The 72089-nt window shown below is 37.8% G+C and overlaps 4 protein-coding genes across 12 annotated transcripts in view; 1 reads left to right on the top strand and 3 right to left on the bottom strand.

Moving 5' to 3' along the window:
* Nucleotides 1-7003, bottom strand: part of LOC123762301 (CUE domain-containing protein 1) — a 46332-nt gene extending 39329 nt beyond the window's left edge. The window contains exons 1-4 of one of the 4 annotated variants that reach the window (XM_069325485.1): nucleotides 6847-7003; nucleotides 3197-3941; nucleotides 1541-1654; nucleotides 1222-1448 (exon numbers count right to left, since the gene is read on the bottom strand). In XM_069325485.1, the coding sequence (XP_069181586.1) occupies nucleotides 1222-1391 (170 nt within the window). In that variant the 5' untranslated portion in view covers nucleotides 1392-1448; nucleotides 1541-1654; nucleotides 3197-3941; nucleotides 6847-7003. Of the gene's footprint in view, nucleotides 1-1221; nucleotides 1449-1540; nucleotides 1655-3196; nucleotides 3942-5384; nucleotides 5407-6767; nucleotides 6826-6846 lie in introns of those variants that run through there. The other 3 variants (XM_045748733.2, XM_069325472.1, XM_069325479.1) reach the window with 3 other exon arrangements.
* A 2211-nt stretch (nucleotides 7004-9214) lies between these two features.
* On the bottom strand, nucleotides 9215-18226 carry LOC123762458 (dynein regulatory complex protein 1-like). Of its 3 annotated transcripts, none has more exons than XM_069325422.1 (15): nucleotides 18090-18226; nucleotides 17137-17269; nucleotides 16566-16698; nucleotides 15981-16185; nucleotides 14356-14549; nucleotides 13933-14145; nucleotides 13638-13808; nucleotides 13326-13508; nucleotides 13030-13186; nucleotides 12399-12547; nucleotides 12081-12172; nucleotides 11801-11850; nucleotides 11414-11477; nucleotides 10942-11114; nucleotides 9215-9966 (listed from the first exon to the last, which is right to left on the bottom strand). In XM_069325422.1, the coding sequence occupies exons 1-15, from the start codon at nucleotides 18115-18117 to the stop codon at nucleotides 9875-9877; spliced, it is 2037 nt and encodes a 678-aa protein (XP_069181523.1). In that variant the 5' UTR covers nucleotides 18118-18226; the 3' UTR covers nucleotides 9215-9874. The 3 variants fall into 3 exon arrangements, with proteins under 3 accessions (XP_069181523.1, XP_045604926.2, XP_069181527.1); XM_045748970.2 differs by lacking the exon at nucleotides 18090-18226 and adding an exon at nucleotides 17882-17955; XM_069325426.1 differs by lacking the exon at nucleotides 18090-18226 and adding an exon at nucleotides 17565-17854.
* On the top strand, nucleotides 18169-31567 carry LOC123762302 (surfeit locus protein 6 homolog). Of its 3 annotated transcripts, none has more exons than XM_045748736.2 (9): nucleotides 18169-18308; nucleotides 20319-20752; nucleotides 22720-22810; nucleotides 27404-27460; nucleotides 27795-27863; nucleotides 28448-28615; nucleotides 29694-29851; nucleotides 30148-30246; nucleotides 30655-31567. In XM_045748736.2, the coding sequence occupies exons 2-9, from the start codon at nucleotides 20351-20353 to the stop codon at nucleotides 30874-30876; spliced, it is 1266 nt and encodes a 421-aa protein (XP_045604692.1). In that variant the 5' UTR covers nucleotides 18169-18308; nucleotides 20319-20350; the 3' UTR covers nucleotides 30877-31567. The 3 variants fall into 3 exon arrangements, with proteins under 3 accessions (XP_045604692.1, XP_045604694.1, XP_045604693.1); XM_045748738.2 differs by having other exon boundaries at nucleotides 18179-18203; XM_045748737.2 differs by having other exon boundaries at nucleotides 18206-18341.
* A 4064-nt stretch (nucleotides 31568-35631) lies between these two features.
* Nucleotides 35632-64041, bottom strand: smo (smoothened, frizzled class receptor). 2 transcript variants are annotated; one of them, XM_045748740.2, is made up of 15 exons: nucleotides 63928-64041; nucleotides 60750-61179; nucleotides 59838-59963; nucleotides 57272-57394; nucleotides 56142-56243; nucleotides 55625-55834; nucleotides 54959-55131; nucleotides 54413-54531; nucleotides 53830-54057; nucleotides 51756-51957; nucleotides 50707-50892; nucleotides 50363-50502; nucleotides 45514-45673; nucleotides 43066-43294; nucleotides 35632-40945 (listed from the first exon to the last, which is right to left on the bottom strand). In XM_045748740.2, the coding sequence occupies exons 2-15, from the start codon at nucleotides 61173-61175 to the stop codon at nucleotides 40118-40120; spliced, it is 3252 nt and encodes a 1083-aa protein (XP_045604696.1). In that variant the 5' UTR covers nucleotides 61176-61179; nucleotides 63928-64041; the 3' UTR covers nucleotides 35632-40117. The 2 variants fall into 2 exon arrangements, with proteins under 2 accessions (XP_045604696.1, XP_069181515.1); XM_069325414.1 differs by having other exon boundaries at nucleotides 53830-54054.
* Nucleotides 64042-72089: the final 8048 nt, after the last annotated feature.

Here is a 72089-nt window from a genome sequence, read left to right as displayed (position 1 = left end):
TCTCGCCTTACAATTGGGGGTCCTGAGTTCAATTCACAGGCCTGACAGAAATGGTTGGACACTTTTCCTTTCATCAAATGCATCTGTTAACCTAGCAGTAAATAGGTACCCGAGAGTTAGGCAACTGTTGTGGGTTGCATCCTGGGAGGGTCAGTAGTTCAACCTTGTGGGACTTCAATATACAGTAAGTCTAAAGTTTATAAATACACAGAATTCTTGTCCCTGACAAAATGAATTACTGTATTAATATACCCCCAAAGGCAGTCAGTAATTTTATCCACCAACAAATATGCACACATACAGTCCCCTCCAAGAAATCTACTAGTTTTCCATCTAGGATAGCACAGCAACCATTTCTGAATTAATATCATTTTATTACACATTTAAAGTAAGTTATTATTATAACACAATGTCCAAGGTACTATATGATCATGAAAATAAGAAAAGTCACTGAATTTAAGCTAATGAAGTTAACTAGTTTTAGAAAAGCATGCATCAACAATAAATAAGAAGTAAAAGGTATTAGGAAAGGGCTGATGGGGAGGACAGAGAAAACCAAATAAATGTGGGGTCACAGTCTGTGTCAGGAGACATATTCTGCAGTAGCTTTTACATATGTGGATGATAAAAGACAATTAGAATTGCAAAGCTGCAGCACAAAAATGAGGTACAACAGAGTACTGGAAGGCAACCAGCATCATGATAGTTAGAAGCTGATTAAGGGAGTGCATGAACACTGCACCACAGAAGGAAAATGTGAGTAGAGTCATTTGGAATAGTGTGTCATTGGGATATTAGAGGAATATAATATGGAAGATGTGAAACTTTGCATCTGGAAACACTGGAAACTTTACTTTTTTTGGCCCCTGAACATGGACTAAAACAGAAGACATGAAAACAAGATTTTTTATTGATGGTATTCTGACTGTCCCATGGATTAAACTAACATACATACATACAGAATGTTGGTAAACACTGTGAGTCAAGTAATCAAACATTATGAACTTGTTGCATGAACTAAGCATAAATTTACAAGATAATTTTTATGACTGTTCAATCTGAAAATGAAAAATCATTTTGAGTTTACAATTCAGAGTACTGTACGTAATTAACTGGTCAAAACTGTCAAAGTGAAGTTCATGTGTCATCTGCTCAATAAGCTTAAAAAAATACACAATGTTTTTACAACATATATATGCAGTCAGATTGCTAGGGACTAACAGTGGAGAACGATGTGGCGAAGGAACAGCTTGGTGATAACTTGGAGGTGGCGTCGCAGAGAGGGCATATGATGGTGGCAGTTCACTGCTGGCACCTCCCCCTCCACTTCCTCCATGTGGCACTAGCTGATTGCCAACACCTTCACTCTGACCTTCAGTGTCTGTAGTCATTGTCAACAGCTGGTCAATGGTCTCATGAACAGCTCCTTGGTTAGCTCGTAACACTGCCTGATGAAGAGGAAGGTCCTTATAGAATAGAAAAGAGCAGAACTGGCTAAAAGAATATGTTAATCATAGAAAGGGGAAGCCTCAAGGTTTACCTGTCAAGGCCACCCCATCAGAGGAGAGTTAAATGGGGGGTAGCAAAGCTTCCAAGATCCACAGTAGAAAGAGATACAGAGCTAACAGCTAACATACCCATTACCAGTAATGTACTGAAAAATAGAAATGCTCACTCACATAACTTGAGACACTGAGTATTAAAAAAATAGGATTCATGTCAAAATGTGAAGCTCATTTCTGAATAGACTCGTTTGCTGTCAATGGAAGGAAAAAATCAGTCAGCCAAGGCTGATTTTGAAGAACAGTAGTAGTGCTATATTAGGGCCCATACCATGCAATGACATTAGCATTAATCTCCAATCAGACACTGTTCTATGACCCAGATTTGTCTCACCATTCTCTCGAATATAATTTTTTGTTTCCTTCCCAGGTTTAGGCTTCTCTCAACGAGAAACCTTGTGGGATGGCTCAGAAAAATAGGCTTTAATTAGAGTGCGCAGTACTGTACAGCATATAAAATGGACTTTTCTGAGCACATTAACAAGGTTGCCAGTGGTCCCTCCTTCATTCCCGACCTTCCCTATACCCACAGTTTACTTACACAGAATAATGTACGAAGGTTTGGTGAGGTGGACTGAGTTGTTTCAAGTGCTGCTACCAGGGCTGAAAACCTTCTGATGTCATCCTAATCTTAAAAATTAATGATAGTGTAGAACAAAGCTACTATTGTAATTAATCAATTGCATATTTAATAGCTCCTCAATAGAATTCCAAAGCAAGAAATTATCAAACATGCTGCCATATACAGTACAGTAAAATTTCGTCAAGGAATCACATCAAGGATTTTATATAAAACATATCTTCCCTTACTTCCTCACCTTTTATCAGATATCAGTCAACTTCACACACTAGGGTTTTCATTTAATGTGCTCTGTATCTAAAGCCTTTAATAAAGTGCCACAATAAAAAAATCCAAGCATAAGGAATCATTGGCAAAACACAATACAGTACTTTTGAAGGTTGTTTAAATTTAGCAGATTGAAGAACTCTTTTGGTAAATAAAAACCAATGAGCAAAGAGCCTTATTGAAAGTTACCTTAGAAACTACATTAAATAATACTGTAATTAAAACATTATTGCCTTTGTTCTTTTGTATGTTATATTATGATGTTTGGGTCATTGAATGGTTATGTAAACTGATACAATTACTCAAAATTTAATAATGATTTATATTTTGTTTTTATGGTTCTTTTAAACATGCCAATGATTGTTGGATACTGTATTCTTCAAACCAGCCAATAATTTTTTGACTTGACTGCACAGTGCTACACTTAGCACTGTGCAATCAACTTAGTGGATAAAATATTAACATGAAGGCTGCATCCATAATTCCAATGCTTAATGTGTTCACTACTTCCCTTCTCAGCAGCAAACCTGATACAACACAAAGTTTCTGTTCTCACTCTACCCAACATACATTGAAAGACCTCCCCCATCTTGCGTAAAGGTAACATTCTATTAAAGTATTTGTGAACAAATTGTCTGATTGTAAACAGCCTTTGAGATATTTTCATTTAACAATGTATTTACTATGTGTATCTGCAGAATTGAGCTATTAGCTCTTGGACCCCGCCTTTCTAAACAATATATTTTTCCAATGTATATTTACAACAGGAGTAAAAATATATGCTAACCTCAATAACATCAGCATCAACATCTGGGAACATGGTTTTGAAATCTTCCATAGCTTGATGGAAATCCAGCTGGGTGGCCTGACCCTCAACTGCCGCCATCTTTGCTCTGTGGCGGCTACGGTGAGGGCGGAATTTTCTTCCACGGAGAATTCTGGCTTCCTAACTAGTCGAGAGCTATAAATGTCTCTTTGTAGACTTAATGATTTAAAATATAAGTACCCAAATCAACCATACAGTAAAATTACTTAAAATATTGTTTGACAACGATGAAGATTGATGTTAGTTTATGCTTAATAATTGGTAGTGCCTATTGCAGTTAAAAATCTCTATCCTCTACCTTATTAATGGGAATTCTGATTAACTGCTCTCTCTCTCTCTCTATATATATATATATATATTTATAATTTGTAAGTGTATTTTGAGCAGCACTGATATAGATTTCAGTAATAAATAAATAAATAAATAAATAATGTATGAGCAATCTGTTTTCTAGCTATTATGCCTTTTTCTAAGGAACTTTTTAAATACAACTACAGTACTGTGAAAAGTTGTCAACAAAAGTGAAGATTAACTATATCTCCTATTTCTATATTATCTTCAGATCCTTTATTATCACAGCCTTATCTCTTGAGATTCTAGAGTTTGCAGTTAGCTGTCACATTCTCCCATGCCAAGTGGGCTCATGTGCCACACTGCTCTACACTGTAGCTACCCTACATGCTCCACTGCCAGTCTGGGAGGTCACCTGAAAAACAAAAACAGAAATGCCATATAAAGTACAGGTACTGAATATCACGTTGCTTCATTTTCAATAAAATATGGATGTTAAACATTGTACCATGTGATTTATAAGAGATGTTATACATTACAATCTTCTTAAGTTACTTTACTAACATGCAGCATCATCACACAGCATCATGCTATGTGATAAGAATATACAGTACTGTACATTACTGTATTTTATAAAACAAGCTGTTATACACACACATTATTGTCTTTTAAATGCTCCTTCTCATATGCCAAACACCTCCCCACAATTCACACCTCAAACCTATATGACCCATATTACCCATATGACCCTCCTATTAATAATTTCCTCCCACAGTACTCCCCACATGCCTTACATTACCCACAAAATCCACACTAACACCACACACACCCTTCTTTCCATGCCACACCTCCCCCTCCCCTCATGCCACACCCCCTCTCCTTGTGCCGCACCCCCCTCCCCTAGTGCCACACCCCCCTCCCCTTGTGCCACACCCCTCCCCTCATACCACACCCCCCTCCCCTTGTGCCACACCCCCTCCCCTAGTGCCACAACCCCTCCCCTAGTGCCACAACCCCTCCCCTCAGTGCCAAACCTCTTTCCCCTTGTGCCACACCCTCTCCCCTAGTGCCACGCCCCCTCCCCTAATGCCATGCCCCCTCCCCTAATGCCACACCTCCTCCCCTAATGCCAAACCACCTCCTCTTGTGCCACACCCTCTCCCCTGGTGCCACACCCCCTCCCCTAATGCCACACCCCCTCCCCTAGTGCCACACCCCCTCCCCTAGTGCCACACCCCTCCTCTTCTATGAAGGCCACACCCTTCCCCACAGGCCACACATTTCACCAAATGTTTCAGTATCTCCGAAAACCACCTCTCTGCCCACATCCTACCTCCCTTACATGCAATACCCACCAGTAAAATAAAATTTGGCCCATACAGCCCATCAAACCAATTTAGTTTTTGTCTACATCAGCAGTAGTGTAAACTCTTTAGTATGTCAAAACTATCTCACACAAGGGCTAACACAATGTTAAACTTGCCTAGGCATAAAGCAATGTAAAGAAAACCTCACACAGACCCGAGGCAATAAGGAACTAGCTTAATAGGTAGATTGGCCTCGAAGCTACAGCAGTCTGGTCCCACTTTTTTTTTTTTATATACAAGAGCTCTTACATTCTTGTAAAGCCACTAGCATGCATAGCATTTCGGGCAGGTCCTTAATCCTAATTTTCCCTGGAATACGACCTGCCAAATTGTATAACAACCAGGTACTCATTCACTGCTGGGTGAAGAGGCTACTGTTAAGGATTGGCGTCTAGTCAATCTTCTCCGGCCAGGATATGAACCCAGGCCAAATCATTCTCGAAGCACCAGGCAAGTGTTTTACCACTGCGCCTTGGGAACTGCTCACTTACCTGATGGCAATCTTGGCTTCACCAAAGCTTGGACAGGTGAATTTTTTCCCCTGCAAAATGCCACCATATCACACTATTATGTGTTCCAAACTAAGTTTTATCAAGTACCCGTACAGTAATCCTTAATAATAGTAGGATAACAATGCCATACTATGAGCAATAAATGTAATACAGCCAGTACTGTACATATTTTTTCTTTATAAATAAATATAATAAATAATAATACTGTAATTATTCATACAATAAATATACATTGGATATGCTATAATATTTACATTTATGGTACAGCATTATACTATGTTTTATAAAGCCACAAACTAGACAGCATTTTTGGTGTATCTTAAAACTTACAAATGGGTTTACATCATGTGAATCAACTTAATAAATTTTAATGGTATTACAATACATTAGACTTAGAAACTTTACTCACAACAACTTGTACAAATCATAAGGAAAGTTGGAACAGCAAATATCATCAGTTTATTTAGGGTAAAGCTCTATGGAAATGTTTTATGAAGAGTGATTGATATATCATTTAGTTACCAGAATATCACTTACTTTCAGTGCTTCTTTGTTTCTTTTAAATTGGTTAAATTATGCACTATAAAACCTTATATGACATTTGCAAGACTGCTCTGACAATTTAGGAATCTCTGTGCAAGGGTTTTCCATGAACACTCGATGTATATACTTCTTGCGTTTTATCTCAAAGTTCAGCTGCAGTCCTTTAGAAAGTGCTTGGAGTCAGAACTGGTATGACAATTTAGCAATTTAATATAGAATACACGTGAGAATGAGAAGTGCTTTTCTGTTTCATCAATAGCTAAAGATAACTGAAGAGAGAAACTTGTCAGCTGTAGCACTTGATGCTAGGTGCTTTATACCAGTTTTGGGCCCATTTTGACAGCCTGCATCATGCACTTGGTCATACTGACACCCCTCGATAAAAAAAACTCCCCACTTTCTCACTGAAGCCCTAAAATGCTAAAATACTGATGGATTTCAAAATCCAGCTCGATAAATTCATCAGGATATATGGGAGGATCTTTGACAAGCCACTAGCTTCCTGTCCTCGTCGAGGCCACTTGAGAGATAGAGGCTCTCAGGTAAATTCTGGTAAACGTTTCTCTCACTATGTTTGTAATTCACACAACTTTTACTTTCCTTCTGCGAGCTTGTGTAGTCCAGGTGTGTCATAGAGGGAGCATGACAGTCAGTGCCAGTCATATATATATAGGCTTCCTGTCCCCGACAACGGGAATTATTATATTGTCTGACACAAGAGTGACATAATTCCACAAGTCACGCTGTGTCACACACACACACACACAAAGACGCACCAACCAAATTCCTCCCTCCCTGCCCTCACACACACACACACACCAACACTGCTGCCCTCCACCCCCGCGGCTGTCACAGTCCTCCGAGGGTAGAAGAAAAACTTGAGAGAAGAGAGTAATACCTCCACCTCCTGTCAGCGTCGTCTGCTGCTCCTGTGTTGTCAAATATTGATATTTTACCAGCAAGTCGGAAACTAGTGTGCTCCCCCGACCCTCCTCTCCCATCTTGCTGCCTTCATCTCCACAGCTAGATGTATCTGCCGATTTCTCGGTATGTTACTATTTACATTCTGGTAAACTAATCTTGTCTTGATGGCACTGTTAACAGTTTCTCAATAAGATATTCTGAAGACTAGAAACATTTACACTATTCAATAAAAATGTTTATGAAAGAAAATGAAATATTAGGAGTGGCTTTAGTATTTTGATATTGTCATGTGTTCCGGAGTTGATTATTAATTAATAAATAATTTCCATTTTGTGTGTGTGTGTGTGTGTAATTACCTAAGTGTAGTTACAATATGAGAGCTACGCTCGTGGTGTCCCGTCTTCCCAGCACTCTTTGTCATATAACGCTTTGAAACTACTGACGGTCTTGGCCTCCACCACCTTCTCACTTAACTTGTTCCAACCGTCTACCACTCTATTTGCGAAGGTGAATTTTCTTATATTTCTTCGGCATCTGTGTTTAGCTAGTTTAAATCTATGACCTCTTGTTCTTGAAATTCCAGGTCTCGGGAAGTCTTCCCTGTCGATTTTATCAATTCCTGTTACTATTTTGTATGTAGTGATCATATCACCTCTTTTTCTTCTGTCTTCTAGTTTTGGCATATTTAATGCTTCTAACCTCTCCTCGTAGCTCTTGCCCTTCAGTTCTGGGAGCCACTTAGTAGCACAAGTGTGTGTGTGTGTGTGTGTGTGTGTGTGTGTGTGTGTGTGTGTGTGTGTGTGTACTCACCTATATGTACTCACCTATATGTGCTTGCAGGATCGAGCATTGACTCTTGGATCCCGCCTTTCGAGCATCGGTTGTTTACAGCAATGACTCCTGTCCCATTTCCCTATCATACCTGGTTTTAAAATTATGAATAGTATTTGCTTCCACAACCTGTTCCTGAAGTGCATTCCATTTCCCCACTACTCTCACGCTAAAAGAAAACTTCCTAACATCTCTGTGACTCATCTGAGTTTCAAGCTTCCATCCATGTCCTCTCGTTCTGTTACTATTCCGTGTGAACATTTCGTCTATGTCCACTCTGTCAATTCCTCTGAGTATCTTATACGTTCCTATCATGTCCCCCCTCTCCCTTCTTCTTTCTAGTGTCGTAAGGCACAGTTCCCTCAGGCGCTCTTCATACCCCATCCCTCGTAGCTCTGGGACGAGTCTCGTTGCAAACCTCTGAACCTTTTCCAGTTTCATTATATGCTTCTTCAGATGGGGACTCCATGATGAGGCGGCATACTCTAAGACTGGCCTTACGTAGGCAGTGTAAAGCGCCCTAAATGCCTCCTTCCTTAGGTTTCTGAATGATGTTCTAACTTTTGCCAGTGTAGAGTACGCTGCTGTCGTTATCCTATTAATATGTGCCTCAGGAGATAGATTAGGTGTTACGTCCACCCCCAGGTCTCTTTCACGCGTCGTTACAGGTAGGCTGTTCCCCTTCATTGTGTACTGTCCCTTTGGTCTCCTATCTCCTAGTCCCATTTCCATAACTTTACATTTGCTCGTGTTGAATTCTAGTAGCCATTTCTCTGACCATCTCTGCAATCTGTTCAGGTCCTCTTGGAGGATCCTGCAATCCTCATCTGTCACAACTCTTCTCATCAACTTTGCATCATCCATGTGTGTGTGTGTGTGTGTGTGTGTGTGTGTGTGTGTGTGTGTGTGTGTGTGTGTGTGTGTGTGTGTGTGTGTGTGTGTGTTTATTTTTTCACCTAGTTGTGCTCACCTAAATATACATGTATGTATGTATGTATGTATGTATGTATGTATGTATGTATGTATGTATGTATGTATGTATGTATGTATGTATGTATGTATGTATGTATGTATGAATGTATGTATGATGCATGTTGGCTTGGGGACCTTTCAAGCTTGACGCACAAATGTCACTCATGTGGCCCCAGCATGTTGAAGGGATTTGATGAAATATCTGTGCCAAAAATGGTCACGACAGCTGTCGGGTATTGGAGTTAAAAGTCAGACGACTTTCCAATACTTTTGTAAAGTCTGTTGGCAGAATGTTTATAGTACTGGACACGCCAAAGGGGCATGGAGGCCCTGGCTGACTAGGTTCGAATCCTTCAGGGGGTCAAGGGTTTTCTAATGTATTTCAAACACGCTATAAAAGTATTGATACTATGAAAATAGTAAATTTCTTCTGCATTATAAGTTTTGATGCCGTATTCCTGATCAGGATACAATATGCTGACCTAAATGTTATGAATCAGGTGCGTCTTAGCTAGAATACAGGAGAGAGAAAAATAGTGTAATATCATCTATTTTTAATATAGTAACAAGAATTAATCTTCCTTACAATTTATCATAAAAAATTAAGCGAAATGGGAACAACTGCACCCTGAAGAAGGTGACAAGTAGTTAACCAAATCCTTCAACGAGTCACAGGTCCATGACAACTCTTCAATACACGGCTCATAGCAATCTGCAGCAGGTTACAAGATCTTAACAACATCTTGTAGCAGGTCATAGGACGCTGAAGAAACCAAAGAAGTAGTTAAACGGCAGCTAACATTTATAGTGTTCACTTGTTCCGGAAGTGTTCGGACATCATCGGTTGTAAGTCGTGTGTAAACCGTTTTCATTCATAAACAGGGGGTTTGGCAGGTGCATGGAATGGACTTTGGTCTTTGTTTATGAGGACGGGCTGACTCAGGAGTTAATCAGCTTGTTGTGGACTTGCATCCTGGGCGTGGTCAGTAATTCGACCTTGAATGGTGGGGGGGGGACCTCGATAAAAGCCTAACATGTATGAATACACTCTGGCTTCCTGTCCCCCCGACACAATGAATTGTTATTATTATTGTTGTTGTTGTAAGCGGGACACAGCTTGCAGGAGACTTCTTGAAGCAGATAACAGCTTGACAAAAGGCTGCAAGAGGTCATTGTGTGTTTCAACACCATGCAGCAACTCACAGCTCGCTGACGACGCCCTGCAGCAGAAACTTGAGCTCTGCATTCTCCCTCCGCAACCGTTCCACCTTCTTCATTTCGTCGAGGCGTCCTAAGGAGCCAAAGGAATAACATTTTAATCTGCTGATTGAAGACATGAGATGTGCGCCTAGCGACGGGTCGGAAATATGAGGGGTGAGTTTACTTTGAAGAGGAAGGTGTAAGTTTATTAAGGGGTAGGAAGAGTAGGTAATGAGTCTATCGCGGGGCGTTAGTCGTGATGTGAGTTTACAGAGGGAGAAACAGCAGGTGTCTTCGGAGGAAAACTTGTATGATTTGTTTAGTTTACTAGTAAACAAAAGAGACATATGCATGGCCTTTTTCTTAATACAATAAAGTCCCTCCGCCACAGTTCTGTGTGAACAGAAACATTACATTGAAGGATATAGGGATGGATCTGACTAGTGTTTGCCGGCTAAGAATTTTTCCTCCTACAGCTTCATTGTAAAACTTTATCTAATTGATTTCCCCAAAAAACATGATGCAGGTCCCCAACAACTGTTTGGTGCGCACGGCGATGAATGAAGGGATGGTGCCCAATCGTCCCAACCTACCCAGGATTCGAACCATGTTTTCTCACTTAGACAAAATGTGGAAAACGCATTACAAAACAAATCTATTGAATAAATATCAAAATCAAAGCCGAGCGCTTATATACGCAACAACAGCGAAGGAGGATGTGGTAAATGGAGGAGCTAGATATCTGTTGATGTTGGATGAGAAGGAATGGTTCACAAAGGCTGCGTCTTGCTGGTCTGTAGCCGGGCTAGTCCGCCCAGAATCACAAGTGTTGGAGGGATGTAAAAGGCCACTTGGTTCTCTTATATTTCACAGTCCACTTATTGAAATGAGATTGAGTGGGTATAAATAGGAGCAGATGGCCACCTGCAGTTTGTTATTCTTATGTTCTTAGATTACATCTGCTCTTCCACTCTGCTCCACCCACTGTTCACAAGAACCACCGATCTACTGATGGCTCTTCTACTCCACATACAAACACCTACCAATACAACACACCAACACCCACCTGTAAGCACATTCCTATACTGCTCGAGCGCTTCCTTGGTAGCCGCCCACGCCCTGGTCCTCTTGCAGAAGGTGTCTATGAAAGCAGTCCAGCGAGCAGCCTCCTCCCCTTCCTGGGCGTAGAGGTCCTCCCCTCCCACATCCCCTCCGAGACGCCCAGCCCCTGTCGAGTGCCTGTGGGGTGCCACCCCCAGTGAGAGATAAGGCTGTACATTACAATGGTGACAGACTGAGATATTACAAAAGTGGGCCAAGATTGTTTGGCATAGGTGATGACAGAACAAAAGAGCACAAATATAATGGGAGTTAGAGATGCAAAAAAAAGCTATCCTTACATTGCTGTAAATTATGAGATAAGAATGAGTAAGGGACTCAGGAGTCATTGCACTTAAGGAGCAATATTCAAAAGACGGATCCCAGTGTCTAGAGGTCATTGTGGCCAAAACACAAGTGGTGTGTAAGAGCCTCCTCACCTGGTGTTACAGAAGGCTATAACAACATTCAAGACGTCCTCTGATGTGAACAGTCTCTCGCTTCCTGCAACGTAAACACAGAGTAGATGTCACGAGGAGCAAGTGAGAAAATATTGAAGCCATTCAATGGGATCGAACCTGCATGCTTGGCCTATGCTGAAGAAATATGAGACATATGTTTACTGCTAATATATTTAATTTGTGTTTATTAAAAATAAAGCTCTAAATTACAGAATCTCTCGGTTTATAGTAAGAATATCACTCTTTGTACACAGAATTAAATTATAGAGACTGTTGTGTATTAACCCAGAATGTATCTATGTTGTGTGTGTAATGTAAGGTATACATGGATGTGGTGTATGGTGTATAGCGAGGCAGCTTACTGACCCAGCGACGGGTTGTCGTCACCATCACTCCCAACAGCCTCATCGCCCCTCCTGAAATCAGGAAATTAAAAATACTCTAAACACTTAGCCCTTAAGATTGACCTTACTTATACCAGGTAAATCATGTAACTCAGATGAACAGATCAATTAAGAAGTAAAAATGTAATCAGCATTCCACTCGACTTAGGGAGCTCAATTCCTTTCTCCGGCAGAATATTCTTGGATATTCCTATCAATATATATTGACGTATATATGTCAATAGAAGGTGCTGCGTTGTTACCTGTCGCGTGAGCCTGCGGGGCGCTGGGACACGAACCGGCGAGCTAGTCGCAGGAGGCGCAACACGTCGGGCTCCGAGTGCACTCCCAGCTCCTGTAGCAGAGCAGGAAGGTCAATTTCGGACACAAACATCGAGCTATACCAAATTTCTTTGGCAGGGTGGCCACGTAAACCCATATACATAAACATTGACTCTCACACAGCTAATGAGGCACGATGCACACCTCTGAAATATTTTTAAAAAAAGATTAACTACAGAGATATATAACTACATACATACAGAGAAGCTTCAAGGGTGTGGATTTGGAGAATGACGTACCCAGAAGACGTGCTCGAGCATGAGTAGAGGGCCGTGGTGTGTGAGGTGTGAGGTGTCGGCGTTGATGAGGAAGGATGCTTCCTCCGCCAGACAAGTGAGAAACTGCTCTTCTACACCAGGCCTACCCTCGCTCCCGGCCACTGACCCATCTGTCACGGAGGTGCAGACATGTTGAGGTGATGCTATGATGATGATGATGATGATACACGGATGTGATGGGGATACATGGATGTGGTGAGGAAACACGAACGTGGTGAGGATACACGAACGTGGTGGGGATACACGGATGTGGTGAGGATCCACGAACGTGGTGGGGATCCGGATACAATCACATACAAGACTCTTGGAGTCATGGATAAAGTGGACAAACGTTAAATATTTTGAGCATGAGCAGGGAAAGATCGAGAGGACGCAGATGAAACCTAGCAGCCCAGATGACATAGCTGTAAGGGGAGGCCCAGGAGCTAACACTTGCCCTGCAAATACATATAATAGAGCTCAACTACTTCCGCTGAATTAATTGGAGCTCAAACCTAGTAAATTCAGTTTATTTTAAAATATAATAAACCTCTCGGTACCACAAAAGACATTGATTTGGGCAGTGGAGAGGGTACGACCCCCGAGTGCTGACCTTGGGTGGGTTTGAGGATCTTGGTAGCAGTGTCGAGGGCGCGTGTGTGTTTGAGGTTAGGCAGGGATGGGGCCAGCTCGCTGAGGAAGCTGAGGTCCGGTTCCACCCACTCCCTGGCCAGCACCCCCCGCTGGATGGCCCGCTCAACCTCCACCACCTGGATTAATACAGGCAAAATAAACAAAGAAAATGTGTCATGTACCTCCTGAATGTTTGCGTCCTCTGTGGTTAATTACAACAGTTTTATCCCTTACCTCATTACTTAAGAAACCTGGCAAATGTTTTGGTGAAGGTACCTGCATGACGAGGTTGCGCAGCTCGTGGTAGTGCATGCGGCAGAGCCCCTGGACCCTGTGGCTGAAGGCGGCTGTGGTGCTGGCCAGACGCTCACGGTACTGCCCACTCAACTCCTGCATCCGCGCCCTCTCCCGTAGCGTCGCCTGCTCTCTTGCAACCTTCCGAGTCTCTGCAGCCTCCGCCTGCACAGTGGGAAGATTTCAGACCAGGTTATGCCCCGCGGTGAAAACGTCAAGACACACATTACAATGAAAAAAAATAAATTCACTAGGAGGATAGCGACGAGGGAAGACACGACACTACCCCCTCACCTTCCTCCTGTAGTTGTTGAGTGTTGGTGTGAGAGCGTTGAGGGTGCGTCGTGCCTCGCTCACCAGGGCAGTGGTCTCTCTGTGCTGCTGCTGTAACACCTGCTGGCTGTACCGCAGTTGGCTCTCCTCCACCTGCTGCGTCGCCTTCACCCGCATCACTTCCACCATCACCTAAGTAGCACACATAGAAACTTCAAGCAGGCACGACAAGGTTCTTCAATGGCGTTCAAATACTTTTATTTTGTCTCTTCGAACAGGACCTGGTTGTGTATACTTATATATTTCCATTACTCACCTTCTCAATATCGGAGTCGAGTTTATCCTTGATGGCGGCCTGCGGGGCGGCGCCGTGAAGTTTGAGTTCAATGATCTGCTCCATACGGGAGGTCCTGTTGTGAAGGCGCTCATGAAGGAGACGCTGCAGTTGCTGGTTGAGCTCATTTACTGCTTCGTCCCACACCTCGCCGTAGTACTTGACCAGGCCAGCCCTCTCAGTGTCCGCCACATCCTGGTAGTACAAACGTTGATTGCCTTCGGAGATTTTTTCCTCGGTGAAAACAAAAAATATATACAGTATGTATATATTTTTTGTTTTCACCGAGTAAGTCTACTCTATCTGCCTCTCCCAAGCACTGACACATAATATGGTCGTGAGAACGCCAGTAAACTGTGTTCTAATTCACTAATTCACCATATGTCTTGGCGTTTTCTCCCTCACCTGTATCTGCCTGAGGGAGGCGCGGTAGGCTTGGTGTAGCTCTGTGACGTGTTCTGTGATGCGGCGCAGAAGTTCAGACCTTTGGCGGGCGTGTTGCAGCATCTCCTCCGTGTAGGTGGCGTCCAGGGTTCGAAGCTCCTCCCGCAATCCATCGATCACCCTGACCTTTTGGTCCGTCAGCTCCTGACTCCACTCTGGAGAGGAAAGACCAGATGTCAGGAGAGACCAACTGACACAAGACTTGTGTATCGAACGCGTACCTGACTTCAATGCCAGAGCCAATTTCTAATTTCTCCCACACACTCACACTGTCAGATTGACAGTGAGGGGCGAGGAGTCGGACTGGCGTAGAGTAACAAGCGGGATGCCTCAAGGATCGGTCCTGGGTTCCATACTATTACTCATTTATGTAAACGACTTGACTGCAGGAGTTGAGTCTTATATGTCAATGTTTGCAGATTGTGCAAAACTAATGAGAAGAACTGTAAGATTGTCCAGGATGACTTGAACAGGTTGCAGAGCTGGTCCGAGAAATGGCTGCTAGAGTTCAACACCACCAAGAGTAAGGTGATGAAAATAGGATCAGGAGACCGAGAGGCCGATACCTGATGAAGGGGAAACTACCTCCCTATAACGACTAGAGAAAAGGATCTGGGAGTAGACATAACACCGAACTTAACTCCAGAGGCTCATATAAATAGAATAACGTCATTTGCATACTCTACGCCGGCAATAGTCAGAACATCCTTCAGAAACCTAAATAAGGAGGCTTTTAGATCCCTGTATACCACCTATGTGAGGCCAGCCTTTGAGTATGCCGCCCCATCTTGGAGCCCCCATCTAAAAAAGCACATGAGGAAGCTCTAAAAAGTGCAAACGTTTGCAACGAGACTCGTCCCAGAGCTGTGAGGGATGAGGTACGAAAAAGAGACCGAAGGAGTTAAACCTGACGACGTTAGAAAGGAGGAGGGAGAGGGGGGACATGATACAGACGTATAAAATACTTAAGAGGGATGGACAGGGCGGAAACAGAGGAATTGTTTACAATGAATATCAACAAAACAAGAGAGCACGGATAGAAGCTTGAGACTCAGATGTGTCATAGGAATGTTAGACAGTTTTCCTTTAGCATAAGGGTAGTGAGTATATGGAATGACCTAAAGGAGCAGGTTGTAGAGGCAAACTCCATTCATAACTTTAAAAGCAGGTATGATAGGGAAATAGGTCAGGGAGTCATATCATTAGACAACTACAGATAGAAAAGCGGGGTCCAAGAGCTAGAACTCGATCCTGCAGGCACAAATAGGGGAGTACACTCACACACACTTTCTATAGGCGGACACTAACCTTTAAGTCACTTCAGTTCTGGTACTAATATCTGGGTTGACAAAAAAACAAATTTCGAGGCCGATACAAAATAATCTCTCATCCGGCACTGACCAGAATGAGATTAAGCTGTTACTTAACCTGTCCATAATCCCTCAGCTGACACTGCTCTCGTAGCTGACACTGACCTCGGAGCTGACACTAACCTTTCAAGTGGCAACAGACCTCGGAGCTGACACTAACCTTTCAAGTGGCAACTGACCTCGGAGCTGACACTAACCTTTCAAGTGGCAACTGACCTCGGAGCTGACAGAGACTCTGGTGGAGGTCCTCGGGGATGGAGAGTGTGATGGTGTTCTGCCAGTATTGTTGGATCTTCTCCAAGGCCTCCTGCGTCTTTCGGTTGTCCTCCTCCAGGGTATTCTTCCACTCTGCTTGTCGCCCCTCACTCTCCACCACTGCCGTCACCTCCCCACTTAACGCAGCCACCTCCACGTTCCCCACCTGCAACCCAACCATCATCATCAGTCCAGTGCCGTTTGGTCATTCCTACTAGTCTTTATGTTCATCAACTTGTCCTCCTAACAGAGCGCCACATTTTGACGTATACTCAACCTAAGTACAAAAATTCCCGTACTAGAAAATGGTAGCGGCTCGCGAAATTGAAATAGTGTTCCGTTTACTGTTATGGGTCCTCTGGTAGGTTAGGATGAGGGCACTTTAGTACGACAGTTTTTTGACGTTGGGAAACGTTAGGAGGACAGGCTACGTCATCACCATAATATCGTTGCCATCATCACAAGCACCATGTCCACCCTGCCACCACCACCCTCACCCCACCAGCACTGCTACCACGATCTTCATTACAAGCGTGACCCACTCACCATGGTACAGCCGTGCTTGACGAGGGCGTGGAGGGTGTTCTCGTGGGCGTGGAGGGCGTGGGTGAACTTGTGGCCCGCCTGGGTAGCTTGCAGCACCCCTGCGTCCTCCCTGCTCACCGTCATGTTGTCCTCGCTGGAGCGTGATAACAACATATAAATAAAGGGACTCCAGAAGCCATAACTATCCATTGGTTTGGTGCTGGGATTAAAGCCCATCAACCTCTGGAGGGTTATTAACTTAATACCAAAAAAGAAGTAAGCTAACAAAAATTGAAAAAGTTCAAGAAAAATAGATGAATACAATAAAAAGATCACAATTAATGATGACATGCATAGACTAATACATTATGGAGTCATTAACGTCTTCGTGTTGTTGTTGTTGTTGATTTAGGGGCGACGATGATCATAGGATCGGATGCGCCCCGGCATACCCGTGAAGGGTTAATCGCGAAATGAATGTCGCTTATCAGCGGAAACTAATGTGTCTTAGGGCTAATAATCGCATAGATGGGCAGATGATTGGGGATCCCAGGAGTCCCTCAGGGTGACAAACACAAATTAAATTACTCACTTATCTATGTTACTTCGGAGTCTCTCCTTTATTTTCGTAGCCTTGGGTCCCAGCTGCGGTGATATGCTTTGTGGAGGCTCCCTGGTACTGGTTTCCGTTGCCATGTTTAGGAATTTATCAGGTATACGAGCGCCTGTGGTAAAGAAGTAAAGTAAGTTCCAGAGATGTATCAGCAAGTAAGTAAGTAGTTCTCAGAAGAATGTACCAAGCCGGGTAGGCTATGTAGCACCAGAAGTATCAGTAATCATTGTTCATATACATTAATAGAACCGTTAATATTAATTTATCTAATAAGTTAGTGCAATCACTAACACGCATAGCGTTTCGGGCAGTCGGGGATCCTGGGTTTGATTCCCAGGCGGGACAGAAATGCTTGGGCACGTTTCCTTTCACCCATTCCCTCTGTTCACTTAGCAGTAAATAGGTACCTTCTGGGAGTTAGAAAAATTGAAGTCACAGCCCCACTCCTCTTCCAGGCAAGTCCACAACGGGTTCACCACAGAGTGCTACTTGGTACTTTGTGTTCCGAGTAGTTGAATCTAAAACAACAATAGGGAAATGTTGCGGGGTATTTACACCCTGGGGGGAGGGTCAGTAGCTCGACATAGGCAGTTTTCAGCTCTGGACCATGGAAATTGTTATTTTCATTATATGGTCGGAACGATAATCGTATTTAGGAACATTATAAAGCCTACATATTATAAATTCACACCCCAACCATGTAACATTATCATATATACTGTACTCTATATGAATAAAACAAATCTTTAGTAGAAATGCAATGCAGGAGCAGAGAGTAAACAAGTATGACGCCGTCTCCATGGCAACACAAACACCCTCCACAGTCCTGTAGCAACTCCACGCAAACCCTCGCACAAAGAAAACATTTACCTCTTTATCAATATACCGTATATCTTACTGGATGGCACAAACAATAATATATGTATACATACATATACATCTAGGTGGAGTGTTGAGCATGGCGTGGTTGGTGCCGGGGCGAGAGGGAGGAGGGAAGAGGTGATGGCGGGCGGGCCATGTGCGACTCAAGGAAGGAGGAGGAGGAGGTGGTACAGGTTCTCAGGCTCCGCTACTCTTTTCTCTCTCTCCTGGCCCTCGTGGACCCCCACGGCTGTTGTGGTAGTGAACCTTGAGCACCAGCTCGGCCACAGGTCAGCCGAGGAAGCAAGAGTTGCAGTAATTTCGTAAATTTAGTGGAAAAAGCTGTTGTAACATACGAGTGTGTGTGTGGGGGGGATTGTGTTCAGGGGTTTTGCTGAGATATCGATACTTATATATCACGGATATCAAGTCTCTTGAAGGTGTGGTTTTATTTAAGTAATGCCTACTATGGGAATAAGTGTGTTATGGGGGAGAGCGAGACGTTAATTAAAGAGGTGACAGGTGTGTGAGACTGATGGCTGTGCGCACAAGGCCACACTTGTACAGGTTGTGGTTTATTGTGTCAGGTGTGTGGTGGCCTCTAGCAAGCTTTGTTATTGACTCGAGCGGCTGCTTTTTTATTATTGCTAAATTATAGCTCAAATTTCTCTTCAGGTTCTTATAATTTGTCAATGGTTTGGATTTGTATAGGCCGGGTGGGTCTTGTGGAGACTGTCTTGTCACATGTATTGCATGACTGTTATATGTAATATATATGTATATTGTGCACTTCAACTGCATACAGAGCTAATGTAAGGTAAGCACATATAGTCAGCTTACATTAAAAAAAAAATTAAATTAAATTTTTGTTTTACAAGTATGTTTTTCTGTGTAAGTGTATGCAAAGGATGATTCTTAATTGCAATAAGAAATTACTGAATATTTACACCATGTAAATGTAGAGAGAGTGGTATCACGTAAGAATTCTAGAATATTTATCTTTGATCCCAGGAAAATCGCAAGAAATCGGAGTGAAATACTTGGGTGAGAGCTGGTGTATAAAAGAGTGGTCGGGGAGAATGAATAATTGAGCCGCTGGGGGTGATGGTGCGGCTGCCGGCGTGGCGGTGATAAGCTCTGCCCACTCTTGGGCTTTGGTGTTCATAAGAGTTCACATTTTAAGTGATATTAAGATATTTAAAAAAAATTGTTGGATGATGCATAGTACTGTAAGTTTTGAAATGAGTTCACTCAATGAAATGTGAAACTAAAGATAGCGAATGATGTGGTCATAGTTGCTCTCAGGTTGTATTGGGGTAAGGCTACTAATATTTTTGCTCAAGGAACATTAAAAAATACGAAGTACTGTAATATGTACTTTGTAATATGTACTGTACTTTATTCTAAGATGTTTATCCTTGGACTGAAACGACAATCTAGATTGGTAGAACCAATATATATTGGGATAGTAACCAAAATGGGTAGGTTGCTAAATTTTTAGCACATGACAGGTGTCAGTTATTAGCCAACTAGTTTGGCCAGATAGTCTTATCATTCATTTGAAAAATAATTTTGCTAGTACTGTATAAACATGTATATATTGATATTTAATAAATGCCATCTTTTATACATGTTTGTACTGTTCCTTTGACAACCTACTGTACTGTGCATTCTTGGCTCCTGCAGGTACAACCTGCCCATTTTCCCATTTTCCCACCATATAGGTGGACGTCAACATTGCATACTGGCTGATCACTGGCATCAACCACCCTAATATAGAATAAAAACTAATACTTGTGTATTTGAGAGATTTATGTAAATAAATTAGTCTTTTGCATTCTCCTGAGTGCTTTGTCAAGGTCTGTGTGTGTGTGGTTAGGATGAGACTTAAATCTCAATGTCTAATCATCTTTTATGTTAAGTCTGTGAGTAGACATTACCATCAGAACACCTTAATGTTTTGTTCCTTGGAGACCACAGAGTATTAAGATATTTATCTGCAAGTTAGCATAGTGCATTGGCATATTCAGTTGATTTGGAGAAAGCATTATCATACTTTATGATTGCCAAATACTGTACTGTCACTTGGGTTCCCATGGCATCAGTATCTGGCTACAGTATATCATTTGTTTTGTATATTATGTACCTTTCTAGGTATCGACCCATCATTCTATTTTATATTTGTACAGTCCTCAAACTATAGAGTACATTCAGTATTTTCCCATTATATTTGAGTAACATATTTTTGTTTTGGGGTCTTTTGACTTTGTCTCTCTAAAACTTCTTTTTTTGGTCCACAGGTAACCTAGTTCAGAAATAAATTACTGTAATAATGGCGTGTGAATTGGATGTTAATGACACGTTAACGATGGGCGAGAGGTCAAAATCCAAGAAAAAGAAATGCAAGAACCGCAAGAATAAAAGACATGATACAGAAGAAGATACAGAGACAGTGGCAGAAAATATTGTCTATGATAAAAGTAAAAAAAAGAGAAAATTGGAATGTACGGGCATAAATAATGATGTGGAAAGTGAAGATGTTGTGCTTGATAAACAGGGATCAAGTAAAAAGAAGAAAAAGAAAAAGAAGTCTAAAAGTACAGAAGGAAAAGAGAGAGGGAGCAAAGAGGTGTTAGACAATGGTGAGGTGGAAGATGTAGCAGAAAGTGTAGACAGCGGGTGCATTGTAGACAGCAATTCTGATATTATATCAAATTTGTCTGATTGGCCACAAGTAAGTTGATACTGAATTGTCTCAAGTTATCTCATATAAAATTACTTTATCTGTAATGTACTATAATGTGTTGCAAGATTGATCTGTAATTGCCTTTAATAATTAAAATAATATTAGATGCTTGTGTAACTATTTTAGTTTTTAGTTTTACTGGATAATTGCATAGGTATCTCAGGAATATCCTACAGTTTTGTCATGTCCACATTATTGTCTCTTACATCATCATCTCTTACATTAAGATCCCACTGGGTACTTGAACATGGATCGTGCAGTAAGGCATTGGTGACACACCACAAGGAATTATGAAGCATTCATTCTTTAGTATATTATTGTGCAGTGTCATTGGAGAAATAGTTCCACACAGTACTATGTATCTTAAATCCAACTCAGAGTTGGCCATAAGAGATCATATCCTTTCCAAGCCCTTGATTATGATCACAGGAGACCAAATGAAGGCTATTACTAACCATAGGCTAAACTAATTAATTGATCAACACTTTGACCACCACAGTCGGTTTTCGGTTTTGTGTTCTGTTGTAAGGCGTAGGGTGAAAATAAATTTAACAAGTTTATTAGTTTTTAAATGCATAAGTATTGAACAGTATAGAATGTCTTGTACTGTACAGTTTTAATTCTTTCTCCTAATTAATTTTTGGCATAAATTTTTTAAATTAGCTACTAAAACTTATTTTGTGCAGAGATTACATTTCCTGTAAAGATAGACAACTCAAACTTGAAGGTGCAATACTCTTCAGCTTATAGGAAAAATAAGGTCATGTTCCAGAGAGCTCCAAAAGTCCTTTTATCACTCTTCACTCAATAAGGTACTTAAGTATTAATATTTAATGCTGCCTTTATTTCTCGGCTACAAATAAACTTAGTGTTTTTCATAATATATACTTGCAATGATGCAAGAACATTGTAACCTTGCTCAAGGGTCCTGAGGTACTGTATAATGAAACCTATTAATGGAACAATAGACTCCAATGAACTTGCAGATGAAACACAAAATATGCTAATTAGACGACACTCCCTGTCTCTCTTAACCCATATAAATTCCATGCTGTAGGAGTATGATGATTTTGATTTGGCTGCCATCTTATCAGAATCATAAATAGAAAACCACCTTGGTCAGCTTACATTTTGGCAATACTGTACTTTGCCAATTCATGCTTATTTAATGAATAGAAAGCATGCCTCCTACTTTCATGATTAATCTTTTTCCTCACTTAAAACCTTGCATCTCTTAGTTGAATGTCATTTTCATGATATAAAACTATGCTTCCTAAGAATTCCTTTGCAACAATTATCAATACTGCTCTGTGAGGACCATTTTCATATACAATACTGTATATCAACCTGTCTTCTTGCAAAGAACGTCGCATTTTGCTCGTATGCACTAATCATGAGGCCAAAAATTGTTGTAGTAGAAAATGGAAGCAGCTCACGAAAGTGACGTACTCTCACGTTTTCTGTTTTGGGTCCTCTGGTAAGTTTGGAGAGGACACTTTAAATCGACCGTTTCCTTGATGTTGGGAAACCTTAGGAGGACAGGCTGAATGTACAGTATAGCCTTGTGTCTTGCCTGTATTGGCATCTTGAATAGTATTTAACTCTAGGTTGACTTCCATATCAAATTCCTGTACAGTATATAATCATACTGGCATAACACTATCTTTATAATTACTACTACTAATTGCTTCATTCAGCTGGATTCATAAATAGGCAGAACTCTATGCAATCTCCTTAACCCTCAGTCATGTGTTGATTGTCTAGTATAATGCAGTCATCAAATGAGCCAAATTATGGATCATACAGCACTTACCTAGGTAGCAGTGATTTTCAGTAATTAGTCCTTGTTGGACATGATATCCTTGTCTTATTTAAATGTGTGCTACTGTTAGCTGAATTTTTTACTGTATTTAATGTTGTGAAACAAAATTACTGTACTGTATTTATCTTTTCAGGTTCAGAGTGCTTTACTGGAAGAAAATAAGTTTATAACTAATTTTTTAACATGGCTCCCTGCTAAGAAAGTTTCCTTTGAAGAGAGTGCAGGTTAGTGTACAGTACTTTGTTTCATGTTTTAATGAAGGTAGTGTAAGTTAATATTTTGTTTTAATGAGTAGGTGGTGAGAATAATTTAAAAGTCTAATGGTTAAAAATGATGTATGAAATGCTGATGTGAACATGCATAAGACTTTGATGTGGATTGACTTAATGGTGTTAGAAGAGTGCAAGATGGCAGCTGCTTTATAAAAGCTAAAGGTGTTGATGAAATTTATGCAAAATTAATTGTGAGAAAAAGAGAATGGCATGGGAATAGAGAATTTGCTAAGAGGAATAGAATAGTTTGCCACAGTATTAGAAAATATGAGCCCCCTGATTGTATCATTGTATACAAGTTAAGATTTTACATATCAAATGTTTGAATTGTGGGTGCATTAGTTTAAAAGTGTAGTGGATAAAGTATGGCAGGATAGAGAATGCCATTGTGGAAGAGAAAGCATATGATAAAAATTGAAAGATATACATGCCATTTATTGTACTTTGAGCTTTCCCAGTTTGGTGCCTTTTGATAATTACTTACTTATACTTTGAAAGGACATATGACCATGTTAATAGAGAAGGACTTTGGAAAGTGATGAGCATGTTTAATACTCACTTAATACTTAATGGTTGATACCTGGTTGATGGGGTTCTGGGAGTTCTTCTACTCCCCAAGCCAGGCCCGAGGCCAGGCTTGACTTGTGAGAGTTTGGTCCACTAGGCTGTTGCTTGGAGTGGCCCGCAGGCCCACATACCCACCACAGCCCGGTTGGTCCGGCACTCCTTGGAGGAATAAATCTAGTTTCCTCTTAAAGATGTCCACGGTTGTTCCGGCAATATTTCTTATGCTCGCTGGGAGGGTGTTGAACATGTTTGTAGTGCTGTTATGAAAATGTTATGAAAAACTTCTGTGTAGGCACCATTCCATGGCAAATCATCAAAGCTCCCAACCCAACCATCTCAGATTTAAATGACATTTGGTAGGTTGTTAAGAGTTCATGAAGTAACATGCATATGCATGATACTTACACAGCAGGATTGCCATTGTGATTAAAAAATAAAATATTTTTACTTACAAACTCAAAAAAATATATCCTTCTAATTGAAGTAGAGACTTCATGGTGGGCTTGTTTTGAAGCTGAGGAAACATTGTTTTAATTAACACTTTGGCGTACCCCGCGCGCCACCCCTCAACTGTGCGATTTGGGTCCCAGGGTTTCACGGGAGCGCACGTAAATTCTGAAAAGTGTATACTCTCTTCAACTTTGTCACCTTAATTCTCGTCCTACAAGATTAAATTTGGTATCATTGTGTTCGCAATAGAATTCTCTACAGCACTAAATGCATATAAACTTCAAAAGCACGGCTAATTACCCACAGGAAATACCCATTCAGGAAGTGAATGAGATGTATGGCAAGTTTTGTGAAATATATGATAAAGGCACAAAAAAATTTATACCAAAACAGAGATGCAGAACTAGGAAACAGGATTGGTTCAATAGAAATTGCGAGAGGGCTAGAGACCGAAAGACACAAAAATGGAATCAATACAGGAAGAGGCCGAACCCCCAAACATACCAGCGATACAAAGATGCGAGAAACAACTACACGGCAGTGAGGAGAGAGGCAGAAAGAAATTTTGAAAAAGGGATTGCGGACAAATGTAAAACAGAACCAGGTCTATTCTATAAATTCATAAACAACAAATTGCAGGTAAAGGATAATATTCAGAGGTTGAAAATGGGAAATAGATTCACGGAAGATGAAAAGGAAATGTGTGAAACACTAAACGAAAAGTTCCAAAGTGTGTTTGTACAAAATGAAATCTTTAGGGAACCAGATACAATAAGAATTCCAGAGAACAACATAGAACACATAGAGGTGTCTAGAGACGAAGTGGAAAAAATGCTCAAGGAGCTCGGTAAGAACAAAGCAGCTGGCCCAGATGGCGTTTCACCATGGGTTCTGAGAGAATGTGCATCTGAGCTCAGCATTCCACTTCACCTGATCTTTCAGGCATCCCTGTGTACAGGAATCGTAGCAGACGGGTGGAAACAGGCTAACATAGTTCCAATCTACAAAAGTGGCAGCAGGGAAGACCCCCTCAATTATAGACCTGTATCATTGACAAGTGTAATAGTGAAAGTATTGGAAAAACTAATCAAAACTAAATGGGTAGAACACCTAGAGAGAAATGATATAATATCAGACAGACAGTATGGTTTTCGATCTGGAAGATCCTGTGTATCGAATTTACTCAGTTTCTATGATCGAGCCACAGAGATATTACAGGAAAGAGATGGTTGGGTTGACTGCATCTATCTGGACCTAAAAAAGGCTTTCGACAGAGTTCCACATAAGAGGTTATTCTGGAAACTGGAAAATATTGGAGGGGTGACAGGTAAGCTTCTATCATGGATGAAAAATTTTCTGACTGATAGAAAAATGAGGGCAGTAATCAGAGGCAATGTATCAGAATGGAGAAATGTCACAAGTGGAGTACCACAGGGTTCAGTTCTTGCACCAGTGATGTTTATTGTGTACATAAATGATCTACCAGTTGGTATACAGAATTATATGAACATGTTTGCTGATGATGCTAAGATAATAGGAAGGATAAGAAATTTAGATGACTGTCATGCCCTTCAAAAAGACCTGGACAAAATAAGTATATGGAGCACCACTTGGCAAATGGAATTTAATGTTAATAAATGTCATGTTATGGAATGTGGAATAGGAGAACATAGACCCCACACAACCTATATATTATGTGAGAAATCTTTAAAGAATTCTGATAAAGAAAGAGATCTAGGAGTGGTTCTAGATAGAAAACTATCACCTGAGGACCACATAAAGAATATTGTGCAAGGAGCCTATGCTATGCTTTCTAACTTCAGAATTGCATTTAAATACATGGATGGCGATATACTAAAGAAATTGTTCATGACTTTTGTTAGGCCAAAGCTAGAATATGCAGCTGTTGTGTGGTGCCCATATCTTAAGAAGCACATCAAAAAACTGGAAAAGGTGCAAAGACATGCTACTAAGTGGCTCCCAGAACTGAAGGGCAAGAGCTACGAGGAGAGGTTAGAAGCATTAAATATGCCAAAACTAGAAGACAGAAGAAAAAGAGGTGATATGATCACTACATACAAAATAGTAACAGGAATTGATAAAATCGACAGGGAAGACTTCCTGAGACCTGGAATTTCAAGAACAAGAGGTCATAGATTTAAACTAGCTAAACACAGATGCCAAAGAAATATAAGAAAATTCACCTTCGCAAATAGAGTGGTAGACGGTTGGAACAAGTTAAGTGAGAAGGTGGTGGAGGCCAAGACCGTCAGTAGTTTCAAAGCGTTATATGACAGAGTGCTGGGAAGACGGGACACCACGAGCGTAGCTCTCATCCTGTAACTACACTTAGGTAATTACACTTAGGTAATTACAGCAAACAGAGAAAGTGCGAACGAGTTACCCAGGAGCGCGCAAACGCGGTAAAATGTTTTCACTATTTTCACTCTGGTCACCTCAATTTTCATCCTAGGTCTTTCATTTTGGTCTCAATGGGTTTGCAATAGAATTCTCTAGAGGAACATTAGCATATAAAATAAAAAACCTGGTCACGCTCCAACTGCCGACGAGTTGAAGACAGGCCACGCGTTAGCCGCGAGTGAGCGCTCAGACGCCTTCCAGCTACACTCCCAATTCCTGCCCTTTTCAAGCCTTTCTTTCGCAATTTTCTTCCTGGAAGAGCCTTGTTCATGATCATTATCCATCGTGGAGTAAGCGTAGATAGTTTCTAAAGCCGCAGTAAGAAATATAGCCACGGAAAATGGCCGAAATGTTCACACGTTTGAGATGCGAGGGGAGGCGACACTGGTCACAACAATGGGCCGACGGTGTGTGCCGAGCCGCCTGTGGGCCACGAGGCGCAACAAAGAAAATGGGAAGACATCGGCGCGCATTTTAAAACCAGTCCCCCAAAAATCTGATAAAAACCTGATTTTTGGCGATTATTTAAAGTGGATGACGCAATGCTGCGTCATACCTGTCATTACCGACAGTAAACGGATGATGCTGCTTCATGCCCGGGCGAAAGTGTTAAAAATACTTTTACATTAAATATAATTAGAGCTTGTGTGGTGTTGACAAGTGGTGCTCGGGACTAGTGCAGTACTCGCCTAATTGTGCTTGTGGGGGTTGAACTTTGTCTCTTTGGTCCTGCCTCTCAACTGTCAACCAACTGGTGTACAGATTCCTAAGCCTACTGGGCTCTATCATATCTACATTTGAAACTGTGTATGGAGTATGCAGTATAACTGGACAGATGCATCTGTAAATAATAATACTGTATACAGTACCTCGGTTCATATTAGATATCTTTTCTTTTTAAATGTTACAAGAGTTTATTAGAAAAGTTCCTGGCATTTTTAAGGTTTTGCTCTGTCCATTGGTGGAGGTGGTATAGGTTTTTTTTTTTGGGGGGGGGGGGGCTGGAGTGGATGGATACTAGTGACTTTGCCCTATAACTATAACATGCATAATTGTGTTGACCCATACATAAATAAAATGAACACCGATACTAAATTTTTGTTTTAGGTACGAGTAATAAAAGGCAGAAAGAGGAGGAATCTTCAAGGCAAAACCAAATTAAAGGCAAGTTTTTATGTATCTTTCTATAGCCTTATTCATAAGTTCTTTATTTTTATGGTCTTGTGATTCCTGTGCTTAATGATACCTTTGAATAAATGTTAAAAATATGCATAACCCAAGATTGGTAAATTTAATTATCGGAATACAATTTCATTTCATTTTCTTACATGCATGTCCAGGTGTATCCTTTAGTGGAAAAAAATTAGTTAAACTTCCTTGTAGTTAAATGTAGCATAAATGTAGCAATCAGACTGACCAGTATTGATTTTCCTGTCATGAGATCAGATTTGATCTGTTAAAGAGCAATTGATTATTTAAGTTCTTTTCTTTATTACAGGTGGTGTAGGGTTTTCAGACCTTGATGAACTCCAGGAGAAATATTCAAGTACATTGGCAAATTTAAAAAGTAAGGCCTATTAAATTTATTTATATATATATATATATATATATATATATATATATATATATATATATATATATATATATATATATATATATATATATATATATATATATAATACCTAATATAATAATACTTGTCATATTACAGTACTGTACTGTACTTTAATACGACAAGTTAATCCTGGATATTTGAAAGCATACAAATGAATGTAAGAGTAAAACAAGGGATATTTATAGGATACTAATAACATCAACAGAAAGGAGAATAGAATAATGGATACAAATGGATAAGTTCAGATGCAGGAAAGAAGTAAATATTGGTTTGGAAATAGGGTTATAGATTTGAGGAAGAGGTGGTTGTACAACGTAATAGATGTAGGGTTGTTGTTCAAGCGTTAGGTTAGACTAATATAGGAGTGGGTGTGGTTGAATGTAAATTAGAGCTGCTTGAACTGCTTTACGTGAACTAACACGCTTTCTGCAGTCTATTCTTACGTTCTTATTATTAGTGAGTGGTTCCTGGTGGGGACACGGGATGTAAAATCAATTTGCTGTAATTCAATATTTATGTATTTTTTATTTTATTAGGTACTAGGAAAAAGAAATTGTGGGACCCTGCAACACGAAGAAAAGAAGCAAAATTGAACAAAAAACTCAACAGATTAAAGAAACGTAAAACTAAGAGACTTCAAAAGAATACCAAACTGGAAAAATTACAATTTGAAGCGGAGGTCAAAGAAAATGGTTATAATCAGGGTGAGTTACTTCTTTTTATATTTTACAAAATAAGATGATTGGGAGTAAGGGAGTGTAGAGAAAGAATTAAAGAAAAACTGATGCATGGTAAGTACTGGTGTAGGGAATCAAGGTAAGATGTGTATGTAATGTGGGAACTTCTAGAGAAAAAAAGGGTATCTGTGAGAAAACAAAATGGATATTAACCTGTTTCTCCCTTTTGTAGGGTAAAGTACATATGAACATACCCCCTTTTAGGATAAATACAGTAATGTGAATCACTAAAATTGTGAAGATTTTACATTCCTGTAACATTGCCTCTCAGTATATTGAAAAGTGTACTTGTTTGTATTCTTAGTCTAAATGTAGTTATGTGCTTATTTTTAAATGCTTAAAACTATACAGAATGCCCTCCAAATCTGGACATCCATATACAGTAACTGATTCCTGTAAACAATGTAACGAATCGATGTACCTATGTCTCCCCTCCTAAATTTGGATTTGTTAGGGCAAAAACAAAATTAAAGATTCCAGGGGGATGTGGGTGAAATCCAGGTTGTCGGTCAGTCACATAAAGTAAATTTCCACTATTTCATGTTGATTGTTTTTGATAATCATTCTCTTTTAATGGTAAATATTATTATAATATTATATGTTAATACTTGGGACTATTTTATTGTGCCTTTACTGCATTATCTGTTTATATATATATATTACACAAGAATGTTCATATAAAGTTTTTCCTGTGTATCCACACCTACTGTGAGGACCATACATTGACCTTGAGTGTGTAGTCTTATCTTCCATTACTAAAGCAACATCATTCACAAGTTCATGTCATACTATCAGGGAGTAGTGTGGGTATTAAGATTAGTATACAACAAAAGCTTACAGACTAGTGTATATATATTTTATCAATCAATTTGAAAATTAAATACAGTTGTCAAATACATTTACAGTTTATAATTACTGTAATAATACTATTAAAGTATTAAATACTGTAATACAGTATTTGTGTAATGTGTACTGTAATACAGTATTTATAAAAATAATTAAATCATATTGAACATGTGAAATGTATAATATTACTTTATTGCAGACTCAAAGCCCAAAAAACCAATCTACAATAAGAAAGGACAGCTAGTGTTTAGCAAATTTGACTTTTCAAATGATTCCACTACTGGAGATATTGACACTAACTTGAAGCCTAAAGACCTGAAGCAGTTGCTGTCACAGGCTCTCAAGGAGAAAGAAAAGGTTTGTCTAATGAACTTGAAGGCCTTTCCTAAGGTTTTCAAAGTACTGTATGGCCTACACCTGTATACAGAGTACCACCAGGAAACTGCGTACCTAAATGCAGTTTCCTGGTGGTATAGGAGTTTGAATATACTGTACTGTACTAAAGTGACTTCTTAACTATTATAAAATGAAATACAAAATTGTCATGTTTTGTGATTACAGTATCTTGACAAATTACTATTTAACATTTTTTTTATAATGAAAGGAGCCTGGAATGAGACGTGCAGAATGTACTAATGTGGGATATATTGTAGGTTAAAAGGATGGAGCAGAAAGGTGAAACAGAAAAGGCTGCCGGAGTAATTGAACAGAAAGCATGGTCAGGTGCACTGCAGAAAGCAGAAGGATTAAAAGTAAGTATTGACAGATTGGCTTTAATCAAAATTAAAAAAATTAATTGTCTGTATTAATAATGAGGTTTTCAGTTGGGCTTATGGTGACTGTTTTGATACTTATGCCATACTCGACCAACACTTAAAAAAAATGGAAATTAAAGTGTGTGGATGTAAACACAACTGCAGTTGTCAACTTCGATTACCTGGAGCAGTTGGTACCGCATATTGTTTATTGCATTTTGTTTATTTTTGTGCACTTAGGCAAACAATTTTATTATTGTGACTAACAACTATTGTGTATGTCTATAGCTAGATCATATGGGATTAATAAAATTATTACTGTAATAGTTCTATACATTTAATTTCATTTCTATCTTATTTCTGGAATGGTGCTGGGTACTGAATTTTATTGTTCACTTATAACAGGTACGAAATGATGTAGATTTAATTAAGAAGTCCATCAAGAAGAAAGAATCAAGCAAGAAAACCAGTCAGAAAAATTGGGAAGAGCGCAAACAAACCATAGAAAAGAAAAAGGAAGAAAAGCAGAATGCAAGAAAAAAGAACATTAAAGCACGAAAAGAAACCAAACTAAATAAGAAGATGAAGAAAATGAAAAAGAAAGGTCATATAGTTCCTGGATTTTAAGTGCTATTTTTTCAATTGATTTTATTGTTATAGGTCAATATTTTGTGGTAAGTGGATGTGTTATACATTTAAGTGAATTAAATTTGATAGAAATTGCATCAGTTGAGACGTAAAGCTTGCTGAAATGATATTCCAAACTTTCATACACGAGCACAACAAAGTGTCATGAAATGATTGTTGACAATAAATATTTTATCTTAAAAACTCTTTATTTTGTAACTGTTAAATATTGTATTGGACTTGTAAATTTGAGAAGTTTTTTTTTTTTTTTCGTAAATTGCTATTTTCAGTTAGTATGAGTAAAATATATGTTTACAGTTTTGCTAGCTGATATTTTTGTATATAAATTTTTGACTGGAGTGTAAACAAATCATGTCACTGAGCACCGAGAAGTAAATAATTTCAGAATTAAGACCAGATTATAGTTTAATTTGCCATTTGTTTTTATGGCCTTTATTTGGGTAATGTCTTCCTCGTGTTGATCTTTTAAAATTTTCAAAAGTGTATCAAGAGAATTGATGTTGAACTTTTATATATTTTAAGTCTGTTTGTATTTTTAGCTTACAAGGTCAAAGTGGATGATGGGCAAATGCTGCTTGTAGTTTATTGTGCAAAGCATGGCTGATAACTATTGTGTATGCCAATATCTACATCATATGGGATTAATAAAATTACTACTGTAATAGTTCTATACATTTGTTTACATTATTATCTTATTTCTGGAATGGTGCTGGGTACTGAATTTTGGTAGTTAACCGACGTACTTACCTAGGTATGTGTTCAGGGAGGGAAATTCAGCTCTAATAGACTTCTAGCTATTGCACATGGTATATTTGCACATGATGTCCCATAGGATGTTATACTAGCTCTTGAAACTATGAATTTCAATTGCCTCCACTTCTGGCATAAATATTTTTCAACTTATTTACCACTCGATATCAATATATTGATATTGTATATCAATATATTTTTTATCTAGTTCATCTGTTTTCCAACTTCCATCTGTATGCCTTTATTCTGTTGTCTCTGGTCTGGTATTGTTTCTATCCACTTGTTTGGTGGTGGTCAAATAGTTTTCACAACTTAGTGTCTTCTCTTGATAATTACTTGTCTCTTCCTTTTGGTGTTTAGTATCTTTTTGTCTAATATTCTGAATGTGGAAAATTTTCAGGACCCCTGTTTTATGGTGCAAAGGCTTTTTAAGAATGTTCAGTAAATGACCTCCCTTGTAAAATACACCTCGTAGTTTCAGTATACAAAAAAATGTAATACCTATTAGCCCAATTGTGCACAGAATACAATAATTTGAATTCAAATTGCCATTTTAGCTTTGATCTTGAAAATGTTTTAACACTCCATGAATATATCGGTATATATTTATACAACTGGGACACACTACCATATATTTATCTATTACGTACTGTATTTTGAATGGCATTAAAATGTGCAACTAATTATATATTTGGTTGTGTGCATTTAATGGGCAATAAGATATACAGACTTTATTATCAAGTTTTAATAATACAGTATTCTATTGACATAAGTAAATATTTGGATTTGTACATTTGTAAATTATGCTGTATTACACTTAAATAGAATGATTGGTAAATTTTTATAAGAAGAAGTAACAGTTGTGCAATGCTCATGGTAAAGTGCACTTAAGGGTGCAGCCTTGACATGGTAAGGAGGCATTTTCATTTCATTCCTAGAGAATTGAGTGTAGCTTCTGCTCTCCTTTCCTTCTTGCTGGAGTAGTGTGCAATAAGTAGTGTCATCCATCATGATAGGGTGACCTCTCACAAGTGATTGTGTGGATGGAATGGTTATTATTCTTGTTATATAGTTTGATATTGTGTTAGTCTATCAGTGACTATGAGGGAGTGAGAACTTCCAGAATGCTGCATATTTTGGTGCATTAATCATAATCTGCCCTATAACTTCCTGTAGTTAATGGAGGTTGTAAATAACATCTACCACTATCTTCATGGTCCTCACTCTTATCATACCTAGTATAAAATCTTTCTGGTCGATTACCTCTGGGATCTCTATATCCTGAAAGCTCAAATGTTCTTGTATCAGTAGGGCTACTCCCCCAACCATTTATCCTTTTTTTTTTATTACATGGTATCCTCCTGGGAATATTCCATGCTCTATTATATTTGTGAATTTTGTCTCCATAACTGTGATTATATGAGGATGCAGTTGTGCCACTTTTTCTTTCAACTCTACTCCTTTTTTTGTAATAGACATGCAGTGATATCATGACACTGGATTCATTTATTACTTCTCATCCTGTGCTGATTTTTTAAACTGGGTGTTTCCTTTAGCAGGTACAATACAGTCAAGTTTTGTTGGGTTTCCAGCCATATTGGTGTTTCTAACAATGACAGCTGATGCTTAAGAAGCTGTTCATGCCCATAACATTTTGCCAAAGTGAATTCCTTACTCTGATTTGAACCTTGTCATTCATAATGAGTTCATTCATTCAAAGAGCTGATTAGTAATTACCTCAATAAATTACATGCTATTAAATGTGACCTGTCACTTTGGTCTTTCTCCTGTCACTAAAATAGAAAGAGGGAAACATTTCTAGGCAGTTTATGGACTGGGATGAATGAATAGCTTGTGGGCACATAATGTGGCCTGCACCTTGCTGTCAAAACTGCCTTGTCCTGCTGTTTGGCACCTACAGTACTTGTAAAATGTTGTGATTTTCAGGATGGAAATTTTATTTCCCAACTGTTTTCGTACACTATATGTCCCTCAATAAAATCCTTTGTGAATCCGACTTATTTGAGGTAAATCATCATGTTTCTACTCTTGTTTTGTCATCCTGAATGGTAAGAAGAATCACTTGATTATTCTGTAACAGTGCTATATAGTGATACTAGTTACTCATATGTCCAAACTGGATTATGGCTAACCCTCCCTACAACAACACTGACATTTCCCCCTCCAGTTCAGCATCACAACACTGTTCTACATCATAGTGACCTTGTGGATGGTGAATGGCTTAGTTTTTCTTCAGGTTAAAGGTGAGACGAAACTGTTCATAGCAGCAGCTTCCCACTCGTAATTTGCTATATACAGTGACTCATATATTGTTTCCCCTCATTTTTTATTTATTTATATATATATGTGTATATATTATATATATAATGTGTGTACACAGAGAGAGCGAGCGAGAACGAGTGCCAGACAGGATTTCTTACATTCTTGTAGTCACTAGCACACAGCATTTTGACCAAGTCCTTTTTCCTAATATTCCCCGGAATACGACCTGCCAAATTGTTTAACAACCCGGTTAAGTCTTTCCTTCACAGAGAAAGGGATTACATAGGCTGTTAGGTGGAGCTTAACTGTACAAGTTGGCATTTCAATTTTGATGTAGATTAGCAGATACAGTATTGCAATGTTAATACACCTACCAATCTCTGGTACCATTACTCTCATCAATGGTAATGCACATATACTAAACAGTACCCCACTAGTCAGGCTCCATGATGGGTGGAGATTCAGGGATGTGAAGGCCTCATTCAAAGAAACATTTTTTTTATGCATTTTAACTGGTGGTGCACAATTAAATTCTAGTACAGTACAGGTATAGCACCTTTGCCATAGCACACCTTGTGTTTTCCTGTATCTGTACAGTATTATCATTTTGAGTGATGTCTAGGAACTTATGAATCTTCAGAGTATATAGTTGCTAAAGTATATAGTAATACTTTACTTAGCATTTTTAACACTTATTCATCACTCCTACCATTTAATAGATTTGTAGGACTGGCAAGATGTTACAACCAACTTAATTCAAAGTCACACTTCCTTGTACCTGTGTCCCATATGGTAAATGAACAAAACATTGTCCTGTTTTTCTCCCTCTATTCCTTCACTCCTTTTGCTCAAAGTCCATCTTTTATACATCATTACTATACCCAACCCACATAATTGTACCAGCTGCTTTTTCTAAAACCAAAAACGTCTACTGCTTGTATTCTTCTGCACACTACTACTACTTTTTCATATCAGTTTAATTTCCATATGACAAAACTGAATAGTATACATCTTTACAATTATAACTCCCGTTCCTTCTCTTCTACAATTCCCAACGTTCATAACCTAATGGTATACACAATTAACACCATCTCTTGGAGTGCTTCACTTGTTATTCAGATGGTGTGCCACTTCATTAGGCTAGTTAGGTGATTATTATACGGTATTTTAATTATTTTATTAACCTGAATACTAAATTGTTATAAATTTAGAGTTGACAAAACTTTCTGGGTGGTTATTTTTTTTTTAGACAAAAATGTTGGTAGAGTATATCATTACATTGGTAAAATGCTGGAAATTATTTGTTGTTAATTAAGTACAGGTTCAATGATCAATACAAGCCTTTAAAATTATACAGCTGCTTTAACTGTCCTGGGCATAATAAGGCTACAATGTGTTTGTATATAAAAGGCAGTACATTATAAAACAGTACTTGCAAATTACCATTCATGAGAAATGTGAATAGAATATTCAAGTACTTAGTAAATAAACTACATTTTTAATCTGCATCAGATTGGCATTATGAACAGGATGCCTTAAAAACCAGCGTACCCCTAAAATGAAAGTACTTATTGGTACTTTTGACTATGTAATTAGTATATGTCGTGATGGACTTTTGTAGGCTATTGTATTATTTAATTTGGACAAACTAGAAACCTTTTATTAGCAACATAAATAAGACCTGACCTAGGAATATTTAAGTTTGGTTTTAGCTTTATTTTCCTGACGTAAAAAAAAAGTACAAAAAGTTGTTTATTGGAGCTTCAATGCCAGATATTGGCACTCACAATCAGTTACAAAACATACTATAATTGCAGGGGGATGGGTTGCTAGAAACAGCAGTATTATATATAATGCCTTATTGAACAATATAATATTAATTCAAAGTAGGAAATATTACTATACAGTATACAATTTTTTTCAAGTATTAAATCATTTTAATATTTGTTTTGGTACAAGAAAGTAATTACAGTAATTATCAAAAGTTGTCCCCCTACTGAATCTTACCACTAGATATAGAGAACTGACATGATGATGCCAGACAACTTCTGATAGCTTATTAGCTTCATGTATTATTAACATCCTAACTAATTACTATTTTTTGCCCACATGTAGATTGAGCAGATTGATGAAGAAAGGGACCTGGTAGTAAAGATCCACCACCTATTAAAAAATTGCACAACAGGTGGGTGCATCAGTCAGAAAAGCTAACCAAACTCTTGAGATAATCAAGCATACTATAAGGAAAAGAAGGTAATGGTTCAACTGTATAAATCTCTGGTGCACCCACACTTAGATTACTGTATCCAAGCATGATGACCTCATTTTTGGAAGGACATTAGCTGCTCTAAAGGTGCAACACCAAGCAACAAAAGTCATTCTAGAGCTAAGTCATCTCTTGTATCAAGAACACTTCAAGGCCACAGGGCTAACAACACTGCAAACCAGGCATGACAGGGCAGATCTCATCGAAACTTTTAAAATACTGAACAGGTTAGAGGATGTTGATTCGGATATTTTCTTCAGAAGGTCAGATGTAACAAACAAGGAGCAACGGTTTCAAGCTCAACAAGCCTCAATGTAGGACTGAGAACAGGAGATGCTTTTTCATCCACAGTGTTATTAACCCATGGAACTGCCTACCTGCCAAAACTGTGCTGAATTTCAAAATATACCTGGAAAAGATCAAGGCAAATGGGGGGGACCTTCAACAAGCCACCGGTCCTTGTCGAGACCACTAGGGTTATTGACCCTCAGGTAAATGTAAGATGTGACCAATGCACATCATAACACTCCATTTATAATAATAAAGATAAAAGTCATAATTTATAATTATATGGACCAAATTTTGACTAATAACTATTATTTAACAGAACTTTCTACAACCTTATAAGACTTGAACTAAATGGAGTTTACAGTGAAAATATATTTTCCATTGGATCATATAGCCACAATATTACCATTGACTTCAAGGAAAAACCAAGTGAACTAGCCTCCAGGTTTTTCGTCATTTTTAAGCTATCTTGCAAACTATTATGTTAATAGTGATATATTAATAATACTACAGTTTGCTTGTCTTATCTTAAAGTATTATTGATGAAATGCCTAGAAATTAACATTTTGATGCTTTTAAATACAGTACAACATGTATAGTCAGCTATGTCACTGACACTTCTTACTCTTATCAACCCCCTGACCCAAATGTAATTTATCTAGATAAAGGCCAGTGGGTCAACTGGCAATTAGTGAGAATGCTACTTGGCAACTTCTATGATACCAAGTAGTTTGGAAAGAATTTTGACAGAAACCTGAAGAACATTTGGGAAGCACTAATATATAAAAATATAATCCAAAAGCGAGAAAAAAATGATACTGTAATCATAAGGAGTCGCAGGGTTCAGGTGTGTCCTAGCTGGGGTGATGTAGACAAAATATATTGGAGCAACAAGACTTATCATGCCTCAAAATAACACATTGCCCAAATTGAGAATGTGTAAATACTCAATATTTTGTAACGTCTGGTGTTAAAAGCAAAACTTGGTTGGGTCTAAATTCACATTACTAAATTTATGTAAATTGTGAGTATTGTACTATATATATATATATGATAAATAAGAACTATCAGAAATTATACAATAAACACCATACTTATGATAATGTAAAACTGCTCAAATTGTTAATATTATTTTCAGTCTTGGTCTTATAAACTTTATATGAGCTAACATAAGAGTGTCACACAGCTATGAATGGGATTAACCCAAGTCACTTCAATCATACAGGAAAGTACACAAAAGGTCAGTGTCCATACCTATCCAGTTCTTTGGTACTTGTCATAAACAATACATAAAGGTAATAAATAAAAACACACAATATTTGTTGAAATTGGTGTTTCTTCAATAAAACTCCAATTTCTGTTGAAATCACAAACTAAGATGACTTGTACGATGAATGGCCGAGCACTTACTTTAGTTCTTAATTGTGATTGTTTCAATTGTTTAGTCCTACATGAAGTGGGTAAATTAGGATTGCATGTATCCAGGATAAAACACATGCTTCTTAAAACCTTAAATGCTACATGTTGCCGACTAGATTGTAACATTCAAATTTGTTTACAGTATTTCCATGTGTACTGAGTTGCCATAAAGTGCATATAAAATTAAGTACAGCTCACATGACCTCTTCAAGTGATCTAACGTGACACATACGGGGAAATAATTTCAAGCTTGCCAAAATACATTGCAGAAGACCATCACAGGTCTTCACACAAAAATAGTACCTGTGAAATAGCCAGCCTGCTGAAGCCATTGAAAGAAGGACATCCCTACTTAAAAATATGTACATCTGGAAAACATTGAATGACCTGAAGGAACCATTCACATGTCACCAGCTTCTTGCCACAGCCACTTTAGAGTGGATATCAGGTAAATCAGATAAGTCCTCTACCTAATCCCCCTACAATGTAATACCTTTCATTCACAATTTCATACCCTCAGCTTTTCAAAATCAACTTCTGCTGCTGCCCTCCACAATGCTTCTCACATTTCAAGCCAAAATATACAGACCACAAACTTGCAATGATACACAACTCATTGATCCCAAAATCCCAACACCTTCAGTATAATTTTGGTCTTAAGTAAGCTCAACCCCTATGTAAGCACAATTAGGGTTACACCCCCTCAAACACCGAGGTGAGTACTATACAACTAGGTGAGCTCACACACACACGTACACACGCACACAAAAAAAATTCATCCACTGAGAGGCGGGGCCTAAGAACTGAAGCTCAACCCCATGTAAGCACAATTAGGGTTACACACCTCAAACACTGATAATCACAATTAATCATTGATAATCTCAATGAATAGACAAACTTTGTTCCTTTGATAACACATCTGATAAGAACCACAGTTACATCAAGATCATGTGTGATATCGGGTGTCTTGCCCTGTCAATAAGGGAACAACTCCGTATGCCCTAGTTCTGCTTCAAATGCTTTGGTTTCCATTCAGGAATTTTTTTTTTAAACCATCCTCCTGATAAGATAATACTTTTAGTAACTACTGCATGTAGTTGGTCGGTCAAATATCGACGTAGTGGACAAATAGAAAGTAGAATTTTGTACTATTAAATTTAAAGTCCGGAAAAAATAAAGCTAAAAAACCAAACTTAAATATTCCTAGGCCTAGTATATCACATATATGTACAGTGCAATATTAGACCTCATATCATGTATTAGGCCTAGAGTGGTTAGGTTAGATTTCATTGGCAACACAGAACATTTTTTTGGTTTGTCCAAATTCAATAATAAAAAGTTTTACTTTCTATTGGTCCATCACATCCTTATCTGTACGTTCGACCACATTGTTACCGTAAATACTTTCATTTTAGGAGGATTGGCTGAATTTTTTGCCACCAGGTTTAATCCCACATATTCGAGGGTTAATAATTTGGTCCCATTGCCTCAAGTTATTTAAAGCTTTTCTATTTTGGCCATCTATTACTGTACACATAAGTTTGCCTACACTGCAGGACACGCAACGTAATATGAGAATTTACAGTTCCAACATATTTACGGATAAATTAAGAGCAACTATTTCTTTTTAACATACTATCAATTTAACTCATATATTTATCTACCTTTGCTGGATGCAATACATTAATGAGATGGATGTATCAGTGTGTTCACTCCTAACTTTGGCATGTTAGGAGTGAACATGCATGTATGGGGCACTTACATACAATATCTGGGTAATGAAGTGTAAATGTGATGATGCCAGTACATTATAACATTGATGGTACATGATTTATTATGCAGAATTTAGTATAGTGCTCACCAGATTGTACTGGAACTTTTAAATGCACCATGTACAACTTGCATTATTAAATGCATGTAATATTTGGTATTGTATAACAATTTGATGCCAAAATTATCTGAAGAGAGGTAGGTTTGATTCTGGATAACAAAAACTAAAACAATAAATGGAGTTCATAATAACTAATTTTACCTGAGATATCCAAATTATATTGCCAGAGGAATTATTACCTTAAGTATTATTATCATCATATACATTTAACTTCAAACAAGTGTTAAAATTATTGTTAATATCATTAAAATATGAGAATTCTCTTTGAGTATAAAAATATTATCAATATACTATTCTTATATATTATTTGAAATTTGTACCCCTCAATCACTCTCATCTCCAATGTCTAAAACAGTCATGATTTCAGTACTCTCTCCTCTACTGCTTTTTCTCCGTCCTCCACTGTTTCCTGTTTTACTGCTGGTATTACGTTTATGTGACCCATGGCTGGAGCCAACATTTTTATTGTTTATCCTATCTTCACTAACATTAAGCTTTTTTGGTAATTTAGTAACTGGTGTACCTGGTCGATCATTATTCTGGAGCTTCTTTCGATTGGAGAAGCTTGTTTCATTAATCTTCTTTTTGCTATCCTGAGGTCTATATGAGAGGGTTGGACTGCTGTCACTGTCAAGTGGAGAATGAGGTCGAAATGCTTGACTTGCCCTAATTAGTAAAGGTGTGGTAACTTGAACGGATTTATCCACCATGATGGCTTTAGTAAAGGTTTCAGCAAAGGATGCCTGAACACCTACACTCATGCTGGTGGCATGCATGCCAGCATCGGCATTCCCTCGTCTACTGCAGGCACGTACCTGATTTTTTAATGATGATATATCATTTTCAAGTGCTGTTGCTGTCCTCACATATGTAACCTCTTGTTTTTTTAGATCAGCACTCTTTAGAACATTGTTCAGAACAGTATGGGCAATGGAATCATTATCAGCGTACCCAGGATTCTCTGCGCCTACATCATCTTCACTCTCAAGTGTTTGGCCAGGAAGTGTAACATTAATATTCATGGCCTTTGCTGGTGGGGCTGATGGGGCAGCTCTTTCTGATCGTGTTGGTTCATCAGAACTCAAATTGAGGCGTTTCATCATATTTGTAAACAATGTATCTTGACTGTTCATTGTAATGGCAGGCAGAATCTGTTGGTAAATATTTGTATAGTTAAATCCAATTTTACATACCAAACATCCTACACAAATTGAAACTTTCAAGGTTGATATCATTCTTATTCGTATCCTAATTAATCAGCACCATCAAAATAAATATAATTCTCCAAAACATTTAGCACATATATGTAAGTATACATTTTCCTGAGACATTTCAGTCACCAGCTGTGTATATGTTTTTAGTTAAATACCAGAATGCAGAAAAATATGAATTTTTTACTGATTTGTGCATAAAAAGGAACAAGTCTTATGTTTCTCTGCATTAAGAAATAAGAACACAAAGTATGAAGACTGGCTCCACAAATGTATACAGAAGAGGAAAAATAAATAAGATGTGAATATTTTTATTACAGGATAGCAATGTTAAATTTTTTACGTTGGCCTTGGGAAAACTCATTCCTAGCCAAGTTATACAGTCACTCCCGAAGGTGAACCTTTGGAGAAACCTAGTGAATTTAGAATCTTATGTGATCATTCCCAATTATCTTATGAGATGAAAACTAAGGAAGACAAAGCATAAGAACAAGAAGCAATGCTTGTGGAAGTTTTCTGAAAAGCAGCTGGACATGTATTCTCAACCAACTAGGTCACATTGCCATCCTGTAAAACATGTACCCAAAAGGTCAACAAATGCATCAGTAATGTGCAATTGCCACCTTGTGTAATTTACTAGTAGTACTACTACTATTACTTTCAACTTTGATGACATGTCCTTAAAGCATAGGTCCAGAGGATAGACATTTCCATACTACATATCTCACATACCTGGAGCTGCAGAAACATCACTCGAAACAAGGTCTACCAAGAAGAATCTGCTCCTCATTCAAATAAGAATATATAGATAGCCATCATTATACTCCACGAGGTTAACAAGGATTCCATAAACTCCCCTTGGTGCCCAATGCACCACTGGTAAAATAAGTCAACTCATCCCAAAAGGAAGGTAAAGCTAGTTCCTAGTCACCTAACTCAACACAACCTCAGGTTTTCACAGGCAACCTCAATATGAAAGCATGCAAGAGTGTAACTAGAATGAGACTAGAAACTAGAACTAGCTGGCAATAAACTAGTAAATACTCACTCGAGTTCTGAGAAGCCACTGAAAAGACCAACATCATCCTTAGCAGAATTTGCATACAGAATAGAACATTGAGTGCTCACCCTTTGACAATAATACATATGACAACACTGAAACCTAATTACTTAAGGCTTGATAACAGACCCTTCTGAATGTGTTATCCCAGCCAGGAGGGCTATATTTTTCCATTGACTTCCCCCAGGAACTCAGGTCCTGCAGTGGTGTCATACAAGACCTGCTTCACTATATGTGCTCACTATACCTCTTGGAGACTATATGTGCTCACTATACCTCTTGGAGACTATATGTGCTCACTATACCTCTTGGAGACTATATGTGCTCACTATACCTTTTGGAGAAACAATGCAGTTCAGAAATACATTACTAGGTGTTTTAGCACAGATGTTAAAACAATACTGAGGTGTCATATCACTGCCTACAATGCGGTGATATAACACCTCATATGGCCAAAGCTGATTGGTTTGCTGAAATTAAAGGCTAATATATAACACAATTAAAACATTGTAATGTGTTTTAATGCAGAAACATCATATAAAATATCAGCAAATTTAAGAGCAACAATAAATCTTGAAAGAAGTGAAAAGCCATTGCTAACAGTTTCTACATCCTTGTTTGGTTCTTATTCAAGCAAAACATTTACCAATGCATTGCACAGAAATACAATAATGAAAGGAATAGACAAAATACTTCAATAAACATGCACAAGTAGGAAAAAAGGAGTCGGGAATCTGGGAAACATAAAAGACCAATTAAGAGGTACAAGAAAAAACTGAATGGAAATATAAGTCGGTTAAAAGGCAATAAATCAACGAAAAGTTTTGTGAAATCTGGCAGACAACAAAGTGATTGCAGGATGAAAGCTATGCTTTGTTACCAAATTGTTCATAAGTGCTGCTGTCGATAAAATACTAAATATAAGTAAAGAATTATGTTTGCAATTTACAACAAGAACATCAAGTGTTTCTTCTGAAGTTTCACCACAGACATTACTTACCATAGAACCAAGATTACTATCGTCAGATGTGTTGGATCCCCGTCTATCCCAAGCATTAACACGTCGGCCGCGCTTCAGATTAAACCAATCACGTCTTTTTCGGCGGCCAAACCTAGCAGCTGTATGTAATGCTGCTAATCTCTCGGCATCTGACACGTGAAAAGACATTTGTGAATCCAAAGAGTGACGTCGAGAACTGCGGTTGTTGTACCCAGATTCTATGGAAAACCTGTATCGAAAAAGAAATACATAAAATGTTCAAATTAAAAAATTTAACTTTTATAATTAACAAGTTAAACTTCATAATTATTACTTATTTCTACATATGGTATTGCACTGTACATTAAATACATTAGAACATATTGTATCAAGACATCCTAGTTCCAAATTCATCTGGCAAACAAATTGGCATTTGTAGTATTTGGCTCAGTCCTCGGCAAGAATTTCTACCCTCCGTCTTGGGATTTTTAACACCAAAAACTACTGTAATTCTTTAAAAATAGTTTTATATGTCTCTAATATGAGCAAAAATGGTTAGTCAAGTGCTTCAGTTAGCAGTAAAAGGAAGGAATAGTATACATATCTAGTGTACAAGATGATAGGATGGTAGTGGCGGTGAAAGTTAAACACTGTCAAGAGGCCTCCTCAGTGTAGACCACTTCCTCATCTTATGATGTAATACATTTCTACATCCTAAATAACAACAATAATAATATTGTTATAATTATTGTTATTCTTCTAAAATATTTATCGACTATGTTACAATGTTTACATTCATAATATGGTATTTAAATAATGTTTACAAAGCCATTAATCATGCACTACAGTTTGGGCATCTATTGCTTAAACAAACACCTGCGTATATTAGCATAAACTAATGATTGTATCTACATGCCTAACCTAATGATAAATATTTAATTAAGCTGCATAATTAGACCAATAAATATATGAATAAATACATAAACAATATAGGTACAGTAACTTTTTGTTATCCTACCTAACTACTACCAAAGCTGAACCAAACTATGCACCAATAATGACAGGCCAGCTGCTTGCATATAAAGTTGACCATTATATAATGCATATTTATATAGCAAGTTTTTCATTTATTGACCCAAAATGCTAACTGTGCTTATATTATATCAGTGAGCTGATGTGTTCATACGGACCGAGAAAACCATCAACTGGCTCCCTTCTCAATCCAGTTGTACCGCATCATTTTAGGTTACTTACACTACATTTTTGCAACTTTTGGACGATATATTACCTAAGATTATTAGCAGCCCTAAAGCAGGTGAAAAGATAATGAATAGTAAAAGAAAGCAGAACAGAGTTCAAGTATGAAATTAGAAACACTGGATAAACTTCACTTTGGAGCCCAAGTTAAAACACGCATGCTTGAGTCTCTGATTCTCACCACGAGGAAAGATAAGGTTAGCATTATTACACATGTTGTGATTCATAGATTGCAAGTTTTAAGCCATCAAGAGGATGACCAGGTGGGATCATCAACTAAAACTGAGCTCATGTTGAACATATGAACAGAAGGCTTTTCTCAGTACTGTAGTGTGTAATGCTGTCACACAGTGATTTGTGAGAAGGAACAAAGATCTTGCAAAGACATATATGAAACAAGTGAACCATCCAAGAAACTGTCATTTAGTAGTGCCTGGTTTGATTATTCTTGGAATGTGAAATATACAGGTAAAGCTACTTTAGCTAACCTAAGCAGCATAACTTCTCTGCTGAGGTAGTAAAAAGTGTTTACAAGAATTATTAAAAATCTTGCAATATGGATAAAAGAGGTTTATCCCAGAAGAGAATGGCATCCAGTACCTACATCATCAGACAGCAGTATTTTGTACTAACATTTACAAAAGGTTTGCTAACACTCACGTTGTCAATACATCAAGAAACTTTTAAGTGTATATCTTTGCCTGCTTTCCAGACCAAGAACTTCCCTGTGCCTTGAAAGGCAAGCATAAGTCTCTTGAGGTGAAACAAAAAGGCAGTGATAACATCTAAATTGTTCCTGGACTGGTTTACATCAAGTCTTTTGCCTCAGATATTGTTGGGATTAGTCACAACTTCTAGCTTCCTAGGACACAAATGATGATGTCAAAGTCGTTTTTCTTCCATCTAACACACAACCATTACTGCTGCCATGTAATCTTTGCATAATTAAAGCATGTAACTACTGTGAGACACTTCACACAATCAAGATGATGCCAGATGTATTGTAGGAAATTCAGAAACTGGTGTACCATACTTATTAGAATGTATAATGCATTGTGTGCACAACTGAAGTTGTGAAGAATTTCTTTAAAATAAATTTTAGATGTAGTAATTAAATTATTAAATTTTTTATCCATTACAAAATAAAAAATTAAGCAGTGGATAATAAATTCCAAATCACATTACAAAGAGAATAGTTATTAAATCACTCACCTTCTACTAATGCTATACTCTGAATCGACAGAATTTCTTCGAAGTCCCAGAGCAGCAGTGCCTACGAGAGCTCCACGTCTTGTCATGAGGTGAGGGATGGCAGTGGCCCATGCAGAGGACAGATCCCCAGAAGTTGCACTATTCATGTCAAAGTTTAACCCTGAAAGGAAATTTGACTACAATGATTCATCACCACTGCAGTCTATCCCTGGGCAAAGCACAAAACTATCACACATGATCTGACTCTCTGCACCTATTTTCATTTTCAAATTACGACTTTTTATACCTAAAATATGCCAATTACTGAAAACGGCGAAAGGTCATATTTTGCCCAAACCCCCCTGCAGTTTTCAAAATATCTGAAATGTCAGAAATTTGACTCCTGAGCATGATTTTTGAGCCGAATTCTGACTCTCTGCACCTATTTTCATTTTCAAATTACAACTTTTTATACCGAAAATATGCCAATTACTGAAAACGGCGATGGGTCATATTTTGCCCAAACCCCCCCCCCCCCCCTGCAGTTTTCAAAATATCTGAAATGTCAGAAATTTGACTCCTGAGTGTAATTTTTGAGCCGAATTCTGACTCTCTGCACCTATTTTCATTTTCAAATTACGAATTTTTATACCAAAAATATACCAATTACTGAAAATGGCGATGGGTCATATTTTGCCCAAACCCCCCTGCAGTTTTCAAAACACTTGAAATGTCGGAAATTTGACTCCTGAGTGTGATTTATGAGCTGAATTCTGACTCTCTGCACCTATTTTCATTTTCAAATTACGAATTTTTATACCAAAAATATGCCAATTACTGAAAACGGCAAGGGGTCATATTTTGCCCAAACCCCCATGCAGTTTTCAAAATATCTGAAATGTCCGAAATTTGACTCCTGAGCATGATTTTTGAGCCGAATTCTGACTCTCTGCACCTATTTTCATTTTCAAATTACAACTTTTTATACCGAAAATATGCCAATTACTGAAAACAGCGGTGGGTCATATTTTGCCCAAACCCCCCTACAGTTTTCAAAATATCGTAAATGTCCGAAATTTGACTCCTGAGTGTGATTTTTGAGCCGAATTCTGACTCTCTGCACCTATTTTCATTTTCAAATTACGACTTTTTATACCGAAAATATGCCAATTACTGAAAACGGCAATGGGTCATATTTTGCCCAAACCCCCCTGCAGTTTTCAAAACGTCTGAAATGTCCGAAATTTGACTCCTGAGTGTGATTTTTTAGCCGAATTCTGACTCTCTGCACCTATTTTCATTTTCAAATTACGACTTTTTATATCGAAAATATGCCAATTACTAAAAACAGCGTTGGGTCATATTTTGCCCAAACCCCCCTGCAGTTTTCAAAATATCGTAAATGTCCGAAATTTGAATCCTGAGCGTGATTTTTGAGCCAAATTCTGACTCTCTGCACCTATTTTCATTTTCAAATTACGACTTTTTATACCGAAAATATGCCAATTACTAAAAACGGCAAAGGGTCATATTTTGCCCAAACCCCCCTGCAGTTTTCAAAATATCTGAAATGTCGGAAATTTGACTCCTGAGTGTGATTTTTGAGCCGAATTCTGACTCTCTGCACCTATTTTCATTTTCAAATTACGACTTTTTATACAGAAAATATGCCAATTACTGAAAACGGCAATGGGCCATATTTTGCCCAAACCCCCCTGCAGTTTTCAAAATGTCTGAAATGTCCGATATTTGACTCCTGAGCGTGATTTTTGAGCCGAATTCTGACTCTCTGCACCTATTTTCAATTTCAAATTACGACTTTTTATACCGAAAATATGCCAATTACTGAAAACAGCGATGGGTCATATTTTGCCAAACCCCCCTGCAGTTTTCAAAATATCGTAAATATCCGAAATTTGACTCCTGAGCGTGATTTTTGACCCGAATTCTGACTCTCTGCACCTATTTTCATTTTCAAATTACGACTTTTTATACCGAAAATATGCCAATTACTGAAAACAGCGATGGGTCATATTTTGCCCAAACCACCCTGCAGTTTTCAAAATATCGTAAATGTCCGAAATTTGACTCCTGAGCGTGATTTTTGAGCCGAATTCTAACTCTGCACCTATTTTCATTTTCAAATTACGACTTTTTACACCGAAAATATGCCAATTACTGAAAACGGCGAAGGGTCATATTTTGCCCAAACCCCCCTGCAGTTTTCAAAATATCTGAAATGTCGGAAATTTGACTCCTGAGTGTGATTTATGAGCCGAATTCTGACTCTCTGCACCTATTTTCATTTTCAAATTATAACTTTTTACACCGAAAATATGCCAATTACTGAAAACGGCGAAGGGTCATATTCTGCCCAAACCCCCCTGCAGTTTTCAAAATATCTGAAATGTCGGAAATTTGACTCCTGAGTGTGATTTTTGAGCCGAATTCTGACTCTCTGCACCTATTTTCATTTTCAAATTACGACTTTTTATACCAAAAATATGCCAATTACTGAAAACGGCGATGGTTCATATTTTGCCCAAACCCCCCTGCAGTTTTCAAAATGTCTGAAATGTCCGAAATTTGACTCCTGAGTGTGATTTATGAGCCGAATTCTGACTCTCTCCACCTATTTTCATTTTCAAATTACGACTTTTTACACCGAAAATATGCCAATTACTGAAATGGCGATGGGTCATATTTTGCTCAAAACCCCCTGCAGTTTTCAAAATATCTGAAATGTCGGAAATTTGACTCCTGAGTGTGGTTTTTGAGCCGAATTCTGACTCTCTGCACCTATTTTCATTTTCAAATTACGACTTTTTATACCGAAAATACAGTATGCCAATTACTGAAAACAGCGATGGGTCATATTTTGCCCAAACCCCCCTGCAGTTTTCAAAATATCTGAAATGTCGGAAATTTGACTCCTGAGTGTGATTTTTGAGCCGAATTCTGACTCGGGGTTGCCAGATTCAAATTGCTAAAAGTAGCGAGCTGACGGTCTAAAAGTAGCGAATTTGTAATAAGAGTAGCCCAATTTTTTGTTTAGTGACTGATACGGGTTTCAAAGTAATCTATTATGATATATAGAGTACATTAAACGATTTTAATTGTTTTATTAACATTATCTCTGCATATATATATATTTAACCAATATGATAATAGGATAACTTACCAATATTTACTGTTTGAAGCTTAATGGGTATGAAGTCCTTCCACGTCTTTACAGTTGAAGATTACCAAGATCTTGATCTGCATCCACAAGCTCGTTCTTGTATATTGCAGACTCATATTTAAGCATTGATATGAGTGGTTCAAATGATGAGCAACAAGTTACATTTTCTTCAAGATATGTTTTGATTCTCAAGACTGATGTCAAAAGCTCAAGTCCCATTCCCATTCAAGATTTCTCAGTTTAGTTTTCACAGACGTTACTCTCGAAAATATCCGTTCAACCAGGGCATTACTGATTGGCAAACTGTATATTTTCAACACAAACTCAGCGAGGTCAATCAGTATGGGATCGCCAGCAGTGTTCTTGACAGTTATTGTCTTGGTCTAAAATGACGATTCAGATGTCGGAATTTGTCCCTCACAAATGTTGGACTAGTCAATGGTTAACAGTAGGCGCCACTGACTTTCAATTTCACTAAGCTTAGATTGGTCAGCTAATACTAACGGAAGTTCCAAAAATGGTGGCCATGTAAGCTAAGGCATATGATAGGTAACAGATTTTTCACCTTTATTTATAGTTTCAACATTACTTAGAATACGAGAAAGAAGCTATTTGCAAGCTTTCATGAAAAAATTATCGCATCTTTCTTGAACATTTTGAAACTTTTCCTGGGTTGTAAAATTCTTTTGTCTGTTGGTGGCCAGAAGTGTTGAAAATTCGTAAACAAAGTCCACTTTCTCCAGGGAAGATACATAGAATTGTAGTCCAAATTAACATGAAGCTTTGCATGATGAGGACGAAAGATTCTTCTGAGTATTTCAAGAGTGAAATTTTCTAAGACAGTGTGAAGGCTATACTGATCTGCTTCATCTTTTGATAAAGTAAATTCATCCTTTCAAAATCATTTAGGATTGGTTTGAGACATGTGAAATATACTGTAGCTTATTGGAGGGATCAGCGTACATTGAAAATAGTTGCCTTGCAACATATTTATCACAAGAGGAAAAAGCTATTTGGTAATGAGTTGTTAGAGAACCCCACTGATCAAATGGCCGCTTTACACTACCGCTCCTTGCCAACCATCGTCTTCCTGACAAAGGTATTAACTGTAAGGGATCTTTCCCATCATTTATCAATCTGTAAATTTCTAGATAACTTTCTCCCCTTAATGAAGATCTGTGGAACCAGGTGTAGCTTTTGGGATGAAGTATTATTAACAATTAAGGTTGGGAAATCTATTGCCCCTGGGGAGGATTACCTTGCCTTGTGGTTACTTTTTCTTTCAAAGGTTCCTAGGATCAACGTTCCCAGGGGCCGGTCTCTGACCAGGGCTCTCCTGCAGTAAGTGGTCTAGTCAATCAGGCTGTTGGACTTGGCTGTGATTTGTACAGATTATATTATTAAAGCATAAATAACCATCATTGAGTTTCTTAATATTAATTGGCCAAAGTAGCCCAACTTGCGTTTAAACTAGCCCAAAAAGTCGCAAGTCGCGAAATTAAAAATTTGAGAGCGTGGGGCTCTTAAAAGTAGCCCAATTCGCTACTTGTAGCCCAATCTGGCAACCCTGCACACATCTGCAGTATGCTAGATAAACTATGAAAGGATTTATGACTCAATTCTCTAAAAATGTAAGCTATATGAAGATAGTGTTTACAAAAAAGTGTTTACAAAAACATCTATTCTTACCAAGTGGATCATCATGCATAGAGTGGAGACTGATAGAAAGTCTACCAGCAGTATTAAGGTCATGACGTTTAGCGAAAGCTTGAGCTATAACCCTGTGGCGTGCAAGACGCAGAGGTTCTTCTGAAGGAACTCCTGCAACCCTGGAAAACACACACAAAATTTAAATTTGCTGTATATAATATATGAGCAGAATAAGGTTTCATTAATACAAAATTCATTTAATAATTGAATCAAAATTCCTTTAAAAACAAATGTACTGTACTAGAATTTTGCAGTGCTTGTATAAATCAAAACTATTACACTATTTAATTAATATAAACAGTGTATACTACAGATGTACCTACCTGCGTAGAAAGCGTTTCCAAGCTTGTAGTGTGTTTGGAGTCCAGCACCATGAAGACATTATGATGCCAGCACCAAAGAGAGCCAATAAGTGTAGTTTATATACATTGATACTGGGACGTTTTGCTATTGTACAAACTGATGATCCACTGCTGAACTGGGTTGCATCCGTCATGTTAGAAACACACCTTCATATTTAAATAATATTAAATTTTTTTAAATAAACCTGAGAGATTTTGATAATATAGTATCTTATCAGTATTATGAAACTATATAATTGCTACTAATTAAAAACACAGTATTGTACTAGTATTTTAATAATATTTTAACTATCCAAATGTGGTTATCATGAAAATATTCACCTGTCAAACAATATGCAGAAAGTAACATTCATAGAGTAATAAAATGCATTTTATTCAATACCATTTAATCTCTAAAACAAGAAACCTCAATACAGTAGTCTATTATATAATGAAAATCTTAATTCTCAACCCTCCATCTAAAATGTAAACCCTCAAAGCTATGTTTTGTGAATGTAAGCTATTCATTAGATACAACGAATATAGAATATTAACCACTGAAGAAAATCTGATTAATCACGCTTAATCTTTAATATAGCATAACTTCATTTCAATTAACAAAATTACTGTAAAGATATTAACTGACTTGGTACTAACCCTTCTCCCCATCGCAAGAGATCTCCACAGACTGGACATTTTCCTTTTTTTTTTAAATGTGCAATGATACATGTTACATGCAAATAACCACTGATGTGATCATATGGATATAGCCTCTAAAATATAACATACAACATATGGAGACTAAATACTGTGCCAGATCATAAGTATGAATTAAAATAGTACAGTACCTGTGCTGGAAAATATAAGAGTGCTGTATTTAAACAGGGTGGATCATGAGAATATTATCACTGTGTAAAAGTTAAGTAGTAATAGACAGAACATTTATAAATATGTTTTCTGTTATGATGTTTTTTAATGTAAATATAAAAATGTGTTAAGACTGTGTCACAAACAAGAGAAAGCAAACTTACATAATATAGTCCCGAAGTGCCTTATCCCAGAGGTGTTGGTTTCTGTACTGGTAGATGTGACAGTAGATGGTAGTACCTGTGAAAGTTGCTAGTGTGATGGTGATGAGGGCCAGCCTGATGATTGTCTCCACTATCTTGCTGTTGGCACTGTCACTAATTATATTGTAACACTCCATCTTAAGATAAACTAACTTTATCATGCCTGCAACAAAAGAGAAATGAAAGCTGTAAAATGAGATAAAAAACAGTGTCATAAAATTATAAATCAATTGTTTAGTGTAATGAAATGGCCTTTTATGGTGGGCTTCTCAGTAGCTCCCTAAGCTTAAACAGTGCTATAGCAAAGCCTTACAAAATTGCAGTAGGCCAGAATCTTGCACTCTACAAAGCATTTTCAGGGGTTCCCAGGCTGTGCGCCTTGGTGCGGGAGGATTTTGTGCTTTTGCCAGTCTTATCGCAGAATGTTTCCACCGTGTTCCATTCTCTTCCGTGGGGATTTCGGTGCTCTGTTCTGATGGCTCACAGGTGAGGTGACCTGGATGCCAACTAGTGGTAGTAAGGCACATTACAGTAATAGTTTGCCCATGTAAATGTTCATTTGTTATTTGCCTTTTTGCCTTTTTTGTTATTTTAACCTTAAGGCTACTAATTTACTTAAGAGCAGTGCCTTGTTTAGTTGAGTATAACCATTTTTAGTGGTTTTCTTGGTTTTAGGTCGTTTTCTCATCCCTAGGCTCTTCTTGTCTCATGGAGAGAACCAGATTCTATGCCTGGCTCCATGTAGGTCAGGTTGGGGCTCAAAGGCCTGGTGTGATTACCTAAGTTATACCAAAGCTTAAGCTCAGTTATACCAAAGCTTAAAGCAGTTATACCAAATACCTCAGTTATACCAAAGCTTATACCAAAGGTTATACCAAAGCTTAAGCTCAGAGAGCTACTGAAGAAACCTTCCCAGAAATGAACAAAAAGCCACTTGGCCTGCAGACCATCTTGGTTACCTTGAGGTTACCTTGAGGTGATTTCGGGGCTTAGCAACCCCGCGACCCGATCGTCAACCATGCCTCCTCGTTGCTAGACTGGTCAACCAGGCTATTGGACGCGGCTGCTCGCAGCCTGACGTATGAGTCACAGCCTGGTTGATCAGGTATCCTTTGGAGGTGTTTGTCAAGTTCTCTCTTGAACACTGTGAGGGGTCGGCCAGTTATGCCCCTTATATGTAGTGGAAGCGTGTTGAACAGTCTTGGGCCTCTGATGTTGATAAAGTTCTCTCTCAAGAGTACCTGTTGCACCTCTGCTTTTCAATGGGGGTATTCTGCACATCCTTTCATGCTTTCTGGTCTCATGTGATGTTATTTCTGTGTGCAGGTTTGGGATCAGCCCCTCTACTATTTTCCATGTGTAAATTATTATGTATCTCTCCCGCCTGCGCTCAAGAGAATACAGATTTAGGCTCTTTAGTCGGTCCCAATAGTTTAGATGTTTTACTGAATGGATTCTAGCAGTAAAGGATCTCTGCACGCTCACCAACACTGCCCTGCCGCCTTACACCAGGCACCATGTACTATCCACTCTCCAACTTGCTCCAATACAAGTTCCTTGGATACTTTTCTATATTAAAATGTTTAAACTTGTAATAAATAATGACACAAAATTCAAAAATAGAATATATTATTTTCCATTATAAAAAATATACAAAATACACATTCATTTTTTCCAAAACTTATGTACAATGTATTACTGTATATATTTTATTTTTAATACTGAATTAAAGATGCATATTTGGTTCATATTCTACTAAAATTGAAGATTTTATATGATTTATTTATTAAATTCATGGCATTAGGGAATCTGCACCGATTTTTAAATTAAATTGCACTGTATGTGTGTAAATGATATCACAATAATTTGGCAAGTAAATGAAATGTCACGGAAAAAATTATGCTGCAGTTTATGTGAAAATTAATCCCCTTTATGTAATACAATAGTGTATTTTGAAACATTTGTGATGCTTGTGCTCTCATTATATTACAGTATATGAAAAAAATCAAACAAATTACAACAGTATTCTATTTACCTTGCACAAAGAAAAATCCAGCAGCAAACACAATAGCTACCATTGGCAGCAGTAGGAATATTATTCGTATGTGAAGTGCTGAAGACAGAAAGCATATCCCCGCAACAGAGTCGGCTTCAACTTCTGCCAAGGCCATAATGGTGATGGTCAGGACAAGAGGTAAGGACCATGACACCAGGTGAAAATATGCTGCTCGTCGTTCCAGCTCATCGCCACACAGCCCTGCTGCTGTAAAATGTGGTTGACAATATTTTGAAGCACATATTTTAATGAAGTATCTTTTAATTGTCATACATAGGTAATAAATATTGAGTTACTGTACTACCAGGTAAATGTAATATCTTTTATCACAAAACAACAGTTGCACTAATGTTAAATGTTCAACACTACAACATAAGAACTTATTTGAAAAATCTTATAAAAGACCACCTATAACTTTAAATTTAATACTTAACCGAATTAAATATAAAATTCTTTTGATAAATTTTGTACTGGTATATTTTCTAAAAATGATGTAGAGTACTTTATTTGGCAATCATTGTTTCCATTTTATTGTAATATATTCTAAAGTCAATGTTCTCACCATATGATTTGAAACTGGTGTGGAGAGAGTATGCCAGGATGATAAGCCATAAGCCACCAGCAACCATGAAGTAATAGATGCAAACAAACACCACTACACACGAGAGGTTTCCACCGGAGCTTAGGGAAAAACAAGAAAATTATGATAATTACAATATTCTAAACCAGCTCTTTTTGAATCCAAGTACATACCTCAAATTAAATATGGATAGTGTATTGTATAAATTTTATTAATATAAGCTCTCAATTTAATGACAATCAGCATCTGATACAATTAGAGGATAAAAACACTGTAGGTAATTTTACTCATTGCTGATGTTTAATACAATATGTATACTGTACTAATTTTAGTTCCATCAAAAACTATTCTTTAAAAACTTAAGTGATATTGTTTACGTTAAAAAAAATAGAGTCAAGTTTATTCTAGATATACTGTATCATATCCAGTCTGATTTTATCAGTGAGTTATCAATTTGGTATGAATGCTAAAATTGACTAAATAATTTAGCATAGCCAGTTGCCATCAATAAATAAATGCCTGTCTTACCTAGGTTCCCCCTGACGTAGAGTACCATCTGATCGACAGGTGAGATCATGGCGGACTCCGGGATGAAACTGAACAATGAAACCAATGCTGGCAATGAGGAAACAACCATTGATGTAGAAGATGATGAGTACTGGATACTTGTTTGCTGCACGCCAGTCTATCAGGTACGTCAGCTGAGAAACAATTTAAAAAGTGATGTGAAAAAACATTCTGTAGACTACTATCATACAGTCTCTTACCAAGATTTCCTCCAAAAAAGATAAAACACTTTATTTACATAGAGAAGCACTGAACTTCCAGCAGTAACTTTAACAAACATTTGTTAGTACGCTGACTTCTTATAGCATACTACTTTCTTATTCAAAATACTTTTAGGCTATCATCCTTACAGCTTAATTTGCCACTCACACCTCCAAGACACAAAAAGCACAAGTACTGTATAGATAAATACTGTACATAAATAAGAATAAACAGTGATTCAATGTGATTAGAGTTTAATTTATTTTATCTTGAGTCTTTGGTTCAGATTTTCTTAACATTTATTAAAACTACTGTACTGTATTTCTAACTATGATAATAAACTAGCTGTGTATTATTACAACTAGAACAAAACTACTGAATTCTAATTATTTCTTAGGGCAACAATAACTCTTCCATACAACGCACCACCGTGAGAGCAGCAAAGGCTAAGCAGACACCACCTAGTGCAGCCACAAAATGGTGAAGGTCTTCATGCTCCTCATCAGTAAAAATTGGATTGGCACACTGGACACCACACCCCTTCACGCCTTCGTACCACGAAGATTCCTCCTCAGTGGCCACTAATGGAGGAGCACATTGCCCTGTTGTGTTGAATTTCAGTTCTCTCACAGTATTCTGGAATTGTTGTATACACTTCAAAATACAATTTATGTGGTGCTTTGTAATTTTCTTTACAATCTTACATCTTGGCATTTATTTTGAGATTTAAATTCTTAACAATAATGAAAAAAGAACTTGATTGCTCGTGAAGTCATTTGCCAGTTATCCAATCCGCTCAGGTTTGTGGTATATCAGAAATATCAGACAAATTCTTAGCCAGTCTTTCCCCCTAATTCTGTCAAATTTTGTATGTACTACTTGCTATAAATCAGGTTTTATTGAAAATGTGAAAATTAAGTTGAAATTTTATATATAAGCTTACCTTACATTTATGAGGATAATCTTCACGACATACCAAAAAGTCTGGCCACCCTCTCTCGTACTCCACTAACCTGCACGGGCCTCGAGTAATGACGCACATCTCCTAAGTGACAGAACCAAGCAGGTATGATTCAAGAAAGCATTACCTTTTTTAGCTTACTGTATATGTTCTCTATATGTTCCAGGTGAGTGTGTGTGTAAATAATACTGTTACATTCCAGTAATGCTTAAGAAATAATTAAGCATGCAAATCTATTTATGATTTATTTTGAATGTGAAAATACTGTAACTATACTACATATTCTCTGCATTCACTTGGCATGTACATCATCTGCTTGCATGCTCTCTCTATTAAAATAACTTCTGACATGCTCCTAAAGTCATTACTGTGTTAAATAAGTAAAATGCCAAACTTATTATAGTTGGTAGCAGTTATGTGCAAGAAAAATTTATATAAAACATTTAAACTATTCAAAAGTCTGCCCTGTAACAAGATAAATGCAAGATACAGTAACTATCTCATAAACAACTCGAAAAGGTTACCACTGAATGGAATAATGTGAATTCTGAATGATTTTTCATAGTTATGGAGTGAAATAACAGGACAGTTTAAAGTTCCACCTTGTTTTCAATACTCAAGGACTAAAACAAACTACAAGATAAAGTGAGATGATGTGTCGTTTGCAGAGCAATAATAAAATTTAGTTGATAAAAATTATGTAATAAGATCATTTAAAATATGACTGACAATACTGAGTGGGAGAGGTTGTCCAAGTAAGACTTTAAAATAGTCAGCAATTGAATCCTTCCAGTCTACAAGTGTTTCAGATGACAGTACAGTATTTTAAACATAAGACTGAATCCAATAGCAAATGTTTTATGTGAGTGAGGTTAGTGCATTAAATAAGCAAAACTGAGAGTTCAACTGAGCATGCAGAGTGAACAAATGTTTAAGTGCTCTAACTGCTCTGGAGATCAAACTAATCATAAGCTGAGAGCACATGTATTTTTGTGAGATTTACATACTTAATCCATCACAAGTAAATCAGGATACAGTGTAAATATACTGGTACTATAAAAGGGAAAAATATATCCAATAGATTGTATATCGAAATATATCACTCAATTCACCTGTGAAGGTAACTCCAATGAATTATTGTCACAGCGTGGGAAAAATATGGCACAGAGTAAAGGCTGTACTACTGCCCAGCATCGAGGGACATTACGAAGTGACGACCACAACTCCAAGTGTTCCTACAAAGATAAACATACAAGATTTAAGAATATAAATATATTATTTATGATATTAAAATCTTAAATAGAAAAATATACACCAAACATGTACATACTATTTCTATATTTTGGTGTGGATTCTAGACTTATTTTTAATTAGAAATCACTACACAATAAAGGTAGACTATGATGATATTAAGACCATGGCTAAATACTGTACCTTAAACTCTCTTCGCTGATTTTCCTGCAAGTGAGTAGCCACAAATTTCAATATGAGCTATATGTACTATGTATAACTAAAATTTGAGAGTACAGTGCACAAGTCACATTTATATATATACATATTGTCCTTAAACCATTTAAAAAATTGCAAAGTATTCAAATATGTGGCATTTGTTTCTTGTTACATATTTACTATTATTTTGGGCTAGGCATTGCTCAACATTCTGTCATGAAATTGTCATCTTCAATTTTTGTGAGAAGCACTTAGCAGAGAAGTACATCGTGTCATTGCTAGATATTTATATATTTTTTATTAGGCATGTAAATTAGCTGTGTAATAACCTTTTTTATAATGTTTATCAGGTATGTAAAAGATGTGTAATAGAGTAATAACCTCTGAAAAATTATCACCAAAAAAAATGGGGTCAAACTAGGTACTGTCTTTAGTCCTATATTGTTTGCTACCTACATTGATCCATTGCTGAAAGAGTTAAGAGCCAGTCAAGCTGGCTATCACATATACAATACCATACATATACAATACACATATTGCAATCTCCGTGGTGTAGTGGTAAGACACTCGCCTGGCGTTCCGCGAGCGCTATGTCATGGGTTCGTATCCTGGCCGGGGAGGATTTACTGGGCGCAAATCCTTAACTGTAGCCTCTGTTTAACGCAACAGTAAAATGTGTACTTGGATGAAAAAACGATTCTTCGCGGCAGGGGATCGTATTCCAGGGACCATAGGATTAAGGACTTGCCCGAAACGCTACGCATACTAGTGGCTGTACAAGAATGTAACAACTCTTGTATATATCTCAAAAAAAAAAAAAAAAAAAAAAAAAAAAAAAAAAAAAAAAAAAAAAAAAAAAAAAAAAAAAAAAATACTGTACTAAGGCCAATTTTTTTTGTTATGCTGCTGATCTAGTTCTACTGGCACCTACCAAAGAGGCTATGGAAAACTTGATAAAAATATGTGAAAGATATAGTGCAGAATGCAACCTAATGTTCAATCCTACTGAATATGCTGAAACTGCTTTTAACTCACAGGACTCATTTTAAGGTTATTCCAAACTAAAATTACCAAGCAGAGTGATTTTGGTAAAGTATTAAAAATATATCAGGGGCATATTATATCCACAAGGGACCCACTTGTAAATTTATCTGATGCTATTAGAGATCTGAAGGTCAAAACAAATGTCATCATCAGCAAATTTGGCCGTTTTGATACCCAGTCAAAAGTTAAGCTTTTAACAGCCAATGTCCAAGCTTACATGGAAGTGAGTTACTTGACCTACAAAATGCTGACATTGGTAAGCTTAATTGTGAATGGGAGGAAATGTTCATAATGTATCTTGGGCATGCATCCTCGCTCTCCACACCAGGATTGCCGTTGCTATCGCCTACCTGGCCTGATGTCCACACCTACACTTGAAGAAATAATTTACACATGAATGATATCCTTTTGTTCAGTAAACAACCTTTTTTCAGGGACTCACTTATCACTGGTCACTCCAACTTTTCCAGAAATATCAATTTAATTGTTAGGAAATACAACTTAAGAATGAATGTTAAATAGATACAAAAATAAAATATCTGAATGCAAACGTAAGAAGCATATCAAAATAATCATTGACATCATCAATCTTTTTGTTGGCCTAGACAACTGCTTACATCATCCTAAGATGACGGGAGGCTAGAAGCTAAAGGAAGTGTCTCCAAATTATGCAGACGATGAGTCACAATAATGTGGCTGAAGATATGATGACCAAGCCACACACCAGAAGATGAGGAAACGACGACATTTCGGTCCGTCCTGGACCATTATTAAGTCAATTACGGCTTGATAATAGTCCAGGACGAACCAAAACGTCATCGTCTCCTCATCTTCTAGTGTGTGACTTGGTCATCATGTCTCCAAATTATATTGTGGCCTCCCATCACAGCTGGGAGACCACTGACCTATTGAAGCCATAATTTAAAAAAAAAATACACTGACAGTAATTATATATGTCCAAGTACATTATATACTTGGACATATATATGTACTGTACTGTACTGTACTTCTTAATAAAAACTCATGGAAATATATTTCCTTAATATAACAATTGATTGTAGACCTAGCTTAAAATTTACTGAACAATAAAGAAATGTTGCAGAAATGCAGAAAATCAAAATGCTCATACAAAATGGAAGAAGAACAGGTCATAAACAATAAAGACAATTAAATTATTCATCTCACCCTGGCAATGCGCTGATTTGGTAACCCGGTGAGAGCCAAGGAAGTGTGCGCATATGGCAATTGTACTCCCAAGCATGTAGTCTCCTCAAGAGCTTCACACTTGACAGTCCGGTGACACTGATCAACCTGCAGATGCAGAGAGCCAACTTCAATATTACTGAACAATTTATCTTAGCTTACATACAAAATTTAATGTTAAAATTAATAAATAATAGACTTGAATACAGTACATATGATATAAAATATTATTGCTTGGCACTGCAAGGGATAACAAATTCATGAGGCTTGCATATGGTGGTAACCCCATCTTGATCAAACACCTTCTTTACAGTGTTACTCAGTGCTTAATCTCTGCATTTGTAAATATTACTTTAAGGCCAACCAACCTTTGGCTTTGTCATTTTAATGACCCTGTCCAGGTCATACTACTGTATATATTTATTTGGCCCAAACAGGATCACACTAACCAAGGACAAGGTTTTTGACCATTTGGTCTCCCATCTAGTTTCTGGCAAGACCCAATAGTGCTTAACTTAATGAACCAAGTGATACACATCAACTACAGTGCCACACCAAAGACTATGCAGCATTAAGAGAACTATTTAAATCATTTGTAGGTAATGACCACAGTTCAAGGCATAACAGTACAGTACACAATATTTAATTTCATGTATATTTTGAAAAGAAAATATACTACTGGAAACTAAAAAAATATATGAAATACAGTACATATTTTGTTAAACGATAAAATAAAGCTTGTTATTTTTTCATAATTTTGCTAATTTCATTATTTCACAAGATGATAAAATGCTGACCAAACAAATCTTGCTTATATACATGTATACAGTAACTTTAAAATAAAAATGTGAATCTAACAATTTTGTAATACAATATGGCTGTACATGTACTTACATTTTTACTTTCATTAAAACCGCCAGTGAAACTTCCATCTGGTGAAAATGAAAATGCATCTACTGGAAATCTCTGATTGACATCAGTTGCACTAACAACACTTTGTGGTCCACTTCTGATTTGAGGGGAAGACGAGGCAACACCATTCCATACTTTCTTAAGACTATCTGTTGAAGTGACACTTATTGCAGGGACACTGGTGATGGCACTTGTTGTTGTGGCACTTGTTGTGGCACTTGTTGTGGCACTTGTTGTTGTGGCACTTGTTATTGTGGAACTTGTTGTTGTGGCACTTGTTATTGTGGAACTTAGTGAAGTTCTAAAGACCAAAGTGGAATCAGCTGGTGATGTAGTAGAATTTGTTCTCTCCTCAGTCCGTACAATCACTGCACTCACAAGCAAAATGCCTATTGTAAGTAAACCCATTGTCCTGTGAAGCACAATGTAAAAATTAGCTAAATATAAAAGTCATCAATAATGTAGTAAGAATGACTATTAAACATATGTAGTCAACATTAATATAATAAATATAAACAACAATCCATGAAGCAAATGATGCTACTACAGGCCTAGTAGGCAGTCTAATGGGATATTTATACTATATTTCTCACTTGGTCATATTTTTACTCCAGGAATTCAGGATGTATATGCTTCAGATACAGAACAGCCAGCAATGGGTTAAGGTAGGGCCTATGGATGTTGTACTATAACTAATGTTGACACCTGACTTGAACCCTGAGCAGCCTGTATCTCAATCATATACAGTACTGTACTGATTTCACCGAGACCTTTAAAATACGCAACAAGTTAAAGAACATTGATCCAGACTACTTCTTTAAACGGTTAAATTTAGTACAAATAAGGGGCAACAGCTTCAAGCTCAACAGGCCACATTGTAGGAGAGAAAACAAGAAATGCTTTTTCACCAATAGTGTTATGAACCCGTGGAACTGCCTACCGGCTGAAGCCGTAGATGCCAATACAGTATATTTCAGTGCTGTACTTCAGTTCAAAATTCAGATAGAAATAATCCTCAGGAACAATGGTGGAACCTTTGACAAAGTGCCAGCTGCCTGTCCACATCAAGACCACTAGGGAAATAGTGGCCTTAAGATAAATTCAGATAAATTATGTTCTAGGGGTAAATATACCCAGGGAACCATAATGGTAGATTGCACTGTAAATTATTTCAGTAGGCCATAAGTTTCAGTAGCACTAGACAAATTTTTAATTCCATATTAAATCTTTATCTGATATTCAGTGCAATAAACAGAATTTTCTTTTGATGGCATAAACCCTCTTCCCCAGTCACCGAACTTGAAGTCAAATTTTGTCTAAATACTGTACCTACATTATCACTGATACCTCACAGCACTGATTTTAAAGCCAAGTACAGTGTACAGTATAGTAGTTTTGACTGTTTAATGCTTGTACAGAATACCAGTAAAATCAAGAACAGTACTGTACTGTACTACAAAATGGCACATCATATCATTCAGCATAAGAAATTGAGTGGAGTCCCTGTTTTAAATCATATATCAAGCATAAATTAAAAACAGAAATATATAGTGGGAAAAGTAAGAAGACAAAAGCATAACATAGACAGGGAATATATTGCTAAAATGGTGTATGTAATTAGTAGGTCATCAACATGAACTACAGGTACTTTATCTACATCAGAGTGCATGGGGGTTATATGTAAAGCTTGGACTGGCTTTAGTTGAAGTCTCCAGACTTCCTGTGAATTCAGTGGAATCCCAGGTTGTTTAACTTATACCATGTTGTGGTACAGGGATAAAGTGCATGACTAGAAGTACTCTGATCACTGGTTCAAGTCACCTCAGTGCTCTAATTTCTCACCGATATATCTCATTTTTGTGTGATTTCTATGTGCATTATTATTACAGTATTATTATTGGTATATTACAATTATTTACAGTATGTTCTGTACACTACTAGTATTAAATAATATGTTTTCTACTGAACACACAAGGATATCCTGAGGCTTCTACTAAAGCTGGAACAGAATTTTCACAAAATCCCCCCATGCATTCTGGCTCTGTCACCTAGAACTTTGTTCTACCTCTGACACTTTTCTTTCAATACATAGAGAGTAATCACACTAACATGACAGCATCAATGAAAAAATCCGTAAGAGCAGTGATGAGGGTTCCAACCTATGCAGTGTATGTTCCCATGCACACGCTTCTAGCAACTAAACCATTACTTGATATAAGGAATGCAACCTGGAGTTCTACTGAGCACACATCAGTGTGTTCATTATATACAATACACAGTCACTTGTTAGTGTGATTACTCTCCTTGCATTGAAAGAGGAGCATCAGAGGTAGAACAAAGTCCTAGATGACAGAACTAGAGTGCATGGGGGGAATTGTGTGAAAATCCTGTTATGGCTTCAGTACAACTCCAGGTTGCAATCCTTATACCATGTCGTGATCTAGTTGCTAGAAGCATGTGCGTCTTAACATCCACCGCATAGGTTCGAACCCTCATCACTGCTCTTATGGAATTTTTCATTGCTGCAGTCACATTAGTGTGATTACTCTCTTGTGTAAATATAATTAGTGTCAATGATAAACAAAGATATACAAATAATGTTTAACAGAAAATGCTTAATAAATAAAACATCAGTTTTGTAATTAATTATATGAGGCCAAGTATTTCAAAATCTAGATATATGTATAGCATAATTTAAAATTTGTCTGTGCTTGACTAACAGCAAATTCATAATCAATAATATAAATAACAAAAATATAAACAAGATCAATAGTTTTAATAAATCTCTGATGCCTCAGCAACATTTTTAAACACACACATTTGGTAAGCATTTATAATTTTGCAATTATAAGCTTACTCAAATTAATGGCTGATATTATGAGGAGCTGTATGTCAAGATACTGGCCTCCCAACTCATTACAAACTCATAAATTGTTCAAATACCTTATAGTATCAATAAATCCTGAGGATTTACAGACAACGTCGCCTGTTTCCTTGTGATTATGTATTAAACAACTGGCTGAGGATCAAAGTGGCATCCCAAATTTCACCACAGTCCTGCTTCCTGACCTAGCAAGCTCTCATGAACTCACATAAACCACCATTGTATATCTTCTGTACACTACACAAATAACAATGTGACTTTATCTTATAGTCTCACCTTCAGTCTCTTTGATATTACCACGCCTGAAGCTCCCAATGGTCCAGTTCCAAATTCATGACTCAAGATTTCTTTTTGATTGAGAAGCGGACCACACACATCGCTCGTGTTTGGAGTTCGAATTACTTGTTCACAATTTAGACCGTAGGTAGTTACAATATTACTTAATATAGAGCCATGATAAATAATTACTGTCATCACTAATTGCTATAGTATTTTATTTATTAAGATATAAGTGTCAATCAAGATGTTCAATCAAGAATTATGTCAAGAAATGAAGACGAAGCCAAGTTTACAACATCCGAATTCTTTTGTTGTTTACCACCCGCATGAGGAAGTTGTTTAGAGAAAACGGGAAGGGAAACTATCACATTCTGCTTTTAACACTCATTTTCTATGATTTTATGCCTTACAATTTCAATATTTATGCATGTAAAATATGTCCTCAATAACTGAAGCCAGTATCTGTATTTTCATTGCCTGATATTGTATTAATTCATGCTGTAAGCTCAGAATTTGTCACTGAAGAATATATATTAGTGTTGTTCTTAAGACAAAGAGTGATAAGGAAATACTTGCTGAGGCCCTGAGGGGGAAGTGTCTTTGAAATGAATCATAAAAGATGGTTTCCCATAGTCTGGAACAGGAAGCTTGTTAGAGTTATTGAGGTCCCCTTAGACAAACGGCTGACCTTCCCCCAGCTTGCATTCCACAACAGTTGCCTAACTCCCGGGTACCCATTTATTGATAGGTGAATAGTTAAATGAAGCATAATAATTAATAATTCCAGTTGTCGAGGACGCGAAAACCTGTACTGAAGCTTATCGAGGTCCCAGGATGGAACCCCAGAACACATGCATAACACCCGGGTATGTATTTTACTGCAACGTGAACAGAGGCAACAGGTGAAAGGAAACGTTCCCAACCGTTTCTGTCCTGGCAGGGAATTGAACCCGTGTCCCTCGGTTGTGAGCCGATTACGTAGACCACTATGCTACAGGACCCTTATTAGGTAGGGTTGCCATATCTGCTGAACATTACATTTACACTAACATAGACATAGTCTGTCTATGTCTGAACATAGACATTTCCACTAACAACACGACTCTCCCCAGGAAGTATGGGACAAGACTTCAAATTCCAAATTACCAAACAAAAAAAAATTCCGTTAACTATAAATTCCAAATCTGCCAACAAAAAATAAAAATCCACCAACAAAAAAATCCAAATCCGCCAAAAAAAATCCAAATCCTCCACAACAACAAAATTAAAATCCGTCAAGAAAAAATCAAAATACGACAACCAAAATATTCCAAATCTGACAAAAAAAATTCTAAATCCGCCAACAAAAACAATCCAAATCTGTTAACAAAACAATTCCAAATCCACCAAGAAAAATTCCACATCCACCAATAAAAAAATCCAAATCCGCCCCAAAAAAACTCCAAATCTGCCAACAAAAAATAAAAATCTACACAAAAATTCCAAACCCGCAAAAAAACCCTCCAAATCCGCTAACAAAAAAATCCAAATCCGCCAACAAAAAATTCCAAATCTGCCAAAAAAATCCAAATCCGCCAAAAAAAAATCCAAATCCGCCAACAAAAAAATCCAAATCCGCCAAAAAAAACAAATTCGCCAACAAAAAATTCCAAATTAGCCAACAAACAAATAAAAAATCCTCTAACAAAATTTCTAAATCCCCTAAAAAACATTCCAAATCCACAACAAAATTCCAAATCCGCCAACAAAAAAATCAAAATCCGCCAACAAAAGCCAAGTCCGCCAACAAAACATTCCAAAACACCCAACAAAAACTTCGAAATCCGCCTACCAAAAAAATTGAAATCCGCTAACACGTTTGACATTTCGTATGATTGAAAATATTTCACTGTTAACGTACAAAAACAGAAATAGACGGAGGTGAACGTGTGTGTGTGTGTGTGTGTTGTAGCAGTGACACATGGCAGTGTAAGAGACACCGCAGACTTGTGTTGCTTTAGGCTGACACTGATGACAGCAGACACCACCTGTTCTGTGCATAGCTGCGGCCTCTGGCAACCATCGCCATCAGTGAATTTTTAGAGCATCATCATCATCCTTCTCTTTCAATACCACGACTTACTCTTTCTCTTCCTATTTCTTCTTTTTTACCTTCATTCTCTCGTTTTCTTTCTCTACTTTCTCTTTGTCTCAGCCTTTCCACTTATTTCTTTTACACCTCCTTCCAACTCCTTTTATTTCTCCCTATTTTCTTACCTTCTCCCACCTTCTTCTCTTACTTTTCTTTTCTTCCTCCCTTACTTCTCCCTCATTCATCTTATTTCTTCCTCATTCATCTTATTTCTTCATACATCCTCTTTTTGCTTTTTATCCTTGTTCCAACATCTCCCTCCTCCTCTTACTCTTTCTTAATTTTTCTCTTGCTTCTTCCTCCCTACTTTCTTACTTCTCTCCTTCCTTCCCTACTTCTCCCTCCTTCCTTTCTTACTTCTCCTTCCTTCCTTTTTTACATTTTCCTCCCGACTTCTCACTTCTTCCCCTCTCTTATAGCCTCTCACTCCTATTTTATCCTCTCTAACTTCTCTCTCCCTCCCTTTCTACTGCTTTCTTCCTCTTTTTTCACTTGCTCTTTTTTTGCGCTTCGTAAAATAATAAAACTCCCCTGGATATAATATTAATTATCCTCACTAAGTGGTTGAATGGATAAGTCATGAATCCCAGTGGCAAGTGCAGGCACATCTTTGCAATATTTGGAACGCAAATTTAGCTTGTTAAATCAGACCAAAGTTAAAAGAGGAATTCAGTTGTGCAAGCGAATATGGGAGCTGTGGTAATTGTCACAAACAAAATAAATACAAATGGGTAAACATACGTGCATAAGAAACGGACGTCACATTAATTCCAAGCATTTCAGAGATCTTGTATAATTGTAGATAAAGCGAAACATGCTAAGTCACAGCGACTCAAGATTGGTGTATCAGTTCAATTAACTGAAATGGTAAGATGAAAAGATTAGTACATCTTTCACAGAATACCTTTATACAAGCATTTATATATGTAGATTTTAATGCATATATATAAAAAAAAACTTAGGTGTATTTTGTGTATAAAGCATTAATTATTAAACTATATAATAAGTGTTTTGATTTAGATGTGAAATAGGAGTGCTAATATTTTACATGAGAATTACTTAAACTGCCAATAGAGATTTAATCGCACACACGAGATAATGTTAATGTTTTTTGAGGTCATGACAAGTGACAACGTCAGAGAGAGACATAAATAGACCAATTGTTTATTTTCACTATCTATATAAATAAGAGCTAGTAATGATGTACAAGAGCAATAACAAAGATTTATATCCGGCCTGTAAATACATTCAGTAAGAACATTGGGAAAAACTATAACACTCACCATATTAATCTTGACTGTCAGTCTTGTGCCTGTTAGGGAAGTTATTAATGCTGGAATTGAGTTAAGAAAGTTTTAATTGACGGGTTAAAGAGCGTGCACCATCCTGACTTCCCACACCACCCACTACACACCTTCCATACCACCCACTACACACCTCCCACACCATCCACTACACACCTCCCTCACCAGCCACTACACACCTCCCTCACCAGCCACTACACACCAGCACATCCTCCAAAATGATAGTACACACAGCGACATATGCAAAAAAACATTGCTCTTTGCACCAATATACCTGACCTGTTCACGTTCGTACTATTAATTTTTTTACGCAAGTTTATGCCATAGAAACACAAAAAGAAACGGAAGACAAACACCTAACACAATACAAGCAATCTTAAGCCTTATGAAATCGATCCTAGGTCTAACAAGCCTAGGGATACTTATATTACGTATAATTTTGTTTAAGTTTCGATGACATGTTTACATTTACAATGTCAATAATACAATAATTGCATTGGTATATGTTTGAAAAAAATCAATATTTTTATGCTCATCAATAATATAGGAGTAAGGATCAACAATATAATCTGGTGGCAATAGTCTATATATATATATATATATATATATATATATATATATATATATATATATATATATATATATATATATATATATATATATATATATATATATATATATATATATATATATATATTATTGGTGATCATCGTGAAATGTTTAACGTTAAATACATCACAAATACAAACTGACGCGTGTAATCCATGCAAGAGTCATTATACAAAATAATTCATATCTCGACTGACAATATATATTGCCCCAGAGGCTATGGCTCTGGGGCAATATGTATTGATCAACAATTTGGTTATGTATACTTTGTGGGTTTTTACCTACGCAGGGATTGGGCAATTGCACATTTGTTTTGTCAGTCTGGGCGTGTGAAGAAATTTTGGCCAGAGTTTTTGCAGTTAAAGGCGTAGCAATTGTTGTACAAAGAATCTCAAATTTTAATTCTTTCGAGCTTCATATTTGGAGGTAGTGAAAGTGACTTAGCAGCAACAATATGGGGGAGAATAATACACAAAACGATGAGTGGTAAATAGTGGTGCCATAAATCGGGAGTGTGGTCTGATGAGTGGTATAATTTAGTGGTAGTGTAGCGCACACAGCCGTGTTTGGTGTTGGTCCAGAACCCCGCCCTCCGTCCCCTGCCCTGCTGGGTGGTGACGCTGCAGGTGGAGTCCCGCCTTCCTTCTCCACCCCTCCACCCATATCCACTCACACCCACACCTTCACCCACCCATATCCCAACACACCCACACTGACCTTCAACTGGCGTGATCCTTTACCCACCCACCCACACCACCCCACATGAACCTTTATTTGACGCTATCCGTCACCCACCTACACCACCATATAAGAAGTTACAGGAAGACCTTGACCAACTCCTGGAGTGGGCAAACAAATGGCTGTTGGAATTCAATCCCAACGAGTATAAGGTAATACGATGGAAAGGGTAGATAGGAGACCAGGAGGCATCTACACCATAAAGGAGAAATCAACTACAGAAATCGGGAAGGGAGAAAGATTGGGACGGGATATAATTCCAACAGTAAGGCGAAAAGCAAACTTAAACAGGGTTAGCATTGGCACATTAAACAGTTACCCCTTTTAAGTGTGTGTAAGTTGTGGGGCGCTGGCAAATATAAGAACATAGTTTAGAAATTTAAATTAGAACTCCTTGAAGGTAATATACACAACACTTGTCAGACCAATACTGGAATATGCAATACCGGCATGGAATCATAAAGCCAAAACCGAAAAAGAACAGAGGTTTGCAATAAGATTGGTGTCAAAGCTAAGGGGGTCAAGTTATGAGGATAGGGTAATGAAACTAAATCTTACAACCCTAGAGGTTAGAAGAAATAGAGTGGATATGATCTCAACATACAAAATATTGAGGGGAATAGACTAGGTGAACAGATTGAGAGAAATTAGAACAAGAGAACACTAGTGGAAGCCGGAAACGCAAAATAGCTGAAGGAATGTAAGAAAATATTCGTACCCTGTACGAAAAGTACGAATAGTCAACAGGTGGAGCAATGAAAGAAGTTGCCAGAGCCACCTCCATCCACAACAGATTCGACAAAGAATTCGAGCGTCAGAATAGTACAATTGAGAGGTGGGACCAAAGAGGCGAAGCTCAACCCCCGCAAGCGCAACTAGGTGAGTACGGCAAGTGGATAGTGCATAAAGAGCTAGCCTTCACTCCCAGTACACGCTGGTAAGTGAATACTGATAGGTAAATGCTCGCTCGCACCATCCCACATGAAGCGCCACCTACACCCACCTATATCTCCACCCCACATGAGCCTTCTCTTGGCGTGATCCTCCACCCACCCACACCACTCCACATGAACCTCCACCCAGACCTTCACTCACCTGCACCCTTCACCAACCTCCACCCGGAAAGCGCCCACACACCCACCCCTCTACCATCACCACCTACTGTTGTACGTAGCGCGTTATGGGTAGTGAACAATGGCCGTGTGTGTTTATTGAGGGTGGTAATTTCAATGTACAGATCTTAGATGTCCAACCCGAAGCCTAACTGCCCAAGGTGTGCGTTTGGCCCCCTAATGGTTTAGGTACATGGGAGAGTGTGTACAAAGGCTCTTTGTGGTGTTGCGCTAGCTACAGGCTTTACACCCCCACCTGCCCGTAGTCACTGATAGGTATGTACTTCCAGGCCGCACACATTCACACCTCTCTCCTTGGCCTCCAGTCCGGACACATCACCCCCACCAGCCCGGACACATCACCCCCACCAGCCCGGACACATCACCCCCACCCCCACCCATGAACCTCTGCACGCCACCACCCTTACCTCCAGCCTGATGGAACAGGCTTCTCTGTTTTCCATTAGCTTGTCACCTTCCCATATTCTGGAAAGTTGACTTGCCATGCACTCAAAGGTAGACTGGGTGGAACAGGGTTGGTATATCTCCACTAATTAACCATTGTGGACCAGTCGAGTGTTTTAACGACGTGCTGGTAGTTATATGGTCATGCCACTTGATAAATCGAACTGGATATCAGTTGGCTGTTCCCTAACAGGAGAATCGAACCATGGCGTGCAGAGTCGCTACCTCCTTAATGTAACAAGTGTACCTTCGTACCCAGCTGCCCTTCACAAAAGTCTTAGTACTTCATTTTCCTATTTCCCTAAGTGTTTGTATACTGATTACTTGATTCATTAATTGCCTAAATTGAGTTTCCTTTGGTAACTTTACTAGTAAAGTTTATTTTACCAAGAAATTTGGTATTCATATACACTTGTAAAATAATTAGTTTCTTCAACGTTAAGCTGTATACCAGTGTAAACTGGGACGGAGGAATAAGAGAAACAAACAAGCAACAACAAACTAACAAATAAAGTAGTACAAACTGTGCGCTAAGTACAAGTCAGCCTCCATTATATACTCACTGATTTTAATGTAGATGATGTGACTTATCACAATATAAAAATGCTAACCCAGGAAAAGCTTTTGATTCATTAAATTGTGTAAGGACAAATTAAATAAACCTAACTTAAATGTTATTTGAAGACATGCGCTGATTATATGATCATGTTCCACATATTTATTCACATTTTTAACTTATTATCAACTTCTACTGCCTCGTTTTTGGTCACTTTGCAGTGGAGAAATTGTTTTGTTTAGTGTACCGAACCGACGTTATCCTAAACGGTTATGTACGAATCGACCAGTCCGCGTACTGCCAGACACACCCGAGGAGGACACCTTGAGCACCACCCGAGGAGGACACCTTGAGCACCACCCGAAAAGGACACCTTGAGCACCACCCGAGGAGGACACCTTGAGCACCACCCGAGGAGGACACCTTGAGCACCACCCGAGGAGGACACCTTGAGCACCACCCAAGGAGGACACCTTGAGCACCACCCGAGGAGGACACCTTGAGCACCACCCGAGGAGGACACCTTGAGCACCACCCAAGGAGGACACCTTGAGCACCACCCAAGGAGGACACCTTGAGCACCACCCAAGGAGGACACCGTGAGCACGGCTAGCAAGTGGCTTAACCAGTCACCGCCCATTAAACATTAATATTTTACAAAAGCATTATATAACCATTATAAAGCCTAATAAGTTCTTAATTAAAACAATTGTAGTCTGTTGTAGTAGTGTAATGTAGTGTAGTGTAGTTGTAGCCTATTTATCCGTAGTTAGTAAGATGCATATATATAGTATTCTACAACCTGCGGCAGTTAACAAAAATTAACAAAAATGTTAAACTTGCAATACCTGTAAGTTTAAGGTCAATGCCACTGAAGGAATGTTTTTTTTCGGTACTCTATTTCGTTTTTGCAACAGGAATGAGGTTCCATAATTCACAGGCAGCTGGATATACAAAAGGTCACATACGAGGTTCTACAGTTTCTCCAGTTCCGTTCTACTGATCTTTCTGTAGAAATTATTGCATTTAATTCCTTTTTATGTTATGGTGTGACACAAATTCATAAATGTTACATAATTCATGTCATAATTCATATTTCTGTCATAGTATGATAACAAAATTTTTTGGGGATAAATAGAGAACACTGAAAACTTGAAATTCACACTAATAAAGGACTGAAAATTAAAGGTTCTGACCGATATACTCATTTTAGAGGCTGTTATAATGGTCCATGGATGGAAGCT

This window comes from Procambarus clarkii, chromosome 2, assembly GCF_040958095.1.
Source record: "Procambarus clarkii isolate CNS0578487 chromosome 2, FALCON_Pclarkii_2.0, whole genome shotgun sequence".
NCBI classification, from domain to species: domain Eukaryota; kingdom Metazoa; phylum Arthropoda; class Malacostraca; order Decapoda; family Cambaridae; genus Procambarus; species Procambarus clarkii.
The sequence above is the reverse complement of the archived record's forward strand: the minus strand, read 5'-3'. Positions and strand labels throughout refer to the sequence as shown.

Excerpts from the sequence above, each read along its gene's own strand:
- LOC123762458 (XM_069325422.1), bottom strand. The coding sequence starts at position 18,117 with ATGCTCAACACTCCACCTAGATGTATAT. Across the intron at positions 13,509-13,637 it reads TCAACAACTACAGGAGGAAG|GCGGAGGCTGCAGAGACTCG; the intron begins GTGAGGGGGTAG and ends CCCACTGTGCAG. Across the intron at positions 11,851-12,080 it reads CCCGCAGGCTCACGCGACAG|GAGGGGCGATGAGGCTGTTG; the intron begins GTAACAACGCAG and ends TCCTGATTTCAG.
- LOC123762302 (XM_045748736.2), top strand. The coding sequence starts at position 20,351 with ATGGCGTGTGAATTGGATGTTAATGACACGTTAACGATGGGCGAGAGG. Across the intron at positions 22,811-27,403 it reads TTCCTTTGAAGAGAGTGCAG|GTACGAGTAATAAAAGGCAG; the intron begins GTTAGTGTACAG and ends TTTTTGTTTTAG. Across the intron at positions 27,864-28,447 it reads TACATTGGCAAATTTAAAAA|GTACTAGGAAAAAGAAATTG; the intron begins GTAAGGCCTATT and ends TTATTTTATTAG.
- smo (XM_045748740.2), bottom strand. The coding sequence starts at position 61,175 with ATGGGTTTACTTACAATAGGCATTTTGCTTGTGAGTGCAGTGATTGTA. Across the intron at positions 50,893-51,755 it reads GCACTTCGGGACTATATTAT|GTGTGTTTCTAACATGACGG; the intron begins GTAAGTTTGCTT and ends TTAAATATGAAG. Across the intron at positions 50,503-50,706 it reads TGGAAACGCTTTCTACGCAG|GGTTGCAGGAGTTCCTTCAG; the intron begins GTAGGTACATCT and ends TGTGTTTTCCAG.